General features: G+C 41.5%; 1 protein-coding gene and 1 long non-coding RNA gene across 5 annotated transcripts; one reads left to right on the plus strand and one right to left on the minus strand.

The window, feature by feature from the left end:
- Positions 1-520: 520 nt before the first annotated feature.
- Positions 521-38,412, minus strand: FAM169A (family with sequence similarity 169 member A). 4 transcript variants are annotated; one of them, XM_037373607.1, is made up of 13 exons: positions 38,317-38,412; positions 25,714-25,851; positions 24,161-24,260; positions 23,049-23,134; positions 21,516-21,687; positions 19,116-19,292; positions 17,589-17,717; positions 17,276-17,388; positions 14,967-15,021; positions 14,509-14,641; positions 12,311-12,476; positions 11,282-11,488; positions 521-10,528 (listed from the first exon to the last, which is right to left on the minus strand). In XM_037373607.1, exons 2-13 carry the CDS (start codon positions 25,846-25,848, stop codon positions 9,986-9,988), a joined length of 2,016 nt encoding a protein of 671 aa, XP_037229504.1. In that variant the 5' UTR covers positions 25,849-25,851; positions 38,317-38,412; the 3' UTR covers positions 521-9,985. The 4 variants fall into 4 exon arrangements, with proteins under 4 accessions (XP_037229504.1, XP_037229505.1, XP_037229503.1 ...); XM_037373608.1 differs by lacking the exon at positions 38,317-38,412 and adding an exon at positions 26,548-27,130; XM_037373606.1 differs by lacking the exon at positions 38,317-38,412 and adding an exon at positions 25,956-26,401 and having other exon boundaries at positions 12,311-12,446.
- On the plus strand, positions 12,485-27,971 carry LOC119141361. Its single transcript, XR_005101911.1, has 3 exons — positions 12,485-13,444; positions 14,066-14,067; positions 27,958-27,971. It is a non-coding gene; the product is annotated as an uncharacterized LOC119141361 (long non-coding RNA).
- Positions 38,413-72,089: the final 33,677 nt, after the last annotated feature.

Here is a 72,089-nt window from a genome sequence, read left to right on the forward strand (position 1 = left end):
TAAGCCTCTGTTTTAAGTTCTTGTTGCTTTACCCTTTACTGCACATTAACAAATAACATGAACAGAATAATTTTCTACAGCTGTCTCAAGAACATCACTACATTTTGTGCTCAAAATACATGACTTGTTGGCTGAATAACACAATTGTTGCACATAAAATGTTTTAATACACCACACTGTAGGGAGCTGGTTACAGCATTTCTAGTTGGCTTGTCTGCAGCAAACTACACCAGTAACTGCTAAGTTTACATCATCTTGCATAGGTCGTATAAACAGCAGAATGCATGCTGTAACATTCAGAAGAGCCTATTCTGCACCCTTTTTCATAAAAGTCTTACACATAAGCTAATTAAGTACAGGAAATTATTTTAATTAATAGAAGATTTTTCCATTAATAATCTTTGACCTTTTAAAGCTCCTTGGTAGCAGGTTGTAACATTATGCTAGTTCTAGTGAACTGAACCACTTTAAAACATTCTTCCTGTACAGCAGAAAGGACTCAAATACTAAAACCCAAGAAAAAAATAATCACAAAATATAAGTTTAATTACTACTTCAAAATATTCCAAAAGCAGCCAAGACAGTACTAAAAAAAGGAAATCTATCACTGTAGCAAGACTTAAGTACAATACTCTAGAATAGCAATACATCTTCAATAAACAGAGTATCACTAGTTTAGAAAACATCTAACAACGCGTTTGTGAACAGAAATCTAGAGGTGTATCATCCTGCAAATAAAATTTTAGAATGGTCATGTAAAGCAGAGAAGCTGAAACTTAGGCCTATTTGTTGCTATGTTTAACTTAGTGCTGATGACACTGTCAATTATCAATTTGATTACAGACATCTACAAATGAAATGGTATTTAAAAAGCAATAAACAAGGGTCAGACATAATTTCAGGTAAGTTAAAAGCACATTTGAAATAAAACATGTACATTTTCATGTAAAGTGCTATGAAGCATGAGAACAGCAAACAAGAATTCTGCATGAAATGAAAACAGACCAAAAAAGAATGGGGGAGAAGCAAATCAAATCCTGTTAACAAGCAGTACAAGAAACACATTTGAACAAATGTTGGATTCAAACACAAAACAATTTATCATTGAAGTGCAGTGCTGAAGTTACAAATGAATGTTCTTTAAACTCTATTCCTAAACTATATAAAGCTCAAAAATAATACTGCTTGCTTTCACTGTACACATGTAGATCTACAGCATGTTGTAATAGAATTTGGTACAAATTTGTATAAAGTTGATGTTTTAATCATTGGTTGCTGGTGCAGTAAGATCTTAAAAATCTTTTAAGAATTTCATTGTAATAAGACAGACAGGTAGCAGACCAAAAAAAATTGCCCAAGCCTAAAAACCACTGGTTTTCCCAAGGTAAAACACTTCAGTCAATACAACTGCCAGGTAAGTTCCCTTGCATTAATGTAAAAGAAGGTATAGACTATTAAACTGCTGTTCCAATGGGACAGTCAGTACAGCAATAAAAACTATTATTTAAAATCACTGTTAAGATTTTGCTACAGTCTTTACTGCAAGACGATTGATGCCAAAGAAGTTGTTACAGAAATAAATGATGCCCTTTAGTTCAAAGTACTGCTGTGATCACAATTAGAACAGTGTCGAGTTTTCAAGAGTGTACCGGTTATCAGAATTGCTAAATGCATCCCAACTGTCCACATTCTTTACCAAACTGGCTATCAGCTACCATTTCAAGTACCCCACATCTACAGAGGTATCTACTTAAGAGCATACTTAAAGATATGAATATTTAAAGATGTTTAGTATTTAAAACTGACTCACTGAAATGAGATCAGAAATCTGATTGTTCTCAGTAGAAAACAAGACCGTCCCAATCTAATAATCTTGTTGTAATATTTACGTGTTCAGTATGCAAATGTATTAAAAGAAAGATACTAATGGTATCAGTTCCAATTTAACCATGAAAAGTAAAAGCCAGATGACTGACATTACCTTCTCAGAAACACAGTTTTCCAACCTCACAGAGAACACAAGTGATAACCACACTTCTCAAAAATCCACCCAGAAGTAATTGAAATAACTGGGACTTAGTTTTCATAAGCAAAAGAACCCTTAACTTTTTGGAAGTGGATATATTTATATCAATTTGATGAGAAACAGCTGAAGGAGGAATGTGAAATGATCCAAGGAACTGATAAGGCTAACAGAACACAGACACAGTGACCCTGAAGAGTCCAGCAGAACACAGTGACCCTCAGGAGTCAATGCTGTGGAACTAGCATAAAAAAAAACATTTGCAGACCCACTAATTGCTCAGACAAACTAGGCAAAAGCAACCTGTCCTCATCATAATATAATCATAACAGTAAAAGTATTCCCCTTGAGGCAGAAACTTTGAAAAAGTAGCCGCCCTGAACCTCTGGAGCATGTGCATTGTACATAAGGTAAAAAGTTATAGCCGATCATGTTGTACAACTCGTGTTTGTTGAACTGTATGTAAACCTCCTAAAACCAGGAAAAGGTGTGCTAGCTTTGCTGATTTACCGCTCAGCACCCATCTCTGTGCAGGCATAAAATAAACAAATGTCTCAGCTCTGTGTGTTAATCAGCTTTTGCATACTGGCCGAAGAACCCTCATTTTGCGACGTTTTTGGTGATCCAGATGAGACAGCCATAAGGCCTTGCCTGGATTGTCTTCCCATCCCCAACAGCGGACCAGACCGGACAGAGCTCCAGCATGCGCCACCCTACTGACTGGGGACTCCTCCAGATGCTCTCTAAAGTCAAGGTGACAAGTGACTCAAAGATAATTTGTAATTTGCAAACAGAGATATTTGCATAAGGGCAAAAGGGGGTGAATTACTTACAAGTAAGTGTAAAATTTAATTATAAATTAGATTGCTTCTGTGGAAGATTAGGTCACATGTAGAGGCTTGGCAGGAGTGCCCTAATTGGCCAGGGAGTCAGAGATGAGTGCACACAAGGGAATTACCGACCTGGGGAGGGTGGGCAATGAGACCCAACAAATCTGAGTACTGGGTTGAAATGGGATCAGGCCAACCCATAATTACACCCTGTAGTCCTTTGGGTTGTATTTTGAAACATCGGAGTAAGTTTGGGGGTGATACGATGACTACAGATAAAGAGATACTGTAATGACTAGTGGCCAAACTATAAATTGGACGATGATGAACAGGGGGCCAGAAAATGGGTCTTTATAATTTAACACCATATTACAATTCATACTCTTTTTTTCATTGAGGGGGGAAGCGGGACAAAGTGCCTTTTACTGATACCTTTATGACTTTGTACAGAGAACTAGATATTCAGAAGAAGTGCCAGCTGGGGGGGAGATACATTGATGCTGTGCGGGCCAGAAAAGGAGTGTATGTGGAGACGCATGTATATGCAGTAAGAATGGGACTGTATGTTGTAGTGGGGAGGAACCAGAGGACGTACAACTGCTGGTGCCCATAGCCCCACTCCTACAGGGTACAAATTCAGAAAAATCACCATTATTTCAAAAACAAAACAGATGTGTGATAAAAATTTTAGTCCTGTTCCTAGCAGGACCAGGGGGCAAATCCAATGAATGAGTCAAGCACCTCTGAGATAAGCAGTGGGGGTGGAGGGCTTACAAGTTTTTGTACATGCCGTTTACGACCTCTTATTTATTGAGCTGGAAACTATCAGTTCTTACTAGGAAAACCCTGACAGAATGTACTCGCTTTTGGGAACTACAACATTGATGCATAATCCCTATATAAGGTGAGACAGGGTCCTAAAGAAAGTCCATCAGATTTTTATGAAAGTTTTTGGCTAGCACACACAAAGTAGATAGATTTAAATCCAGATGAGGAAGCTAAATCAGAAAACGTTTAACATGTTATTCATTGGACAACCATCACAAGAAAAAAAGTTGCAGAAGGTTGACAGGACAGGAGGAATGGTCTATCTTGCAGTTGATAGAGGGAGCATATGAAGCGTGTAAAAACCTAGAGGAGAAAACAGATCAAGAACAGACTAGGATGAAATTGCAGACATCTATATTGGCAGCAGCTGTAACCGACACTGCTACAGGTAACAGAGGAACAGGTAGAGGAAGAAAAGGGGAAGAGAAAGAAGGGGGTTGGGAAGAAATCTGCAAGGTCAACGGAAAAACTAATGTCCCCACAGGGCAGGCAAAAGCAAAATCAGTCAGGAAGCACTGATCACGTTGGAGGGTTCAGATAACAAATGGAGACCAGGCAAGAACACTTAAGGCCTCCCCAGCTGATCCCCTGGTTCCAGTAAAGCTGGGGAATGATACCATAGATTTTTTTAGTAAGACAGTGGGGCCACCCACTCAGTAGCAACAAGTTGTAAAGAGCATCTCAGTAAAACTACGATCCCAATTGTGGGGGCAACAAGAAAAAGGACTTTACAGCTGTTCTTACAACCTATGGAATGTATGATTAGAAATACTAAACTAATTCACAAGTCTCTACATATGCCAGAATGCCCCCTCCCTTTATAGGATGAGACTCACTATGCAAATTGAATGCTCAAATAATTTTCTCTGAGAACTCCATACAGCTCCATATCCCACCTAATAAGGCTTGGCAAGCTCAAGTTTGTTTGCTGACGGATAAAAGTTCAGAGGAGCTTGAAGAGAACATCCCAGATGGTGTATTGAATATGGCAATTCCTCTGGGTATGGGCTTCAAAGATACCAGGTAAAGCAAAAAATTAACTCAATTAAAATGGAACTGAAACCAGGAGTAAGACCGGTAAGAGTAATAATTTATTAGATTGGAAATATGTAAAAGATCTGAGCCTCTGAAAAATACTTTTGTACTATATAGACCGCTTAGAGAATGTCAGTCTGAGTTCCATACACCAGTCCCGTCCATAAGGAAACCTCACTCTCAAGAATATTGACTAGTACAGGATCTAAGAGTAATAAACCAAGTAACAAAAGATACACATCCCACTGTACCAAATCCTTACACCTTGCTGGTCTCGGTACCTGAAACCAATGCTTATTTTACTATGCTGGATCTGAAAGATGTTTTCTTTTGCATTCCGGTGGATGAGTGTTTTCACCTTTGAACAGGGAAACCTTTCTACAAGAAGGCAGACACAGTTATGTTGGACTGTTCTGATACCAGCAATGCCAGAGGGTTAATGTATAACCTTAGCATATGTATATCCTCAGTATATGTACAGCCTTAGTATAATTATTAGATTGTAATCAAGAAGTCCTTGTACTACTGTAATTGTTAAGATAGTCATCAAGAAGACGTGGTATTGAATGGACAAGATTTATGATCTAACTTGAAAGGAACACCTAGAATGAAAGAAAAAAAACGACTGAATCTCACGGAAACCTAGCAGGTTTTGCCAAGCAACATCATAAAAGGATGAAGATGACCGGGTCATGAAGTATTTAGACATTAATTTGGGTTGCAAAAGCAGCCCTTTGACTCAATTCAGAAGAAACTATGCATGTGCAAAAGGAGAGAATTACTGTAAATGAATCCAGGGAAGATAATTGAGTATGTACGTGACTTTGAATAATTTAATGCATATGTATGATTATACAGAATATAAGGAACAAGTATTTGAGTATAAGGTGAGCCCATTACCTGTGCTCCCAGCGCCATAATAAATAATGCTGCTTTTTAAACTTCAAAACAAGTCTCAGTTTCTGTGACTGGTCTTTCAGCAACACTTCCTCAAGGATTTAAAGACAGCCCTACTTTATTAAGTGAGCCGTTGGCTGAAGCATAAGAGCAGTGGTGAAGAGGTAGTAACAATGCTACTCTTTTACAGTACATGGACACCATTTTGATTGGAGTTGACACCGAACAAATCTGCATGGAAGCAATGATAAGCTTATTGAACTTTTTGGAACTAACAGGATACTGAGGACTAGCAGGATACTGAGTTTTTAAAAGGCAAGCTCAGAAAACAGAAGTTATTGTTTAAGGGCTCTGGAAATTGGGGAAGATCAAAGTTAATATTTATATGGGCTCTAAATATGCCTTTGAGGTTCTATATGCTCACATAGCTATTTGGAAAGAATGAGGACTAATGAACTTCCAAGGATAATGTTATGAAGTGTGGACAGATCCTAAAACTATCCAAGCAACATTGAAACCAAAAAAGTAGGCATAATCCACTGCAGAGGCCATTAGAAAGGACTGGGAGAATTAATTCAGGGAAGTACAAAAACTGATTTCACTGCAAGAAGGGCAGCCTTGCATGAATAGGTAATTGGAGCCCTAACACCAGACAGAAAATTAACATGAAACCTCTCCGGCACTCAGAAGGAAAACCAATTGGCAGAAAACATAAAATGCTCAAAGAATATGGAAGGATGGTGGGCAACTCTGAACCAAAAAGCCATCACTACAGCCAAAATGATGAAAATTTTCCTCAAGAAGTAACATCAAGAACCTCACATGGGAGCTGATGCTATGTTAGGTGGCACCAAGAGGTATGCCACAGGGCCAAAAGTTCGGTAAGCACAGACACAACAGTTAGGAGATGCTAGATTTGCTCCACAAATAACCCCAAGATCCACAGGAAGCCACCAGCAGGCAAATTAAAAAGGGGCATAAGCTCTGGAGAATACTGGCCGAGACTTCTCTGAGTTACCAATATGTGGACAATGTAAAGTACCTGCTTGTCCTAATAGATACATTTTCTGGATGGCCAGAAGCTTTCACTTGCCACAACAACTGGGCTGTGGCAGTGGTTAAAATCTTTAAAAAGTAATCTCTAGGTTTGGAATCCCTGAAAGTTTAATCCCTGACAATGGACCTCAATTTTATTTCAAAAGTAGCCCAGTGAATGTAAAGAATTCTCCAGTTTAAATGGGATCTACATACCCCTGGGAGGCCACAGTCTAGTGGAAAGTAGAAAGGATGAATTAAACCCTTGAAAGGCAAATTTCAAAGTTCTGTCAGGAAACCCAACTTAAACAGGTAGACATCTTAACAACTGCCTTAGCCAGGGTCAGAATTACCACCCAAGTAAGTGAAGAAGGAAGCCCTTTTCAAGTATTTTATAGAAAACCATACCCAGTTAGTAATATAAAAATTGGAGCAACTAGATGCATATCAAGGGAGAAGGAATAATGTAGGATACTTGCTGTCTAAGTGTTATCATCTTTACACAGGTAAAAGCAGCTCCCTCAATCATGGACATTAATCCCCATAGGACCATTAAAAATAAAACTGACTAAGACTAATGAAAAACCAGATTCTTAAATTGAAAAACTGTTCATACTCATGTAAGATTAGCCCTTATTTAAGATATATTTTGAATGTGAAGAGCAGGGACCTAGAGATGAATGGATTTTACATCTTATTGTTGCTCTTATCTAGACTTGAAATAACTAATACTAACTTGATTTTACAGCTTATACAACTTTAGAAGAAATCTAAATGTAAACCAGATCACTACTTGTTTGCCTACTTCAAAGTCTGCTGAATCACCTGTGCTATGAGGAATCCTCACAACAATATAGGAAAATATGTGATAAAGTGGACCTAATTTAATAAAGCGGTCTTTGGTCTCAACAATCACAACAATGGTGGTAGGATTAGAGAGAATACATAAAGACATTGTAATAGAAGACAGATTAATAGGATATATCAGAAAATATATCTAAGTCTCAAAGAGGTGAATTGATAAGCAGCTGAAGGAGGAATGTGAAATAATCTAAGGAACTGATAAGGTTAACAATACAGACAGAAGACAGTGACCCTCAAGAGTCAATGCTGTGGAACTAGGATAAGAAAAACATGTGCAGACCCACTAATTGCTCAAACTACCCAAAAGCAACCTGTCCTCATCATAATATAATAACAGTAAAAGTATTCCCCTTGAGGCAGAAACTTTGAAAAAGTAGCCGCCCTGAACCTCTGGAGCATGTGCATTGTACATAGCAAGGTAAAAAGTTATAGCCGATCATGTTGTACAACTCGTGTTTGTTGAACTGTATGTAAACCTCCTAAAACCAGGAAAAGGTGCGCTAGCTTTGCTGATTTACCGCTCAGCGCCCATCTCTGCAGACATGAAATAAATTTCTCAACTCTGCATGTTGATCTGCTTTTGCACACTGGGTGAATAACCCTCATTTTGCAACAATGAATTGAAGTACTCAGCAGACAAATGTTTAGTAAATCTTGCTCTAAAAATGGAAGACAAGTCACAATATACTGTATGCAACCACCCTTTAAGCTACTAGCCCACAACACCCCCAAATTCTTAGCAATGCAAGAGATGTTTTCTAGCAATTTTTTTTAACACAATAAATCTTAGCAGTAGAAGAGAAGCCATACAGAAGTAAACAGAAGATTTGTCTTATGTGCCTTATAGAAAGTACTTGATTAGTTTTAGAGATGAAGGTTCACTTGAATGTTTATAAACAATCACAAAAGATCTTGAACAATTACCAGTCATGGCATTCAGGAGTACCTGTATGTACACTGATAAGGCTACACAGCTACACGCAATAGTTCCAAGAAACTCAAGAGTTCACTCAGTAATCCTGTGCACTATGAATCTAAAGTTTTCATATAAACTGTTCTCAACAGCTTTAAAAAGAAAGTATAGTACTTCATCAGCTGAAAGAAGTACAAATACATCTTAGACTGTTAAAATATATTATAAATACGATTCAACTGCATAAGCACAAAATGCAAAACCAGATTCTTGCATCACTTCATAAGAGGGATAAAAGTTAAGACAGCATTGCAACTATTCAAGTGAACCTTGTACTCAGAAGTCCTGAACAGCAATTTCAAGACACCTGTATTTTTGAGACACTGCGGGAGACTAGTTCACTCACATTAGAAAAAGCATATAGCAGGACAAATAGTGGTGTGACTTCCCATTCTTAGAACCATTGTTCTTTCTCCTGGATTTTTTAACCCATTATGAGAGGAGCTTCATTTATTGGAAGAAACACACTGCAAACTAAGAATAACTTACTGTTTGACAATTAAGTGAAATATATGATTTTCAGGAGAACCTCTGAAGGAAAACATGTGAAAAGCCTGTTTTATTTTTGTTTGCATTCAAAGTTTAGTTGCTGCTTTTAAGAAAAGCTGTGAACTAGGAAGCTATCATCTCAGAAGTGCACCCAAGATAGGAAGAGAAAGTGGGAATCAAAGTTACTTGCAAGCAGTCACCTGGTAACTCCTAAAGGTGTAGAAGTTTCATACTAATGAATGTCACAACCATCTGAAAAACAACTCACAGGAGTCACACCTGGCAGACAGCATTTTAATAGTTACCCCACAGCACCCGCCTAGTATTTGGAAAATACAAAGCACTGCTTCCATTCAGACCAAAACGAGATAAAAAGTTGTCATACCCTTTTCCTGTAACATAACAATTAACCAAGTAACCACTCAAACACATGCAAGTAGTTAGGAATGCAGTTCAGACACTTCTGTATATGTACTGGGAAAACTTAGTTTTACCAAGATGCTCACTTTGGAAACTACAGATTGTTTACTTTGTAGGCATCTCTTAATCTTCACATAAAGAACTTCATTATTAGAGTGCTATGGCAGAACTGCACTGACCATGTTTCTACTGACTCAGCTGTTCCAAGTTATTCTCAAAGAGAGAAGCTGTTGTTTTAATCTGCTGGATTACACCTTCTTGCATATTTTGAGACCTAGAATTACAGAATCTTACATTCTCTTAATCTCAATATGCAAACTGTTCCCTTTGCTAGCACAGTTGTATTTATTCAGCATGTATCCTTTATAAAAGGAGGAGACTGGCTATTTACTTTCACACTCAGATGAAGCTTAACATCTAGTGGCTAAAAATTCAAAAACACTTGAGGAAAGGTGATGAATCCCAAGAGGAAGTCCAACCCAGAATTTTAAACATGTGTCCATGTCCCATATGGTTTAGTTACACCCTAGTGTTTTACACAAAATAATAACTTTCTTATAAATAAACAAATTAACAATCAGTATTTCATTTCTAAGCTGGCTTTCCTTTTTTCTTGAGTGGACCTTTGTAGCCTTTGGCCTTTCTTCGCAAGGTTCTCCGATCAACAATGGGCACCTCAATTTCTGCTTCCTCAGAGCTGCTGTCAGCAGCCCGCTCTGTTGTCTGCGTGTACTGATCCATCTGCTCAGGAGACTCTTCTGAGTGCTCTTCCAATTGGTTCTTCGGTCCTTCCTGTCCAGGAAGCTGCTGAAAAGAAACACCTTCAAGTTCAACCACTATCAAAGAACTCTGACTCAAGCCAACAGGGGCCTCCTGTGAGTTGTGCCCTGCTTCCTCATTTTGATCTTCCAATGAGGAAGTTGTTTTGGGCAACATGTTTTCAGAAACAGATTCATCTACTGCTTCAGTTACCATAGAGCTGGGCAGGCCATTATCAGAGGGCTCTTCCTTCAATGCCAAAGCAGCTGCATTTTCAACAGCGATCTTTTCAGATTCTTGCTGCTCTTCAGTACCCTCCTCCTCTACTAATGTACCTCCTTCTGCCAGCACTTCTGAATCAGTTGCATTTGAAACCTGAGGGTAAAGGGGAAGGGTGCCAAAACAACCAAAGGGAACAATCAGTTGAAGATACAAGAGGCTGAACAACTACTGCCCCTAGCTAGCAACCTCAGAAGGTATTTTGGCATTCAGCAGGTTTTAATACTACATGTACAGTCAATAAGTCAGTTCTTTCCTCCTTTTTGCATGAGACTATTTTGTGAACTGCTTTTGACCCAGAGTTGCTCTCCTATTTTCAAATTATTGAAAGGATGATTCAGGTACAGTAAAAACATTCTGAAATTACTCCCAAGAAAAAAGATGTGTTTTATGTTTTAGACATACATAGTTATTTTGCATTCATAACAATCTGCTTTTGCACTATAAACAAAAAAACCCAGTAAAATCTGTGCCCTAGAAGGATATTTTGCCAGCAATTAATTGCTTGTATACTTCTTCAGGGTAGAATTACTAGACAAAGAAAGAATGTGGTTTTCACTCACATCCAACTAGTATTTTAGTGAGAAAGAGCTGTTTCATTACTGCCAGGGCAAACTGGAACAACATATCTTTTTTTCGTATCACATGCATACATGTCCCCCTTCTGCATATTAAGACACAAAACATTAGTATATTCTATTTACATCATCTGGCCTAGTAATTGCTTCTCCCAAGATTTCATATGATGGTAGGGGCTACTTTTTATCTGTTAGTTAACAAAAGAAAAGCCAGCAAGGTATGTACACTCTGAAGGAAAGATAACTTCACATTTTGCTTCAATTCTCTCACCTTCTCTGATACAGTGTCTTCTGAAGGTTTTGCCTCAGACTCAAGGATTAATGGAACACACAGTGTTAAAGGTTCTTCCCCTTGACCCTCAGGCTGCAATTCTGGTTCACCACATAGAACTTCATTTGCTGTTTCCTCTTCAGACATAAGTGGGGTCTTACCCCCTTCTTCTGTTACCTCACCATTATGAGGTTCTGATGGAGTTTCCTAAAAAAATATATATTTTTTTTAAATACCACTTTTCTAAATCAACCTTATGTCCAGCCATTGCTCCTCAACACTAGTGGGTGTATCTGTGATCTACATTTGCAGCTTAATGTGAGAAGCAGATAGCTCAGGTACCTAGAAATGCATAGTAAGATGGCGGAGCACCTAACTTATCCTGCATGAAACTTCTGACCGTAGCTTATATACTGCCAGGAGCCAAACCAAGCTGTTTTTGTGTCTCGAGCATACATCCTGCAATGGTTCCCTGAACCTGACATAGCGCGAGATCTACCTTCTCACCCACCAGTAAGATCACCACCTTGAAGGTATGGCTAGGCACAAAGGGTACTCAGATTTAAATTCAAGCTGTTAACAAGTTGTAGATAAAAGTTGAATTTAAACATCAAAGCAGGTAAGCTTTAAGCAGAGAACCAAAAAGAGCTCACAGCAGTCACTAAAGTATGCCAGCTATTGGCTTCTTTTTTAAAAACTTAATAAGAGATACTGGATCAGATCTTGACCTTACTCCAGTTCTCCAGAATATATGAGTAGAAGAAATCAAATTAAGAAAGTTAGGTTGGTAGACAAGCTAGAAATTCACCTTACTGAAGATCATATAACTATTATTCAGAGAAAGTATAATGAAATACACCCTAAAAGTAATTCTATACTGGCCTTAGTTTCTCAGATAACTTTTCAATGAAGCATCACTATGAAAATCAAAGAGTTGATAGTCACATGGATCAAGTAAGCAAGGACCATATTTAACAGAAACTGTAGTTGTATTCCAAATATCTGCTATCACTATCACATCCAGCTCACCTCCTTCTCACTCTGCTTCTCAGGGGGTGATACATGTAGCTCCTCTTCTGATACAGCCAGGTCCTCATCTTCAGCAATCATTTCATCATGCTCCACAATAGTAGAATCCTCTAATATCACTGACAAGCTTTCAGACCTTCCAGATGTGCAGGCAGGAAATTCCAGCCTGCAGGAAGTATTAAGATATATGTTAATCCAAAAGGATTAAAGGATGTAATTTTGGTGATCTCAGCAGGGAAATTCTTTCATGACCAATTATAAAGTACTGCATCACATGCTGGCCATAGGCAGTCAGAATCCAGAAAATTAAATGTCTAAAAATGGCTACCTCCTCATTAAGAAAAAAAAAATCAATTAGAAAACATTGCTTTGGCCATTACAAAGTGTAGACATCTATCTCAATTCTGTTTTATGGAAATAAAAGTTAGAAATTTAAAGTTATTTTAAAATTAGAAAGCAGTAATCTATTGCATATTTGGAAGCCACAAAGGAGTGAGAAAGGATGCAACTTCTCACACTCCTACTGTAGAAACAGGCTAAAATCAAAGAGTTAAAGGCAAGTATGTTTGTATATTCAATGAATATACAATATACTACAAAGACCATGACTGGAATTCAAGGCAATAAACACATCATGGCCGAACAAGATAATATTAGCTAGAGATTAAATGAGCAAATACCTAAAAATGAAGTTCTGATGCACCTGATAGGTAGGGTGTAACACTACATCAAATATTCAGTTCTCATTTTTGAGGTAAAACAGATGAACTGGAAGTATTGCATACAAGAAGAGAAAAAAGTACATGTAATAGATTTGCAGTAGGCTGATTCACAATCTCATAGTAAAGGCAGTATTGAAGGGTTTTATCCCAGGTGCCAGTCTTGACATGAAGGCACTCTATAGGAGAAAGTCTCTGACAGAAGACCCTGCTGCATTTGCTATGTGCACAGAAGGACAGAACCAAGCCAATATCATGACCTGTGGCCGTCAGGATTCCTCTTAGCTCTGCTCACAACCACCATGTTACACACCTTCAAAGGAGCAGTGGCACCTCATTGACTTCATCTTGCAAGGCCCAAAATACTGACACTGAGTAACAGGCTAGTCCTCTCACATGCCAACTAGTACCACAGGTTGAGAAATACTTTGCTGTGTCAGTGTTAAACCATGTCATTGGGCCAGCACACCCAAGCTCTGCTTAGTTCCACAGAGCAATTTAAACACAAAGAGGTAGCTGTTTCTAGCTGAAGACCACAACCTCATGTGGAACCTTCCCTCCAAACTGATTATCTTTAAAGAAACCTAATGGAACAAGTTTGATGGAAAATCAGGTTATCTTCAGTTCTTCAGATGATGTTTTTGGGGTTGCAGTGGGTTTCTTTGGAAAAGAATAAGAGGGGGAGAGACATATATGGGGGGAGGCAGGGAGTGTGTCTATGAGCATACTCACACAGAAAAGGGGAAGAAGGAACAATTTCTTTATTTAATAGCCAAAGTTCTGTTTTCTGGATGGAAGGCAGTGCAAATTAGTACTTCAGGCCTTGCATTGTACAAATTATGGCACACAAGTGGTATACATCCTCAAATCCCCACCTGAGAGTTATTACAAAAGGATAATATTCTTTAAAATAGACAACTTTTTTCCAGGATGTAATTTTGGATATTATTGTTTTAAATCAGAATTTGTCTGAACAAAGCACTTTACTTTGAAGACTTGATTGCGCCCTGTAACTCTTTTGTTATCAAGTGAGAAGCAGTAACCAGCTTCCAAACTAAATACTTCTTTTACTGCAATATGCCACCATAACAAGAGGTTGGGAAGGGATACCTCTCCAAAGATCACACATGGCATTGTGGATACATGTCCACTTATACTATCACATGAAACTATGCTGTATGAATGCAGATGTTTTTACTTTCATGCAGACTCTGTTATAATAGAACACTGTTAGCCCTCACTGTTTTCTTACTGTTATTTCCAGTATCTGCTGAGTTTTCAGAGACACTACTTTCTGGTGTAGTCACCCTCCAGGTGTGTCTCTATTTTCCTTAAATCAGACTATTTTTTACCACTTTTAAAATCAAGCAATAAAGTAGGAAGAAAGGAGAAGGAGTATCAGTAGGACATTGAGACACTGATGTAGTTTTGTGATTGCCTGAACAGAATAAGAAGTCAGTAGAATAAGGGCTCCTTTACCTGCTTTTTGACACATGAAGCACTTTCTCATGAACTCGTGTTGAAGTTCCAGGTTCCCAGCTGCTTCCTGCTATCCTGGGACGTGTTAAACTACTGCTTTGTAGCCAAATGGCACCAGGAGCTTTGTTAGAGTCTTGGGGGAAAACCCAAACAAAACAACAAAATAAGTGCCAGTGAACAAATTAGTCTAAGACCTGCATATAATTTTCCCAATATTTCATTAAAGGAACTGAGTGCAAGTAAATTTCGTTGTGGTACTTTTTTCCTAAATACACATGTACAATATTGTTACCAAGACACTCAATTTTATCTGAAGCCCTCTAAAAGTTAAGTCTCAGCACACTGTAGAGCAGGGCATGTTTTCATACACTTTGAAGACTAAAACGCTGATTGAAAGTGTAAAAGAGTCTAACCTATTCATCCATAGTAATCACAATACTGATAAAGGTTATTTTTACCTCGAGATGTGCTTGCACAGACATCTACTGATTCTTCACCTTTTTGAGAATCTGCCTGTGAAGCAAAAGCAAAACTAAGGTTATTCCAAAGACTTCTGAATTGATGGAAATATCTTCATCTCCCTGTCTGTGATTGCATCTTTCTAAAGCACTGCTTCACAGTAACGATCCTATGAAAAAGCAACTGAAACCATTCTTAATATCTGATACCTAACTGCCTCTTATTTCTCAGATTTTTTAATATTTTTTTTTTAAGTTACCTTTATTGCAAGGATGAATATATTTTCTGCATTTTACTTCTGGTCTCAACACAGAAGATAAGACCTGAAAGAAACCTGTCACTATAAACAACACTACCAAGACTTTTCCTAACCATTCTGTTTATAACTGGTATCCATATAATTAAATGCTGTAAGTCTTTTACTTCCCCTTTCTGTATAAGCCCAAAGAACTATACTATAGTAGCTGATAAAATTTAACAGGGAAGTTTTATTTTCTATTTGTATTTTATTTTGTAGTCTTTAATTGTGGCATGCCACAGAATATGGCAGCCTATGTAACAAACCCCAGAACTTAGTGAGTGAGCAGTAATGCAGGTTACATGCACTCAGCAGAAGAGGCTGCTTATGTCAAAGTTCCCTCTCTAGAGCTTCTGCCTCTTGTTCTTTGCCACCATCCCCATGATTTAGCTGATGACTCAGTGGTCAAGCACTTTATATTCTGAAGTGGGTATAAGCTGGACACATTAAAATAAAGTTATGCACATTGCTCTTTCTTAGCTTCTGGTAATAACCAGCATCCAGGTGTTCTGTTGCCTTTCCAGCCTCACTACTATCCATGAAGGCCAGCAAGAAGTGGCCATATCTACATTCTGACGCTTGAGGTAGTTTCAAGCGAGTTTTGAGTACCTAAGAATTTACAGACTCACGACAAATTCTAGCATTAAAACACACAAAAACAGGGAGCACCAAGTACAAGGTGAAAATGAGACTTGGGGAATGTGTTTTCCTGGCTTGAGGGAAGGTGGGGTATTTTATTTTGTTTGATGGTCCAACAGTCTCTGAAGCATTGCAGAATGGCTTACAGTTAGTTCACGTGCTAAGAAGAGAGCTGCTACCAATTCTACCAAGCTATGACAAGTTGGAGCACTCTGCTATCTAGTCTTTGTCTTCTGGAATAAGGCCAGGGACATGGCTTGAGTTCTTAACTCATGGCAAGAAAAATCCTAAGAACTACTATCCCTCTGGTATTTTCTCCAAGTATATCCATACAGCTATACAACCAAAACATGCAATTTTTTAGATAACTTTGCTGGTATGATCATTACTGGAATCTGAATCTAGAACTCAGTGATGATGGTAAAGACGCTGTTACAAATGAAAGAAAATTGCTTCTTTCATTTGCTTTTTCAGAAATGAAAGAGTTGTTGCTTCCAATCATTTAGAGACTAAAAACATCATTACTTTGCTGTCAGTTTTGCTTTGGGAAATGCTCATTTTCTCCACTAGGAAAAGTGACATTTGACTTAAATCTAAACTTCAGATTTAGAATATAATAGCTAAGAGTATCAATTGAGCCATTTCTTCCTATTTTTAATTAAAGCATTGGCTTCTGCAAGACCATGCTCATGTTGATACTACAATCTTTAAGCACACAAATTCATGTTCATGGTATTTGGAGCTACAAGTTTTTCCTCAAGCGCATTCTTGTGTGGCCTCAGAACACAAATGAGAGGGGAACTGCTTTGTAATATTCAAAGACACAAATATATTCATGACTTCATATCTATGTGTAGCTGGAATCTGGTTGATATTTCAAATATGCACGAAGAAAGCTGCAGTCATACATGGACAATGTGTAGCTTTGAATGTGAACTGAACACCTTCCACTGCACTGAACTGTGATTTGAATATGTACTTCTACAAACACTTTTCCTCATTCCTTCTGCTCTTATGATGACTCTACTGTTCAACAGTTTTTCTAGACAGGTGAGTCTGAGCCATTTGAGATCCTCGCAAACGGCTCGGCTTGGATTACAGACTGACAGCTGTGGCACAAATCCTCTACATTCATGGAGTCACACCCTCACCCTTGCAAAAAAAACCAAACGAAACAACCAGTATTTTTAACCCCAGCTTGGTCATTGGTGTTGCACCAATAGGAAGCTAACATCCACCCAAAAAGCAACAAAAGCGTTTGTCCTTTATATATAGTGTAGACTTGACAATTCAATTATGAGATGAACAGAAACCATTTCTCATACTTTGTTTTTTAGTAACAAAGCAATAAAAAGGTAACTGTGTACCTACATTTAACTGTGTTTCTAGCTCAGTCTTCTGTCCACTTGCTTTAGATACTGTTGCAGTCTTCCTGGCATACTCCTCTGCTTGGACACTCTGATTTTGTTTCATGGAGGCCTCTGCTTTAAGATTTAAAAGAGGAAACAGAAACTTACAGTACCTTTATATAACAATTAACCATTCCAAATACAACCTCACAGATCTTGTGACCAAAAAAAAGTCTTCCTGCTGGTTGCCATGGGCACTGTTCACAGAAGTCACTGTTGTAAAGTGTTTCTTCAACTCTTACAACATGTCAGAAAACTAAACAAAGCATCCTTACCTGCAGTTTCAAAGTTTTCCTTTTCCCTTATAGATGTAATAGAAGTTCTCTGGTACCAAAGTCCTGGTCCCTGCACTTCCCACAAAAGGTTACAATCCTGAGGGTACTTCTCAAGGTATTGCTTACAAGCTGAACAAACATAAGAAAAAAACCACTGTATCATATATACTCAGTTAAACCTCCATTTCTGAAGTTTTTCTGCAATCAAGTTAATTTGCAATCTTCCATCATACACAAACCATGACAGAAAGACCTGTTCAAGAAAACAGTGAAGTCTGAAATAAACATAATATTGCTTTACACTACTCATCCTTCTCCAAATCCTTTCTTCAGGTTTAAAACACTTTCCACTGCAAACAAAGGTGTATGGGATTTTCTTCTCTAAGCATCTACTTGAGTTTTAAAACTTTACTGGTTACTCTGTCCCTGCCAAACATAAGACCCAACCCATGATGGAAGGGCTCCTAGGCAGAGTATACAGCAAAGTCATTTTGTCACTCCAGGTCGTTATAGGCGCGAGTGAAAAGCACCCTTTGGGAATGCTAACATGTTACCATTGCATAAGTCATCATCCACTCACAGTTAACTCTGGAGTATTTTTTCCTCTGTTCTTCTTCTACCTCTTTTCTCCCAATACATATATGAAACATGCATGTGGAGAGGCATGTTTTGACATTACTCTACAGTAGCTACCAGGAAAACTACTGTTTTTCACTTTATTCACTACTGATGCATAACATCAGTGGACAAGACCCCTGCCATATCATTCCTTGACCAGGGAAGCAGATCAGTCATTAAGTTTTGCTTAAGACAGTTTTCTGGTTCAAGCCAAACAATCCAGATCTAGTCAGATCCAACAGACACTGGTACTTGGAAAAGCAGAACGTTTCCAGTGGCTAACAATGCCAGATGAAAATGTTCACAGAAGAAATCCTGGCAGATGGCCTGGGAGTAAACAAGTCTTCCTTTGCCCTCCCTCTCAAGTCTGCTTCTTGCCTGAACACAAGTCCCAAGCAGCATCATTTCCAGAATGCAAATGATTTCCTAGATGACCTAACTCTTGGGTTGCTAATGGAAGAGCCATAAATGTTTTCCTTGTACACTACAACTATGCCTTCTCATAACCAAGTTAAAGCATAGCTTAGTATGTCGTTTTGACCAGAAATTCTAAGAAAGCACAAATTAAATGACCTTGTGAGGCTTAGCTGTGAGCAAGAAAGAGGTGCTACAAATACATTAGATCACACACAAACACCTCAGTCCAGTTCTGGATGCTTTGTGGGGACACAGTGGTAAACTTCATGGTAGCACAAAGCCAATGGAGATCCAATAACCTAATCTCATGTAGAAGACTAGATTTTTAATCAGGAACTAGATCTTAAATCAGGATTATTAGCCTTCACCAAAGAGTAGAACATTTAATACAGCAGCTGAGGATGCAGCCACAAACGTGAAGCTTTAGTGACATTACTCATTTGGACATGTAAAGAAAGCACAAAGATGGTAAGAATACATTAAAGAGCTTGCCTGTGTACACAAATGACGACAGTGGATACTGTAGGCCAAGACAATCATCACTAAAGGAATCCACGAAGTCTTCCAATATGATTAGCCCAGAGTCTTTCCCACGATGTTTCTTTCTTACGAAGATTGTGTCTAGCACTGGCAGCTTGTAATTCTGATAATAAGACCGGCAAACACTTCCTGAAATAACAGGAGAGGAAAAAATACCTGTAAGTACTTCAGCACTGACATGCTGCAGCATGGATTTTAGCTTTTTCAAATACATTATATAGTTTGGTATAACTTATAAAAATTACAGAAGTCTGTATACTACCAAAAATAAAATTTATATATAAACTATTAAAAATAGTGACTTAAAATTATGTATAACATGCATAAAAAATAATTGCTATCAGTCATTTAGTGTCTCTTTGGGCAAGCTTCACAATGTTGCCAAGATATATCAATAGATTAATATGGTAGAAAAAAGTCTGTAGTACCAGAAAATAGCAGAGATAGTGAGATTTCAAAGTAAGCCTTTCCTCTCTATACATTTCCATAGGATAACTATATTAAACAAAACTGAAAAAGGGAGGAGGAAAAAAGGAGACAACGAAATTCTTAAATTGCAGTTTTACATAGATTACATCACTCAGGACAAATACGAGGACTATAATTCAGCCCTTGTTTAAAAACTGAAATAATTTAAATGAAACCACAAAAAATTCAAGGACACTTTACACTGGAATTCTCATACCAGCAACACGTTATCCATAGTTAACAAAGAACATATAGGTGCTTCAGTATCAGAGATTTAAAGGATAGCTGTGGACTCAGTGGTGAGAAAGGGCTGCCATATGATGGCATTAAGACAGCCCACCAACTATCCAATCTGGTTTTAGGCCCTCACTTTGTGAGTCAGTGTGAACTACGCTTGAAAATTGCCCTTTCCTCTAACAAGAGCAAAGGGAAGCATACAGCTGTCTATAGAACATAGTCTTTTCAACCTTGTACTTTTGAGACTAATGTAATTTTCATTTTTCAAGCAAGAAAACATGGACAGGGAGGTTAAATTTACTTGGGTTTGTGGTACCAGTCAAGCTCCACCACTCTTTCCTAACCATCTGCTTCCAGAACTGTCTTTCTCCACACAGACTACTCCTTCGGAGAACACAGCACAATCAGACATGGATGAAATATTGATAATGTCCAGAAAGATTGGCCTTCACTGTTTGCTGACTCAGGGTAAGTAAGCAAGAGGGCGTCATGAGCAATGCAACAAGTGAGCACAAGTACAGCAGAAATTCAATGCCACATAAAGAAGCATCCCCATTCCAGATTAAAAATAGAACCACTACTTTGAATTTCCAGCAGTATAAGGCCACAAAACCACAACTACTACTTTGTGACCACCATACTACAGCTATTTTGACACTGAAAATACTGAGACATACACAAGTTATGCAGTGCATAATTTCTTTAAGAAAAAAATTGCGACAAGATAACAGAACCAGAGAAAACAGCCAGTTGCTTTCCTGTCTCGATCGCCAGACCAGAATGGGTCAGTGACCCAGACAGTTTACTATTTTACTTTTAGCAGTTTGTAAAGGCATACATGTCTGTTAGATAGTGGAAGTCTCCAGCATGTCTCCAATACCATCATTAATCCTGAATTAGTTAATACCCTCCAGAGATGAAACAAGAATGCCAGACTTTCTCCTTGATCCAAATACTGATACCCCATGAAGTGCTATCAATGTGCTAAACAGCCTACTCGAATACTGAATTTTATTCAGCAAAAAGTGAAAATATATTCCAAAATAACTAAAAGGAAATTACAATGTTTAAGAAAAACAGCAAGCCTGTAACATTAATAACAAACCTGCCAGCTCAATTGTAATCTCTGAGGGAATGCATGTGTAGAGGGAAAGGCAATCTTTTTGTTATCACCAGGTACAGCTAAGTCTTATGCCTGTGAGCAAGATTTCTATGCTATCATGCTATAAATGTTTAAGTGATAATGACATCCAATTTGACAATGATTTCAAATAAATATCTGAACCTCTGCACTCTGGATTTAGGTCAACCCTCCTCCCCCGCCCCAAAACACCACAAAAACCAAACCACAGCCCAATCCAACCATGAATAATTTTTCTACAGAAAAAAATAAAAAGCTTTCTGGCATACCTGATTTTACAGTTTTAAATATATTTTGTAGAATATGAAGAAATCTATGAACTTTTAGATTGCTAAAGCACATAATCATTTCAGCTAGAAATTTTAACTGCAATCTGACTGCTTAGGATTTCAGGAAAACTCACTCCGTCTGCAAGGCTTATGAAGTCTACTAAATACAATATTCTTCAAATAATCTCTCATCTCACCCCCCATGCTCCCAAATCCCACAATACTCAAGTGTTTTACCTGTAAGTTTAACAGAATAGAACCCAATGGCCTCTCCATTTTTCCACATGATCTTTGCATATTCATTGCTACCATGACAGAGAAATGGTGTCTCAGCTGCTCCCATTTCTTGCGTCCGATAGATAATTCTATTCAGAACATAGAGAACAATCCTCTCTCCAAGAGATTTCACCTAAAGAAACACAGAAGAATGTTTTAGAAGAGTGGTCAGATTAGTTAATACTCACACATCAGGGACCTTACTTTTCAAAACTGCCACCTAACACAGCTGCAGACAGACAAGAGAAGCTTAAAAGTGCTAAAGCAGAATGAAGCTCTGGGGTTTGAAGGCAAGGAGATGCTTGGAAGCCATAGCAATAGGTTAAGTATAAGCACTACCATACATAGAGGATATTTCACAACTTTAGCATTGCTACTAATTCAATGTGTAAAAGCTGAGACAAGTGCTGCAAGTGGGATAGGGGGAAATATTTTTAACTTAAAGCTATTTTTTGATTTAAGAAACATTCACCACACAGCAGTACACCAGCCTCAGACTTCCTAGGCTAGCAGGTAATGGGGAATCCTACAAAGGAGAAGTGAGCCTCATGGGGTAGCAAGACTTGGCACAACTCAGTCACTGCTGATAGTAGCAGACAAAAGGACATGATGCAGTGGAAAATCCTACTGCAACAGTTTGTGGCATGAAACAAGGAACTCAATAACCTTTTCTGTCCTGCAGGATTCTTTTCACACGCAAATTTTAAGTTCACTACTATCTTACCCACTGTGAAGGAAGAATGTGGGAACCATGCTCTCTTCCTAATGCCCAGTCTCAGCTACCCTACCTGTAAAAGATTCAGCTCTCCTGATTTAATCGCCATCCTACTAAGAAGCACATGGAAAACAAGACTACATGCCAAATTCTCTAGAGTAAACTAAAAAAATACAAAAATTCAAGGTGTCCTGATTCCATGATCAGATACCAATTACATTTCTGAAAAAAATATGCATTTCTAGTTCTGGAAAAAAACCTCAAACTCCATACTACATAGGTGTCCATAATGGTAACAGAGGTCAATGAGGAGCAATAAAGCAGATACCAGATAACTTTCCCAAGCCTCACGTATTGCCACTGCAAGCCACCAGCTCCAACTCATTTCTACCAAAACAGGTTGCCAACAGTATTTTTAGCTTACTAGTCTCCCGATAAGATCAACAGCTACTGCTACAGTACAGTGCATCACTAACTTTTCAATACAACCAGGCATAAGATGTTCTAAAGAGTGAACAAAAACTCTTAACATTGTTAAGAACTAAATAGCTTACATATGAAGATAACTGTACAATAGGCACTCTTGCTCTAGACACTATCTTCAAAGTTCTTTCCCCTAGTACCTATTCTTCTGTGTCCTCTGAGTTTACTTTTGACTGGAGACAGCCAACTCATTTCTGAATAAAATGAAGACATGTAACTTCTCACACACTAGCTACTTGTCATTACTTGCCATTATCTTGAAGGATAACTGCTAGGTGGATATTGGAGTGCTTTACCTGTTGAAGGCCCTCTCTGGCAGGGACAGATGTTTTCACAATATCATCAACTGACCACCACTGGTTACCAAGGTACAGGGCCACAGCTTGAAAGAAACAAGGGGAAGTAAAGAGTCAGTGATTCCCACCATTCTGAAAGAAACGTTCATTAAAGCTGCTAAACAATTAGGAGTAACACCTGTAGTAAACATCTTCTAGTCAGCACTGTATTAATGCAACTCCTACTACCCTAGCACAACAAATGTGGTGCTATACACACACCCCAAATGCAATGCTCCCTAGTCCAAAACTTGTTTGAAAACTGAGAACAATACAACAAAACACAGATTTTGTGTAGTATGACAGAGCAGCTTTTTTGGACATAAGCACTATTCTTCACCACTGTGCTCTGATACCTCCTACTACAAACTGGGCCTGGCAAGGCAAGTCTCATTCATACATGTATTTTAGTTTTGGGTTGCTAATGGATATTGAAACTGTGCAAGTTTTAGTGAGTCAGATGAATTAAGAAGGTTGATGGCCATATGATTACCAGTCAGGAAAAGCGTCATCTATGACCATTTGCAGCAAAACTGGCAATCATGTAACAGCATTAAATGGAAAGAGAAGGGAACATGGGAGAGTGGAAGGGAAGGGAGAAAAATCCCACCAAAACTAGTGAGACGTCATCTTAGCCAAAGCTATGTTAGGATCTAAAGCTAGAGACAAATTTACACCAGAGACTGATCAGTCACTGCTAATAAAGAGCATCTAAATTCATGGGCAAATTAATGAATTCTATGAATGCTCAATAAATTCCTTTTGGAGAGATGAGGCATACATTGAAAGATCAAGAGATATGTGCTGTACCAGGATTCAGACAAGCACCATGTTATTTTGCTATGCATCGCCTAAATTCAATGGGTCCAGTTTGGCTCTGATTACTGTGCAAAGTTCTATCACTTGTGTATATGAATACAAGACAAAAGTATGGGAAGAAGAACACAGTGAACAACAAATGCAGAAGTGCCAAAGTTATGAGCTACACTAGCATGGAATGAGCAAGGGCCTGGTTATGTGTATGTGTCACATAGGAAAACAGCAACACAGAGATTAAAATCTTAAAATGAAACCTGTGAGCAAGTCCTCTGGTGCAAACAAAGCAAGAACTTTGTGTGTCTGCTCTTCACCATAAAGAGGAACGAAGCCCACAGCTGACAAGACAATAGGAACCTGAAACAAGAGTGTACAATACTTCAATAGACTCTTGCTAAAACAACATTAGTAAAATATACAGAGAACATTTAGCAGGGTAAGCAAGACAAGTGTTGAAAACAGAATGCTTAACAGTAAAGGACAAGCATCAGACCCCAGCCCTTACTTCACGCATTTCTTTGTAAAGACTACATTATGAAGAGCTCCGACTCTCAAGCTCTGGCAGATACAGCTACAGTAATTTATACTGTTACAGCTCTCTACTGTCAGCAGTTTGCATTTATGTGCAAAACTGAAATAAGTTGTGCAGAGAGCCAGCAGTATGTTCACTTCAACTGTTCCAGCTATGCAAGCTGTCAAAGCCAATGGAAGAATGATGCAGGCAGTTAAGCACAGAAACAAACCGGCACAGCAAAATTGCTGTTTGTTAACATAAGCTCTAGTGTGCTACAGTGGGAAGGCTGGATTCAAAACTTTTCTTCCCTTAAATTGCACACATTTTAGAAATTCCAGAGTGGTCTGCTTGGCTTCCCCTCGGGAACAACATGAGAAGGCTCAATCCACCTCTCAGAAGTCAAGTACCTTTGTGGAAATGCATTTTGATATTTAAATTCACATCTTTTCAATATTTAATTAATGCATAAAAATTAGACAGACATTAAATGCTGTGGTAAATAGACTTGCTTACCCAATTTAAGAAGATTACAATATGCCACGTATGAGGATGTTAATATGAACAAGAATTTAGGCATAAGCACCTGCAGAAATGCAGAAAAGTGCTTAATACTATGCTGCCAAGGAATCTGCAGCACTGACCTTTTGCTCCCACAGAGAATCCTCTCAGCTCACTCACTCTTCATTAAAGCTATACACCATTGCTTTCACTGGTACTAGTTATCTAATAATAGAAGTATTCATCTAGACAGAACCAACATTGACCAAATTATCATGCAAGGGATAAGTGTTTGTTTAAAACAAAGTGTTACAGCCAGCCTCTACTACAACTCCCAACCAACAGCAGTGAATGCTTCAGAGAAAAAGAAAATAATTACTTCTTAAATTAGTGAAACTTGCTGATCAAGAATTGAACCCAACCACGAAGAACACTGGACTGAGATACAAAAAGAGCCAATCGATTTCAGTAAGTCATGAACTCCTCAGTTGTAAGGGCAGATTTTTGAGAGTGTGTGAGGTAATGCTTTTTAAGAAAGAGTTTGACTCAGTTGAAATTAAGCTTTTTTAAATTACTTTATGCACACAGACCCATTGCCTAAAAGCAGCAAATAAGTCACTGATGCCCAGATTTCAACCCAGTTATCAAATAAAAAAAAAGTAGAGCTTAAGACACAAACAGGAATTTGGAAAATACAAAAGCTTTGCTAAATCAATCATGTAATTCAATAGTTATGGACTGGATATTTTCTACACGTATATCAAGAAAATTGGGACCAAGATATTTGCGAGTTCTTACTTTGCCATGGCGTGGCAGAGACAGGAACTTGGGAAAGTGTGGATTCTGTCTCCGAAGGTCAGACAAATACTCTTCTGCTGAGATCTCCAAGTCCTTATGAGTGCTGCTGTTCAACATATCCACAGGGAATGACATACTCTTGAGAAATAAGCAACATTATTATTGTAGGTAGTTTGAAACATAGGATGCATATTTATCACATATTTCTATCAAACATGTAATTAAGACTGTTCAACACCCACCCTCCGCTGCTCTCTTGAAACCTCTATATCCAAGTCAGAAAGGAGAAATGCTCCGGGCATTTAATTAGGATGGTGCCTATTAACACCCAGTCTGTAAAACAATACATTAATCCAATCTGTGTTGATATGCAGAAAAGGAAGGGTTCAGGCCATAGATCCCCCCTAGACCCAGAAGGGGCAGACTTCCACCATACAAGCTCCCCGTTAGCAACACACCTACAATACACCGCATGCTGCCTTGAGGCAGCAGGCTCAGTAACCTCCTCCCAGCTGATGGTTTTGAGGCCACAGATTTAAGCAGTAAGTGGCCAGTCAAAAAGTAAACAGCCCAAAAAAGGTAACAAGAAATAAGTTCATTTATTCCAGATACTTTGTATTTAAATCCATCTCTGAAGAAAACAAAGCATTGTTCAGAACTTCTCTCAACTGGCCAGTTAGCATGCCTACCAGCTGATTGTTTCCAAAAGCATGTTCTTTTGATACAAGAAAATAAAGTTCAAAAGAACATTTTATTTTGACTCACCCAGCAGCAATTTAAAAGCCTGCATTTTAAAAACTTTTTAGCAGCAATAATATACTACTATTAAGTTACCTGAATAAACAGAGGTGCTCCTTCTACAGAAGGCTTTTTCAGTCAAAACTGAAAAACAAACTTGGGACATGATTCCATTGGCATTTACAACTGCCACCTTTAACACTTTTGCTGATGAAATTGCTTTTCCATGAATGCTATTGTTTAGCTATACACACACACACTTCCCACAGCCATTTCCTTTCAAATTCAGCTCATTCCTTCCCCTTCTGTTGTGTGGATTTTCTCTTGCCTTCTCTTCCAGCCTCTCACATCCCTCCAGCTATTACTACTCATGGCCCCTTTCAGACAGATGCTTAGCTGCATCTCTCTCCACCTGTTCCTTCCCACCTTCCAGGTGCTGCCCTTACTAACAGGGCAGAAGCAGGGAAGAAACTCAACAGCAGCCTTCCCTGTTTGCAAGAGAAGGGACTTGAACAGCCAAAGGTGAGGCATGCACACCTCTGAATGCAGCAGCAATGCACAGAGCAGCTGCTGCCAGAGAACAAGTTCATGCACCACGGGTCTCCTCACTTTGAGCAGATGCCGTTTGCCCACCCATATTAAGCTCTGAAACACACCAGCAGTACGCAAACAGACTAGCCTGCTATAAGTATATTACAGAGGAACAGAGGTGAAGTGCAAGACTACATGTCACTGCTTCTACAAAAGGAAGAGGATATATCACCCAGTTAGCTGCAACAGGCCCAGTAAATTCTGCTTTAAGCAAATACAGACACATGAAAAACACAAAACTTAATTTTCTGTATGCTGGCAGAAATGGGAAACCCCCCTCCAGTATTAAAGAAATACTTAAAGTGCTCAGATAACTGAGAATAACAAAAGCTCTGCTCAATTTGTCTGTTATTACATGACAGACAAGGAAGCCACAAGCTATCACTGAAAGCCTCTAGGTAGTAATTCCTGACATTTTTGTAGAATAAAATAACAGATGATCAAAACAAAATATGCAATGAGAAATTCAGTAGATTATCAGTTATAAACCCTACAACACTATGAAAATAAAAGCAACCACCAAATCTTTGCTTATAAGCAAACACAACAAAAACCTCTTTCCCTCTAATTCATAAATTCATTGAATTGCCCTAAGAAATCATTCAAAGGCCTCCTTTCTGTTTAGCTGTTTGGGTTACTTAACACTTTCATATAGCATACTTTGGTTTCATTCACTCCCAACTCACATTAGTCACTTTTGACTTTTCATCTTGTATCATTTACAGAGAACAGGTTATGCAAAAAACCCAATACAGAGCAATGTTCAACACTGAACTGAAGCACATCTACTCAGCACCACTGCTGAACAACCATTTATCACTTGTACCAACCGTACGTGTTGCAGATTCAACATGTAAAGTGACAAGCTTTCAAACACTTGTGTTATGTAATTTGTCTCAGTGCTGATGACATCAGAAGTATTTCACAACAGGTAAATTCACCAGATCCTTGAAGAAATCACTATACACAGAAAGTTCAGTTATATTAAAAGCATTAAACAGGTGATGAAAGGCAAGTGTCCCATGCCACTCTACAGCAGAGCATAAGGAAATATTCAACAGTCCAAAATGCAAGCATCTTCATTTCAAAAGGCAAAATAACCTACCAAAGACAAACCAGATAGCTTCCAATACTAATACATTAATACATTTCCCTCACAAAACCACAATTGGTTTGTCAGTGTTTTTAACAAAGTAAAAATACAGATGGTTCCACATGCAGCCATTCTCAAGTAAAGCAGGAGAGAGGAAAAGGGAAGGAGAAAAATAGCTTTTCAGTTTTCCTTTGCAAAATTAGTACACTTTCTTTTCTCTAGGGGTGGCAGGAACAGTGTAAGTCTCAGCCACACAGTCCCTCATACTCCTTTTTGTTGCTTTAAGGCTCTGCATTGCATGACTGTAAAACACCCATGTTCTTATCATCGGGTACCACTCCAACTGGTTGGCAGTCAGGTTGACTAAGCACATGCAACGTAGCCTTAAACAACCAAAATCATCATGACCATTTGTACAAAAGGCATATTGGAAGTGTGTGTTTAGGAGGGGGGAATAAAGTCTGTTTCTTAAATGAGGCAAGTTAGGCTTTTCATGTTTCAAGTGAAAGAGAGCAAATCTTGCACTCTTCATAACCATACCATTTCCAATAATAGCATTAAAGAATGTATGTTATAAACTCACATGAGCAACTTCTGCTCTAATGTGGAATTGCATGACTTTCCCCTTTGTCAACATTATGCAAGCTACTATGCGAGAAACAGCACGTCCTTTTTTAGGAACAGCTGCAGCACCAGAGGGTAATGGAGATCAATTCAAGGAACATCAACAAAAAGCACATTTAACAGGATTAGTGAACATGTTCCTGTGCAAATGAGGCAGCTCCTTATTCACAAAAATCTTTATTACTATAAGTATTAAGGTTAAAAAAGTATAATAAGTGGGCAACATTGCTAATTTAATTATAAATTATAGCTGCAACTCCTATTCCATCTTAGAAGTGCATGAGGGAGAAATGCACAATACATACAGCTTCCAGCTCACACATGCATTTCAGCAGGAATTGACAGATCTGTTCATCCTCTTGCAGACCTTCAATACTGAGTGCTATGAAATAGCAGCAAGATATGCTGTAGGAAACAACAGAGCTTTTGGCTTGTCAGAGGGCTTAAATACAGCTTAAAACTGGTTTTGGGTGCCTTTGTCTCAGGGCAGCTGAAGTCTCAGTGGTTAGGCTGCCAGCCAAGAATTTAGAAGAATCAGGATGAACTACCAGCTCCAGCACAGACATGTTACTTGATCCGCCTGAACTTCCCATCTACAAGATGTGAATAACCATTAACTCAGTATGATTCTCTGTATAAGAAATGCTTTACCAAAATTATGAGATACTTGAACACAAGCTGGATCAAAACTTGACAAGTACTGGAAGTATACAATTACTGACACAGCAAAACTTAACTGCACAACTCCTTTTCCTTTAAAAAAATAATCACAAATAATTTACCAAGAACTTTTCAACAAAAAAATAACTGGGACAGATAATCTTGCCTGATATTAAAATACATGCAAAATTTAACTTCATGCTACTTAGCACATGAACAATCTTCAGATTAAAAGCTTGTTTAACAATAAATAATTGTAACTTAATTACTATTTGGTTTTTTGTTTGGGGTTGGTTTTGTTTATTTGGGGTTTTTTTGGGGGGGGTTATGGGGGCCCCCATTAATATCTGAAGTTTAGAGAAAGGACACTGGGGTGCTCAAGCTATGACCTGCAGCATTCTTCTGCTAAAACAGGAAAATTAATCCAGTCTGTAGGACACACATCAGGTCCAGCCCCATGATGAAGTACTGGCCTACTCAGACAAAAAGTAAACTGCAGTAGTGTCTGACCTAAGCTTTAATCTATTTAAAGGAGTGCTGAAGTATTGATCACAGAAAACCTCAAGGACTGCCATGCATTTCTTATGCATCATCACACACTTGAACCAAGGTCTATCTTAAAAATATAATCCTACCATGATCTCCTAGGCTAGCTACAAGCTACAACTGGGGTAGCACAATGAGAAGAGAAATACTAAACTGATATCTCCATTTATAGACTAGCTGCTGATGTTTCAGACAAAACTAAGCCAGGACACTGCAGCAGTCCCAAGCCACACTCCAGAGCCAGATCTGATGATGCACCAAACCAGCAGTCACATCCTCAACCAGAACAGCAGGAACATAATTTCCATTTTGTTATGTTGCTTTCCCACCTTGCAATGTCCAATTGGTGGTTTGGTGAAAGCTGTGAAAAGACATAGAAGTTGGAAGGAAAATAGAAGTTTTTTAAAAAGCAGTGTTTTGAGCCTTTCAGCTTCAACTACACACACAAAAAAAATACCACATCTGTCACTTCTAAAATTGTTAAGTTCTACCAACTCTATTAACAGACAAATTACATAAACATTTCTTTGCTTAGACTACCAGCTGTCACAAACACAGAACATTCTTTGCTTTTATTTCTTCAAGATCAAATGCTTTAAATCAGGAGGGACTGTTTTTAAATGCTTTTTCTTGCTTCTATCCAAATACTTGGAAACATTTAAGTAACAAGGTTGTTCATCCTTTTCTAATATAAAAATAATTTAAAAACTATGCTAAGATAATTAGTCCAAGTCCTCAGCTTCCTTCTCCTCAGGTGACTGGCCAGCCATCTGGAACACATCCAGCCATGCTGCTCTTGTCCCTGGTTGTCTTCCACAGCTAGGTCCTCCTCATGCTTCTCCAGGCACCTCTTCAACAAGATAACAAAATATGCCTCCTAATTTTTTGCAGCTGTATTTGCCACTTGCTATCAGAAGACTATCTCCTATGCCCACCTGGCACCCATGTTACTCAGCAACTTGCTCAGTTTTCAAGCCTTCATATCTTCTAACATCCTTCCAGTCTGGAAGGGCCATCTCAAATACTCTAGTGATTTAAGAAGTAAGAAAACTCCTCTCTTGATGATACTTAGATAAAACCCGCTGAATGTGGCTAGACAGCTGGTGGACTATCAAGCCTAATGTAACTAACCTAACACCACAGTGAGACTGGTGTGGCAATAACCTATGGGTACATTTGCATCTATTTTTAAAACACTGTTGTGCTGTCCTCTCCCCTATCCTCACAACTGGGGTGGACTTAAAAGCACAGATTAAGTCAGCCAACTTCAGACACATTAGAACAGCCTAATGAGTTACTGCTCACCAGCCAAACAGCAACTCTTCATGACTGCTTTGAGAGTATTCCACAAGCAAATTCAAATGTGATGGTGATCATGGTTACTAATGCTGAGCAGCAGGTCCTTAAGCTTTGCAATCACACCCTCCATACCCAAAGAGTTACTAAAACAGCTGCCTGAGCTACAACTATGCCACATGAAGTCTGTGTATGTCATAGCTTTCAGCAGAGAAGCTATAGGGAATTCAATGGCTAAGGAGAATTCAAGCTCTTCTCGCCTTTGTCTTGTTTTTAATGTAATTTACAGCTGAAGACCTAGAACTAAGAAAGGAGCAATTGCCTTGGTCTTGTGGGAGATTCAACTGAAAATGCAGAAAGGGAGGTTGACATGGGATCTTCTCAGCAGGAGTTGATCACACAAGTGAAGCAGGGAAAGCAAACAAACAAAACTGCAACAATAGCTCCCTATCAGTCAACCCTAAAGCTTTCTTCCAGACCAGCAAGTACATTGAATTGAGAAGTTTCATAGTCTGACTATAGGGCCTTATGGCCCATTTACAATAGTGTGAGGATCAGAATCTGGAAATCAGCACTACAGCAAGTGTAACATTTGGAAGCAGTAAGAATTTAAACCTTACAGCAGATTGGGGGGAAAAGTGCAATTCTTAAAAGGAAATGGGCATCTATCTCCAACCATTATTACAGTGTTCTTCAGAAGATGACAGATGGTTAAAAATATGGTGCTTAATAAAAGAAAATTCTGAATTCTACCTGCTATTTGTGCTTAGTGTTCTACAGTAGCAAATTCTTTCAGCTGCACACAGCTAAAGGCTTGACAGTGTACAACAAAATTATGAACAGGCAATGCAGTTTGTGGACTTGCCACAACACGGTGGAAGCAAAAAACCAGACAAACTAGGGACAGAGATAGCTAGAAGGAACTACCTTCCCATTCAAGGGAAAGATGGGTGAAAATCGGATGACAAGATACCACAGACTTCCAGCACATTCAAAGGAAGTAATTGTGCTTTCAGATACCATGCTTGGGCAACAGACATGAGGAAGTCATTACTGAGTGTCAGTCTGAGCCCAGTCATTTTGTAAAGAGATATTTCAAGCTACCATCCCAGATGAGAGACACCATTCTCACAAATACAGTGGTAGGTATAATCATTTCCATACGTCCATGCAAAGCAGCACCAAAGGCCACACAGACAGACAACCCCAATCAAGCTCACAGCTGGGCACAGCAGTGAATATGTTTTTCCTCCTCATCCTATCTTCAGAAGGATGGAAAAAAGACACATATGAAATAGAAAACTGGAAGTAAACTCCATCCTCTGATAAATAAGCGTTCAAGAAAAATTCACACCTAGTAACAATACGACTACTAAGCTAGGAAGGAGTCAGGCATCTTGTAGGCTGTTTCAGCTAGAATGGAAAAATAAGGAGCAAGGTCTAGTATTTCTTGTTTATGTAGAAGTCCTGACCCAAAACAAAGGAACAATAAAACAGAGGAGTGTATTTCACTGCTCAGAACTCTCAGGAATCTGTTCAAACAACCTGATATCCCACTTCTCTAAGCTTTCCAAAGGGATGACACAAATGAGCAACAGCTCAGGGCACACTATATTTCCCAAAATGAATCACTTCTACTCATACCTATGCCATCATGTCCATACCTATTGCCATCAGAACCAATATTTAACAAACTCCTTAGCAGACAGAGAATATTCCTGATGGCTCTGTATGCCTTTGCTTTCAGTAGTCTCATACTTGCAGATAGTTCATTTTTTTCCCCACAACTGTCTGAGTATAGCCACTGCTGTTTTATTTCAGCTTATCACAGCTGCATTATATATAAAACATTTGTTAGCATGCATTCACTAGGTAAACATGTTACTGCAGGACTGACGTTCTCAATTTTAGCAAGAATGTCTGTAAACAGTGGAAAGGAGCTTGTATATAACCTCCTCCCTGGTATCATCCTGTCCTTACCTCCACCAACTGTTCCTGACATCCTTCCAAGAACATACACACTTCTTGAACGTAACACTGTTTCCTCTGCTTCTCACTGTTACGTACATTTGTAAGAATCAAACTTCTAAGCTAAACTCCTAGTACCTAGGCTATCCAATTTTTGAAAAAAATGTCTTCACTACAATAACTGATCTTCACTAGAAATACAGACATGACTTGCTTGTTTGGGTGGAGGGTGGTTAGAACAAAGATAAGCAAGTTAATCATACCTCTGAACCTATCACCACACCATACTACATAAAGAACTGGAACAGTACTACCACTGCCAGTTCATGATATTAACCCTGAAACAGTGTTCTGCTTTAAGCCTCAGTGGCAGGAATCAGGTAGTTACCTCCTGCTTCTTCAGAAAACTCCCTTCTGCAGCTTCAGCGTAAAGGTTGACAACAAACTCTCAATGCTGCAGTAGCAAAAGAAATACTTCAACACTTTAAAACCCTGTTGTCTGCGCTGCACTGTAATAACATTTACATTGTTATTGTTAACATCCCAAATATTTTATTAACTCACAAATTAAATTTCTCCAATTATTGCTGGCTAATTCTACAACAGCTGTGAGAAGTGCTATTCAAGCCTTTCTATTTGCAGAAGAGCTAGATCAGGGGTCCTCAAACTATGGCCCGCAAGCTGGATACAGCCCCCTGGGGTCCTCAATCCAGCCCCCAGTATTTACAGAACCCCCCCCGCCGGGGGTTGGGAGGGGAAGCCAAGCAGCTGCAGATGACTGCCTGCCACTGCATCCACGTGCCGGCCCCCTGGTTAAACAGTTTGAGGACCCCTGAGCTAGATAAAAGATTGGTCTTCTACCAACATATTTGCCAACCTAAATAAACTTCACATTACACCCGTTGTATTAAAAGTATAAAGTCACTTAGGACTAATACAACATTCCACACCATTCAAAGTTCATCAATACTCGGTGCCTGGGAAAGGCTGGTGCAGCAGCAGACCCACCACTGCTATGCTCAAACTCCTGAACAGGGTGTATTCTTCCAGCACTGCCTCAGGGGCTACTGATTGACAGAGGCCACACCTTTACCAACTATTCCTCCTCTTCAGTGATCCACAGAATTAAGGAAAACTATTTGACCACCCTTACTTTACATGTTTTGATGAAGCCTAGAACAAAGAGTAGCAGTGAATTCAACTCATATGGCCCCCAAACAATTTCTAACCATAAGTAGAAGGGAGAGATGCTGGTACTGTGAATCCACAGGTCCCCGCACTACAGCAATGGTAAAATCGTAAGATGTTATTTTACTACAAAACCAAGTACAGGACCAAGAGAGGAACAACTTAGATTTGAAAGCAAATCAAAACCCTAAAAATGCTATTTTGAATAGCTGTACACCACACAGTTCTGATCACAATTTAGACTAATGCAACTTCCTAGACTTCCAAATCAAGGAATCATTTAGTACATACAGATGCATCATTTTAAACACCAGCAGGTTTTCCAATTAAATTTTAAAACAGGCAAAGATATGTTAGCCCTGACAGTTTTCACTAATTTTAGTGACATTTTTAGGGAAGATCTGAAAGCTCATCATTCCCCTTGGGCAGGATACTTTTACGTATTTTAGGGAAATGTTTAAAAGCTTCTTTGAAGTCTCAGCCTCACTGGAGAACACCAACTAACTTTATAACAATTAAATATATGTTGTCACATCCCATTGTTAAAAAAAATCAGCAGGCAATACTGGAAAAAACATCAGAGAAAAGCTATCAAGACTGCATATGCCATTTCAGTCATTTAAAACAATGCAGTAGAGGAAACATATCAAGCCAGGCTTTTCCTCTCAGGATTGTTTAATTTATACTCTAACAGCTGGAAGCAAAAGTTTGAGAGTATTGAATTTTGCTTGCTTGATTTTTTAAAAAAATCCATTTCTATTGTATGAAAAAGGGTTTTGTTCTTAAACAGTTTACGAAATGATTACCCAAGAGACATTCACCGACGAAAGCAGTTACAAAGAAAAGTATGCATCTCTACCATAGCTGCCACAAACTCCATTTCACAGATCAAAGGATAGCTATGGCTTTCTGCAATGTATAGCTGATACAATTTGATGGCTAGGTTACAACCCCGTGAGTCTGGAGGAAGCCATTTACCTGTGAGGAAGTGAGAAACTAGTAACTTGACTAGAGAAGTATCTAAGGAATAGCAATGTTAAAATAAGCATAGTACACATTGCTCCAGCTCTAATATTACTACTTGTATTTGAAGTTTAGAAACATAATTGGTAATACCTTTCAATGATTACTACTACCACTTGATATTCATTGATTGGTACAAGATGTATAATAAGCTTGGTATCAATATCTTATAAGAACGTAAGCAAAGGCCTCTTCTAATCTGATTAATTTCTCTAATACCAGTAAATTCCATGTTCTTCTTTGAAATCTTTGCTACAAAATCACTAAATTTTTCACATTTAAAAATGAAAACAAAAGCATTAATAACCATCCACTTAACACTGAAGTGAACTTCCTCAGTCTTTCTCCAGTGAAGATTCTGCACAGTAATACATACACAATCACAACTATTTAAACCAACCTGCACAGCCAGGATGTTTGGGTAAGTAAGGAGAGTGTGGTGGGTTGAACTTTGGCTGGACACCAGGTGCCCACCAAACCTCTCTATTACTCCTCTCCTCAGCAGGACAGGACAGGGGAGAAAGATAAAAAAACCTGCGGGTCAATACAAAGGCAGTCTAATGAAAGCAATAGTGAGGTCGAACAGGGTGAAGCAAAGGAAAACAGAAGATGTTGTTCTCTACTTCCCATCATCAGGCACTGTTCAGCAACTTTCCAGGAAGCAGGGCTTCACTATGTGTAGCGGCTGCTCTGGAAGACAAACTTATATAACAAATGCCCCGCCTTTTCCTCCCCTCCCCCTTTCCCTTAGCTTCTATATCTGAGCAGACTTCATACGGTACGGAATACTCCTTTGGTCAGTTTGGGTCAGCTGCTCTTGCTTCTCTCCCAAGATCTTCCCCAGCGTCCTGGTGAGGGAGGGAAGGTTGAAGACAGCCTTGATGCTGTGTGAGCACCACTCAGTAGGCAACACCCTGGTGTGTTACCACCACCTTTCTAGCTACCAATACAAAGCACAGCACTACAAGGGCTCAGTGAGACCCAACACAAGTTACCTTTACAATACTAACAGACGTAAAAAACACACACAAGACCTGGTTTTAATAATTAAAAATGTAGAGATATTATCTGCCTTAGTATGTGTGCAGAAGAAGTTAAGAGTACTTTTCAAGTAATTTCTCAGAGTAATGTTTCTTTGTAAAGGAGCTAGTTATGAAACACTCCAAAGAAACTTGGTACTGTGTGTCTTGATCACACATTGCTGGAGAGATTATACTGGAAGAGTACAGCAGAATCCCATTTTAATTACTCATCCTCGACAACAGTAACAAAAGGCACTTTCTTCCATATAGAGCAGATGCTAAGAAAGATCAGACTGGGGGAAGGGGAACGGGTGAGCAACTTTAACACCTGTCTGCTGTATCACAGTCCTCAGCAGCTTTTCATTCATTACTTCAGTGATCATTGCAATGAATTTTAATACCTGAATTTATAGTATAAAACCACGCTGCCCTAATGTTTTTTCCCCCCTCTATGAAATACATACTAAAATATTTTACTAGTGACCATTAAGACAAGAAGTGACAAGTTCTTCAGTAGCTAAATTAAGCTACTGAATCAAACAAGAAAGATGCAGGTGTGGTTAAGGACACAGAAGATTCACTCAGTTCCTAGGGGAAGAGTTTGAAGGCGAGACCATGCTCACTCTGATCTGCAGCAATTTTTTATAGATCCTCCAATAAGGCAGCACTTCTTTTCTTACACTGATCACCCTGCCACAATACTTTTCCCCTTAAAAGCTGCTGGGTTATATACCAGACTATGACCAACGGTGCAGCTCAATTCTTGCACTCCTGCTGCTCCAACTTCCCACCTCCCTCCTGCACACACACAAAAGCTCAAGTATCAGCTGGGAAGTTCCTCCTCACCACAGGCTAGCTTTCCAAATTTCTCATCATTAACACTGAAAACTCCACAGCCCAGAACAGCCTGAAGATCACTCTTCAACGGTTTCCTCTAAACAGGACATTATTACGTAAATAAAAATCAGTGAATCAGTGGATCTGGTTTTTCATTAATGCTAATAAAACCTCCTGCTCCAGCTCACGGAATAACCCACTTTCTCAGGCTCGATTTAACACTCCGTAAGCAGGATAGCAACGCTACATCAACAGATATCTTAGGCAAGATGCTTCCCCTTGTTTTAAGGGAGGGAATCAACCCCATCTCAAAATTAAATTCCCGAACCCCACACATCACACATAGGGACACAGAAGAGCATGTGTGTGTGTCACTGTGCATGTCCACACGCATCTGCACATACACGCACACACAGAGCCATCTTTTGTGGGAGGCACCTATGGTAGCACTGCAATTATTTTCATATATATGCAGAAAGGTAGATGCACGTATATTAGACGTTACACACGAGTGTGCCTATAATACGCAGAATTGCACAGCTACAACAGACGCACCCACAGAAGATGGCTGGCCCTAGCCGACACGGAGTGGCCTGGGCCGAAACTCGCACCAAACTTAGCACCGCGCTAGCCACGGCCCGCACGCCGTGGGGGCCAGGCGAGGCCGGAGGGGCCGGGCCGGGCCGCCCCCCGCCGCGGGAGAGCCTGCGCGACTCTCGCCCGGTGGGGCTGCCCCCAGCCCCCGGCGGCCCGCACGGCGGGATGGGCGGGCGCCTGCCCGGCGCTGCCATGGCCGCGGAGGGGCCGGGCGCTGCCACAGGGTGGGGGCGCGGGTGGCGGGGGCACTGCCGGGGCCTGCGGCGGGCGAGGGGCCGCGGCCGCTCCGGCCCATCCCCACTCGGGCTGCACGCCCCGCGCCCGCCGGCCTGCCTTCCCCCGGCCTCTGCCGGCAGCCGCCCGGCCCTCCCACCTGCGGGACGCCCCCGCAAGCTGCCCCTCGCACCCGCCGCGCCTCACCTCAGTCGGCCGGGAGCCCCCGCGGCGCAGCAATGAATGGAGACCGAGTGGGCGGCGCCACCGACTCACCTCCGCTTAGCACAGTGCCGCTGCCCGGCGCTTTATATCCTCCTCCCCGGCGGCCTCCCCGCCCCTTGCCGCTGACGCACTCCCGCTGCTACGCCCGCGGTCGCCGCTGCTTGCCCCGCGCAGCCCGCCCGCCATGGCGGCTGTCAGCGCCCCTCGCTGTCGTGCCCGGCATGCGGGTAGCGGCGTACCCGCGCCATTGCCTCCTGCCGTGGCGGCGGGTGCGGGGGAACCTGCGCCATCGCCCCCCACCGCGGCAGCCGGTGCGGTACCTGTGGGTACCGCTCAGGCGTGGGGGTGGTGGCACCTGCGCTGTGGCCCTGGCACGCAGAGGGAGCCCGGGGCTGCGCCCCGGAGATCGGTGGTACCCGCGGAGGAAGGCGCAAGGCCACGCGTAGTCTCCCGGTGCTGGGCGGCTCGCCATGAGTCTCGGAGTGAGGCGCCCCCTCTGCCAGAGGTGGCCTCATGGCCCACGCCAGCATGGGCTGCATCCCCCTCTCCAACAGCCAGCCCGCACTGAGGGCCAGCCCGAGGCCTTACCACCGCTCCTGTTCACCAAACGGAGGGGCCAACGGAACTGAATTACGGGCAGGAGCGTGTTTCCCGAAGGAAAAGGGCCAGCCCTGCCCGCCATTGGCCACGGCACCCGAGCGGCCGCTCCCGAGAAGACCTTGTGCCAGGGAGCTGAAGAACAACAAAATCAAAGCAAGGCTCTTGTGAGAGGACAGCACTTGCCCTTGACTCGTGCTGCACAACATACCAGTGCTCCATAGCGTGTGTTCCTTGGGAAGTACAAGGTGCACAGCTATGGTGACATTGGTGGGGTAGAGGAGGCTGGGCATGAAATAGGGTCACTGCCCAATTTGGGGGACAGCAGTCATTCCAGGGACTTCGCAGTGCTATCTGCCAAAGATAGGTTTATCGTTCCAGGGGCCTTAGGAAGAGGGATTCGGTGTATTAATAATGATTATGTGTGTGTCTAAAATGATGTAACTTTGCTGAAACTATCAGATTACAAGGGGGGTTGAGACAGCACAAACAGAACTTTAAATTCAGTGATTACCTTAAAAATCCTTTTATGATCAAGCTTTGACAAATGTCTGCTGCCTATGGAAAAGGAATGGAGATGGGAATATCAATACTTTAGGTCATACTAAAACACTTAGTCCATGAAGAAGCCTTATGATCTCAAAGATCAACTTATAGAGCTCTATGTGGTATAACCAAGGTTTCTGCTACCTTGACATTTTTTCTCCTAATTAGAGTAATACTGATTATATTTTGCACTTGCATTTCAAAGAAAGACAAATATTTTTTACACAGCATTAATGAAAATTGTTCCGCTAACGAAGCATGTTAATGGAGTAAGGTTAGAATTTAACCCTGCCAGAAAATTCTTAAAATTAGTAGCTCTGCCTCCTGTATTTTTTGCTTTCCAGATGAAGTAAAGAACCTAGAAGCTGGTTGTGGGTTTCTGCCTTTATTTTTTTCTGACAGTTCCATGGAAGGACCAAGAACCTTTGGGCCTTTTTTGGTGAAAGATTTTTCATCCCATTTTGTGTTACAGTTTTTGCTAGTTATTTTAAAGGAGATAAGGAGACTTGAACTTACATAATGCAATTTAATAAAAATATTTCCCTTCTTAGTTGCTTAGGATATGGATGTGCTAATAAAATCTTGACCTTCATAGGTCATCTCCAATAGTATTTGGAAATAGATTTGCATTTAATTTTCTTCTTTTTTTTTCTTTACTGTTGCTACTTCTTTCATATTATCTTTTATGTCTGGAAGAACCTCCATGCAAAACCCACAAATAAATACACACTTCCTGCTGTCTTTTTAGCTTAGGTTGTGAGTCTTGCAGGAATCTTGACAAAAGGTGCTTGGTCATAAGTAGTTCTTTTTCTAGTAATCATATTAATCTCACTGTAAGTTTGTGTATCCATTCCTTCTGTCCTATATTGTGCTTACATTGCAAATATTTTAAAGTATGTGCAAACTTACTAGTAAGACTACTCACACCAATAAAATTAAATATATGTAGTGGAGGATCTTACAGATTACATTACAAAGAACTGGGATGTTCCCCTGAACACATATGCAGAGATCACACACACACGCTTACACACTCACACTTCCCCGCCCTGCTACCCCCACCCCCCCACCCCCCCCGGCACACACTACAAGAAGGGGGCCTTTAGCTCTCCTTCAGCATTTTGGATTGCAGTGGTAATTTTTACAGCAAAGACCATATGCTATCATAGCTGTGGTAGCGTACAGGAAAAGGAGATGCCTCCCACAAGTCAATACTTCTGTAAAACCTTTGCATTAAAGAGAGAATGTAGAAGTGGAAGTTCTAGCATCTTACCTTTTTTTCACATCATCTGTGTGGTCTCTTAGAGCAACTGGTAGTTTCCAAGAAATGTGACATTGGAAGGAACCTCACCCATTGTGGTGTGAGGCAAGACTGTGGCTGGGAGATGTTTGTCTAACCTGATTTTTCTTAAATCTCCAATGAGGGAGATAGCCACAGCCTGCCTAGGTGGACTTCTGTGTTAAGGGTTTTTCCCATAATGGAAGACTAAAAGGACAAGTAGCAAGTTCTCATAGTGTCATGATTGTGAATATTATATGCTAAATGACAAGCACACTATGTGGCATGCCAAATACTAGCATGCTGTGTAGCTGCAAGGTATACATCTGACCACGCATTCGCACAGCTTCTGTAGCTTGTACTTCAAACATATGTTCCAGTGATGTATAATATACTTAGAAACAGAATCATAGATTGGCTTGGGTTGGAAGGGACCTTTGAAGATAATCTCGTTCAAGCCTCTTGCCAGGAGCAGGGACATCTCTCAGTAGATCTGGTTGCTAAAAGCCCTGTCCAGCTTGACCTTGAACACATTCAAACATCAGGCATCCACAACTTCTCTGGGCAGCCTACCTGTCCCAGTGTTTCACCACACACATTATGAAAAATGTTACAAAATATACTCATTAGCAGACGTTACAGCTAGTGATCATGGGGCTTACCACTAATTCAACAGGCAAAATACTGGGGTTTACCAGTGGGAGACACGGGTTTGACAGACAAAGAACCAGGTAGCACATATTGCTGGGGTAGCACTGGTGGCTACACACCTGTTGAAGTGCACAGGTAGGGCCAGCAAGATTTGATGTCCAAGAAGGAATTAGTTGTTTATTGTTAATGACTGGGGAGTGGCTAATCCATCCAGAAAGAGGGACAACCTGCTCTTTTCAAGATTTATATAACAGACCAAAGCATAACAAACCAAGCATATAAAACATCCAAAATCACAGCCACTGATGATCCCACTGTATTTCTTTCCTTTCACTTCTAGAAAGGGACAATCTTCGGGGTGTTATTAAATCAGGTGTAAAGAAAGAAACATGCATATTGCAGTTCCTTTTACTAACAGGTTTTTTTTAAACCACATGAAGCAGCTGTGTCAGGTACATCCAGGTACTCCAGCTTTCTTTTCTTTAACCCCTCCCACCACCCTTTCACAGCATTTAGCATCCTTTGCAGAGCCATGTTCACTCCAGTAAAAGTGATGTTACCTTGTCATCTCTATTGATGAGATATTTGGTCCATCCGTGTGACTTACCAGCAAAAGTCTGTGTGTTCCGCTGTGGTGGGCTGACCTTGACTACTGCCTGGAGCACACCAAGGCACTCTTATTACTTCCCCTCCTCAGCTGGGCAGAGGAGAGAACATATGACAAAAGGCTTGCAAGTCGAGATAAGGACAGGGAGTCATTCACCAATTGCAGTCATGGGCAAAACAGACTTGGCTCAGGGATGTTAATTTAATTTATTACTTAATTAATAATAATAAATTAAAAAAATTACAAATCAGAGTAGGATAATGAGAAATAAGAACAAAACTTAAAACACCTTCCCCCCACCCCTCCCAAGGCTCAACTTCACTCCTGACTTGTCTACCTCCTCCTCCTTAGGGGGATGGGGAACAGGGGATGCAGTTAGTCAGTCCATCATGCATCATCTCTGCTGCTATTTCCTCCTCACATTCTTACCCTGCTCCAGCATGGCGTTCCACCCACACCACACAGTCCTCCATGAACTTCTCCAGCATGGGTCCTTCCCACAGGCTACAGTTCTTCACAAAATGGTCCAGCATGCTTTGGCAGAGGGTCCTCCCTGGGCTGCAGGTAGATAGATATCCACTCCATGGACATCCATGGGCTGCAGTAGAGCAACCCTCAGGTCTTCACCAGGGACTGCAGGGGAATCTCTGCTCCAGCACCTGGAGCACCTCCCCCCCCTCCTTCTTCACTGACCTTTGTGTCTGCATAGCCTCTCACATCTTCTCACTCCTCTTTCCCAGCATGCTGTTGTGCAGCAGTTTCTACCCTTTCTTCAATATGTTTTCACAGAGGCACTACTACTGTCGCTGTTTAGCTCAGCCTTTGCCATTGGTGGGTCTGTCTTGGAGCAAGGTAGAAATGGCCCTGTTGTACATGGGAAAAGCTTCTGGCATCTTCTCTCAGAAGCTACCTCTACAGCCCCACTGCTACCAAAACCCTGCCATGCAAACCTGATACATCCACACTTGCATAACAAGGTTTCGCTCTTACGTTTCTGTAGTAAAGCTAGAAACACCTCCCTTTCCTGTCATTTTATTCCACATGTGAAAGGACTTTTCTGTCATCAGAAGTTTCATTATCCAGCAGCATGTAACAGAAATAAGAGTTCCGTCATTAGCACCACTTTTTCAATTTCCAATTTCATAACCTGAAATCTCCCTTTTCTCTCCAAGTACCATATAAGTTTTTGTGTTCCCACTCTGAATTTATTTTGCCTAGCCCCTACTCTCTCAAGGATTCCATGTTCTGTCATCTGGTATGAGAACATTTTTGTGTGGCTATAGTAAGTTTTACCAGGACATGAAGATTTTTGGATCATTTTGGGAGTATTTTGTAAGCTTCTTTCATCTACACTTTCCATTTTTTGACAAAACCTTCTTACTCCCCAAGTACAGAATGGGCATTTATAAATAAACCAAAGGCGCTTTACATGAGCCAGACAGAAAGCTTTCTCTTGTTAAAAAATGGGAAGGTGAGAATAACATCTGGATTACATTGATTTGAGGAGTCATGTCATATATACGGAGATCTTCTGACCTCACACAAGTGGAACTGCAGTGTAAACCATCAACATAGACCTGCTCTTGTACCATGTTGATATTGCAGTCAGATGCGTGATTGCCACACAGGCAGACATATTAATGTGCAAACAGTGTGCAGACCTTTAACCACATCAGCTCTGCTATTTTGCTATATCAGCAAAAGGGCATTAGTAATGCAGAGACCTGTAAATGTGTTAGAAGAAGATGCAACTTGGAATTGCATATATAGGAAGTTCTCTAGGACAGCTCTACCATCACAGAGCAAACCCAGAGAAAACACTTCATGAAAGCTTTGCTATTCTAAGACTGCCCAGATTTGCTTGCTTCATTATTGTATTACCCTTCACATCTTCCACTATTAGGACTGCCTGCGGTCAGTAGTCTGGCCTCTGCAGAATGCATATCTCCTATCCCCCTATTTCCCTGCACAATGCTCTTATTATGCAGTTAATTTGAAACCTGGCCACGTGGCCCCTGTCCTCTTACTGGCCCTATGACTTACTGCTGCTTCTGGTCCTAGGCTTATGGCCCCTCACAGCTTTCCTAGTGTGAAGTGAAATACCACAGCAGTCCCATCTGCTCTGTGCAGCAACAGTCAACGAGGCATTCACTAGTAGCAGTCTTTGGGAGACAGAGAGGCCCTGTGCAGGGCACATATGGGAAGAAAGAGGGAAAAGACACAGATGGAAAAAAATTGCAGTTAAATTTGCACTGAAAAACTTAAATCAGATTCATAAGATACTACTTACATGGTGAAGAGCAGAAAGAGTTAAGTTAAGCAAGCTCAATTTATCTTATCTCAATGTGTAGGGACAAGAATAAGTTACTGTGAAGCAATTCTTGGTGTGCATTTAACTAATCTAGTAACCCATGAGAGTACTGTTACCCAATGATGAGTATAAGGTAATTGCATGGGGGTTACCCCTTTCAATTTTTTAAAACAAAACTAATTTCTGCTGTGCTTTTACCCTAACTTCTGGCAGAAATACACACACTTCCCTTGCATTTTAGAGATTTTTCCAATAAATACCAAAGCAGCTTTCCGTGGCTCCCTTCAAATCCTTTCTTAATATGCCTTTTGTCTGTGATAACTGTAAACACTTGATATGCAGACCACTGATGGACTTGAACCGCTCCTTATCAGGCTGGTCACTGTTGTGTCCCTGTTACATTGTGCTGCTTCTGTCAGCCCATAAAACCTCATGTTTTCTTTCTTACCACGAGAGTGTGAACCGTCTGAGCAGGAACCATCTTCTGGTCATAGATAACACCATTCCCTGTCTATGGCAGGATTAACATTTTACGGCAGAGGAGAAAACAGAAGGACAGCCTTTGGCCCAAAAAACCCACACGTCAATCACCACAGGCAAATGGTAATCCTGAAGGCAAGATTTCATCTCCTAGCTTCAACACACCCAAAAGAACGATAGGCTGTTGTGCGTGTGACAGGAATGTTGCCTGGACTATGCTTTTGCAGGTAAAAATTTTCTTTTCACCGGTCTAATACGGGATTTTTAATCTGGATATGGATGCCAGTGGGTTTGTGAGAACTTTTAAAGGACTTCTGAAAGATAAAAAAAAAACCCAAGTTTACTTTTTTAAAGTCTTTAGACTTAATTTCACTATATAGAAGTGAACATCACAAAGCAGAAGTCTGCAACGTGGGAAAGAGTGAAAACAATTGCTCTACTTGAACACATTTTTAATGTCAAAGAGTTAAAACCCAACAAACTCTGTCTTTCATCCTCAGATATCTGTGTGTTTATTACTACAAAACATTAATTTGGTAATTGGTCTAATTGGTTGTTAGCACTTTATTTGTTCAGGGTTTTTTTTCACTTGAAAAGCAGTGACCTCGCCTATTGGACAGTCACTTTTTCAGAAATAAACTATTTTCTGCTTTTTTACACCCAAAATTCACAGCAAAAAATGCTTTTAAAATTCTCTTTTAGTTCTCCCTATGTTCCAGTTGTTTCCATAGACTGGTTCCTCTGTGGCTGGGGGGGGTGTGTCTGTACTGATGTACAGGACAGTGGTGGCATTGACACTCACTGCTGTGTGACCGCACCTATGTTCTCCTGCTCCAGAGGAAGTGTCCATGTGAGCAGAACAGCTGCTGCAGTTTGTTTCTGAGGTAAATGAATACCAATCCCAAGTCTTCATTTGCTGCAGTCACTATCAAATAGCGTTCTCTGTGAGGAAGAAGGGGGACTTGTTTGGGTGATGGTAGGAAGAGCTTCTGGAGTTGTGTCTGGAAAGGTGGGGAATCTCCCCGAGGAGCACTCTGAAGAGGAAGCACTTAGGTGACAACATTCTACAGAAGGGAAAGTCCCCATAAAGGACAGAAAATCACCAATGGGCAAGAAGAAATCCACTGCATCTCTAATAACGGACAAGGAGTGTCAAGGTCACAGAGATAAGCATTTAAGACTTTTGTGGGGGTGTAAGAGGAACAGAGAGGCTGCCTGACAACCTAGTAGTATTTTTTTTACATCTTTTTTTTCTTCTACATCTAATAGCAGCAGGCCCTCTCTCAGAAACATAGGATGAGAAGGACCCTGAGTCCATCCCTTTGTGCTAAGGGGTGAATGAGCCTGGACACAACTCTGGCAGATACTTGTCTAAACTTGCTCTTTTAACTTCTAGTTAAGAAGAATCCACAGAATTTGACTAGTAGTTTTTAAAAATCTTTGATGATGTCTGACCAAACTTCACATCGATATAAGTCCATTATTTTTTGTCCCTTGTCATTGTGTCCATGAGCATGATTGATCACAGTCCCCTTACAGCCTAGAAGAACATTTTTATGTGCAGTGCTGTACACTGTTTTTTCATTTCTTCACTAACCACCCCATCCTTTTGTGTTTGCCTCAAGGATTATGTTTCCAGTCCTCTTTTCACCCTTTATGGTTCTCTCAACACTGCAACTTGTCAGTATAATTTAAAGTACAGTACACCAAACTGGAAAAAATATTAAACTGACAGACTAAAGCTGAGACTCCACAAGCACAAACAGACCAAAAGAATTACCATAATTATTTCTGTTAATGCATCCTGGAAAATTGAAATGAGAAATTCTGACAGGATATGAGGAAAGACTTTTTAAATGATGAAGACAGTCAAACTTTGGAACAGGTTGACTGGAGAGGCTGTGCAGTCTCCATGCATGGAGGTTTCCACAATGAGACTGGGTAAGGCCCCCACCAGCCTGGTCTGACCTCCTAGGACACCTTGCTCCAAGCAGGAAGTTGGACTAGAGGCCTCCTGAGGTCCAACCTCAATTACCTTATGGTCCTGCAAACAGAATTGCTTCTCTGTCAGTAATACCATTGCTGACCCTTATTCAGTTTGCAATGTACTGTAATACTCAGGTCCTTTACTAAGGACTGCTGCTTACCCTATTAGTTCCTATGTTCTAGGTGTGCAATTTGATTTCTCCTTTCCATATGCGGTGCCTGTTCCTCTTACTATTGCTCCCAAACAGCTCCTCTTTGCCATTTTATAAGTTTGCTGATGTTTGCTTTTTCTGAGGTCCACTCATGATTTTGTTGCTACTACATCTTAGCCTTGCAAGAATCACCCATTTTTAAGAGCTTTCTCCCATACTGCAGAGAAACTGCTTTTGGCACCATATTACATACAAGCCACGTTACTTGCAAGCCTTTTGCTAAGTCAGCTTAGTGGGTCTCAAGCACAAAGATGGAGAGATACTGCAGCCTGGGATGCTCTGTGGGGTTTGCTGAGAAGCAGTAGTATCTTCACAGGCAGGCAGGGGCTGTGGGCTCAGTGATCCAGGCTTGAAGGTGACAACTTCAATTTCAGTCTCAAATGGATCCTCATGTTCCATTATCCTTAAATTACATACACCCTTTGACATTTCCAAATAGCAGCCTGAGATTTTTACCTTGCAAAATCAAATGTTCAAGAGGATGAGCAAATGTAAATATAGAATGAAATCAAACTGCTGAGTAAGTGACTCTGAACATGCCTTGCCTTCAAATGCTATAATACCTTAAAATGCTATACTACCCATAACTTTAATTTGGTCTTCATTTTTTAAGGACAAACTCTTAAGGAAACTTTGAACAGAACCTTCTCACCTGGGAAAAAGCAGATCTCACCACCTGCCAAGGAGTATTTTTATGCTGAGAGCAGTAATCTGGAAGAAACTGTTCTGCTTTGGAACATTTGTGATCGAGAACCCTAAAAGTCAGTTTGTCTACAGACAAAGGAATTAAAGTTTTTCTTCCTTAAAACAAGGATAATCTTTATGGATAGTTGTTCTGTAGTCAATATTCACAGCAAGCTGAACAAAATTAACCTCTTTCTTGATTACTAGTAGCAAGTACAGATTTACTACCTGTGTTCAGTATTATACTTGTTCAGAGTGGACAATATTAAGTAATTAAGTAGCTCTGTGTCTTCCTGCAGGACCAGGAGCTATATTTGTTTTAATTCTTTATGTTACACTCTTTGTACAAATAACAGTTATATTATCCAGATAGAAAAGCAGTGGTTCTTCAGCAAGATGTGATTTTTGCTGAGAAATGCTATTTTTTGCATATTTCTCAATTTGTTTTTCATTCATACTAGCCATTACAAAACAGGCAAAATACTTCAGTGAACGGTATGACCCAGATAACTTCCAAACAGAATCCAAAGCAAGAAGGAAATGTTGCTAAATTTCTTCTTAGTAGCTGGTATGGAGCTGTGTTTTGGATTTATGATGAAAATAGTGTCAGTAACATAGGGATCTCTTCATTACTGGTGAGTAGGGCTGACACAGAGCCAAGGCCTTTTCTGCTTCTCACCCCACCAGCAAGTGGGCTGGGGGTGCACAAGGAGTTGGGAGGGGGCACAGCTGGGACAGCTGACCCCAAGTGGCCAAAGGGATGTGCCATAACGTATGATGTCATGCTCAGCATATAAAGCTGGGGGAAGAAGGAGAAAGCAGGGGACACTCAGAGCAATTTTGTCTTCCTAATTAACCATTACATGTGATGGAGCCCGACTTTCCTGGAGACGGCTGAACACCTGCCTGCCAATGGGAAGGAGTGAATGCATTCCTTGTTTTGCTTTGCTTGTGTGTATGGCTTTTGTTATACCTATTAACTGTCTTTATCTCAACCCAAGAGTTTTCTCACTTTTTTCTCCAATTCTCTCCCCCATCTCACTGGTGGGGAAGGCAGTGAGTGAGTGGCTGTGTGCCAGCTGGGGTTAAACCGTGACAGGGACACTGGAAAGAACATTTGAAGGTTGTTTGACACTTAGGTTCTTGAAGATTGTTTAAGGGAGTTGGTTGTTTAGGAGAGAAGGTTGTTAGGTTGTCTTCAACTTGAAGGTTGTTTAGGGGAGAAACCAAGGGTAGGAAAAGCAAGGGATAAAGGTGGTTTAGGGGAGGAACAAGCGTGGGAAATAGAACAATAAGGGGATAAAAAGGGTGGTGACACATAAACACATTGCTGCTCAGCATGCTTGTATGGCCATGTCATGCACCTGGTCACCACAGTCTGTCCTACCTTCTCACTAAAATCTGTTTCTAAGCAGTTTCCTGAGTGAGGAACTCTCTATTCCACACTCACATGCGGGTATGGGTGTCTGAGTGTCAGCAGCTGGAGATGGGACCACACGCTACAGGGTTCAATCCATCCATGGTGCCAGCAACTGTCATGAGTGCCTGTGTGTGAACAAGTATGTGTTCTTGTTCTAGCAAAGATCATGCTGGACTATGTGGCAGGGAAGGGTGGCATGGGAGCTGGGCGTGCATGTGGCACTGAATGAGCCCACAGAAGGTTCTGGCCACTGGAGGGAACAGGGGTCCAAGCTCGACCGTGGGGGCTGAGAGATTCCGTTTGCATCTATATGCATGTGCATGTGTCCATCCCTATGAGGCAACTGCAGACAAGAGGATCCAGGTGACGCTTACTGGGGGATGCATACTGTGCTTATATCTGAGTGGGGCTGCAGGCACTGCAGGCTTGTGTGCACAAGTGCTAGCAACTGTGGAAACTGAGGATCCAGGATCAGTTAGTGAGAGTCTCAGTCAGCTGCCAGAGCAATCCATATTTTGTTTAAACATATAGGTATGTTTCCCACCAGCTCACCTGAACCCTGACGAACCAGAGAAGGGAACTGCACAAGGCCATTGGTGCAGCTTGTGTTTGTGTGAGCCTGTGTTCATCAATGTGGCCAGCTATGTGTGTATGTATATCTGTATTTTATATGTGTGTCTGTGTGTGTGCCTATTGGGACTACATACTCAGCCTTGCTCCTGATTGGACCTGGGAGTGTGGAGCTGTGATGTCTTCACCTCTGTTGGACTTCCAGATGTCCCCTCTCCATTGCAAGGCTTTGACATCATAAGAACATTGTTTTCATCCCATTGCAACAACAACAACAAAAAAATTTCCTTATAATAATAAAATCTTACGTCAGTCTCAGACTGCTTTGATTAGGAGAGACTTTGGCTTCTCATTCCAATTCAGAACAAGAATCCCAAATACGGGATTTTTAATGGGGAAAATAATTCCTCATCACTTGTATGTCTGGGAAGCTCTAGCAATTCCAGAAAGGGTAAAAAAATTACTAGAAATTTTGCATCTGTATATGCTTGTTAGGCTGTATTTGAAATCAGAAAGAATTGTCATAGATTGAACCGCACTAAGAACCCCACGGTTGTTATGAAGTACTGGCATCCACATATCTGATCATTCCAAAAGGCCCAGGATGACCTGAGGAGAATATCCTCATTTTACCTCAATCATTTATGCTGCAATTGAAATGTTGTCCTAGTTCCACTGCAAATAAGGTTCCGCTCATTAGTCACAGGGAAAATTTCTCCTCTTACAACTACCCTTATGTGCTATAATAAATGAGGAACAGACTGCTCTGATGTTGTATTTCTGTTGTAATGGGAACCTATACACAGTGGGATGCCCGAAATCCTCCTGTTGCTGCTGGAGGATTAGGCCATTGTGAACAGCAGGTTTAGGACAAGAAGTATTTAACCTCCTATCTGGCTGGAATTGTAGGGCAGAATTTAGATAGGCAGAATTCAGCTATCCAAACTGGTATAAGATTGGACCAGTAAGAAAAAAACCCAGCCATTTTTTCCACAGGGCAGATATGGAAACATCTAAAAAGCTTTTGTTAAGATTATCAGAAAAAGTTGAACTTTGCTTATGCTTGTAGATTTTAGATTTTTCCAAGGGCATTTTAGGTTTCTGGGGTACTGCACAGATTTTAAAATGAGGCAGGTGTAGAACACAGTAGTTAAAAATTTCAGTTCACCATTTAATTCTGCATCTAGAGCTCATCTGAAAGTCACAGTGGTCTGTCTGAAGGGACTGATTCAAGAAGATAATCATTGTTGCCTTAGCTAGAATAAAGTGTGTTACAAAACAGATCTTTACAACCTGATAATTGATAAGGTCTGCAAATTTAATGGCAACTTCAGTGATGACCAAAATTAATCCTTAAAATCAAAAATTGAAATTTAAGTATTAATACAAAATATTACTCTTGCTTAACTCTATGTCCAAACATGATCTTTTAAAAGTAGGTCAATGTTATTGTAATCAATATTTATAGATTGAACATACTAGTAAAGTTGTCTTTAACACTACAAACTAAGATCTAAATGGAGGCTTTCAAATACTTATGAATATAATGCATGCACTTAGCTGTTATTTATTTCAGTACTTTGCTGATCATTCCTGACTTCAGTTACGCTCCCAAGAAATTGCCAGAGCTCCAGGATACGATAGTGCCCATAGTGTGATAACTTTACATGGAAGCAGGGGAATTTCCTGAGACACAGATCACTGGTCCCTCTCCTCTAAACAAGAAACTTCCAAGGGAAGTGATTGTCCCCTAGCACTGGTGAAGCTGCACCACAAATCCTGTGTTTAGTTGTGGGCCCCTCACTACAAGACAGACGTCAAGGTGCTGCAGTGTGTCCAGTGAAGGGCAATGAAGCTGGTGAAGGGTCTGGAGCACAAGTCCTGTGAGGAGCAGCTGAGGGAACTGGGGCTGTTTAGTCCAGAGAAAAAAAAGGGGGCTCAGGGGAGACCTTATTGCTCTCTACAACTGCCTGAAAGAAGGGTGTAGGCAGGTGGGGGTCTGTCTCTTCTCCCAGACAACAAGTGACCCGACAAGAGCAAACACCCTCAAGGTGCACAAGGGTGTGTTTAGAGTGGATATTAGGAAAGAATTCTTTACTGAAAGGGTGATCAAGCATTGGAACAGGCTGCCCACGGAGGTGGTAGAATCACCATCCCTGGAAGTATTTTATAAAATGCATAGATGTGGTGCTTAACGACATGATTTAGTGATGGACTTGGCATTCCTGGGTCAATGGCTGGACCTGATGATCTTGAAGTTCTTTTACAACCTAAATGATTCTATGTTTCTATGAAATCTATCCAAGTTTTTTCACCTTAATGCTGCAGCTCACACTGCACTCTCCCGCCAGAGCTTGCTCTCTGTCTCTCACAGCTGACAAAGCAACCATTGCTTTCCTGCTACTGCCCCTAAAGCAGTTTGGTTGGCAGAGAGGAAGGATCACAAAATGTAGATCTGACCAGTTTCACAACTGAATTTGTAAATCAACATCTTCAAAAGGCCCATTATGTCCCTCTGCACCAAAACCAAAATGACCACACAGTGAATTGTTGACACCCTCCAGGATTATACAGGTCACTTTATGCTGTACGTAAGTGATAATGTAGGGAAGGAGGGAGAAATTAAAGTGCCACAGAAAGGATAAAATTACATTTTTACATTTCTTCTGCTGATTGCCTTTTCCCATCTCCAGCAGGTGCTGTGGGCACAGGCCTGTTCAGCTCACATTTCTCACTTGGCAGCCTTGTGGCTTCACAGCCTGTGGGTCAGCCATCAAGCAGAGAGCACTGTTCTCCATATATAACACCAGCTTTATCATTGTACTTAGGCTTTTGTTACATACACAGTACCTTACTCTGGGACTGCCTTTCAATATTTAAGAGACAACAAGCTGGGTTGTTTGCTGTTTGTCACCAAGGAGATCTTTTTTTGGGCTGGTCTGAAAAGCATTCACCTTCCACCTCACTCTATTCCCTGGAAACAGTAAAGAGCTCCAGGAAGAAGGCTTGCGTGTGTAACTGATCAGTTCCCTTAAACTACTTTTGCTTAGTGTGTACAAGAAGGAGGTAGCTTCAACCTTCATTCTGCTTTTCTTCCTGCCTCCCTATCTCAGAACAAGCCAGCCATACATAGTTGCAACAGAAATCATGAAGCCAAGAACATTCAGAGACCTTAGCAGCCAGCATCACTGATCACACCCCTCTGCTTGCTTGTCCTCTAGGAATCTCTAATGTACTTCTCTCCATGCATCATCACTCACACTGAAAGGTCTCTAATTAGGTCCCTAATTGAGAAGAGACAGTCTCAGTGGTTGCTGATGAAAAATTATGGAACAGGTTACCAATAACAGGCAACACATGAGAGTACTCGTTAGCTCCCTGAATATCTTGATGTGTGTTGATGGGACTAGTTGTGTTGATGGGACTAGTTGTCCCCATTTCAGGTTTCTTTAAGTCTGACCTGGACACACTGCCATCAGGATGCTTCAGCAGGAGAATAACAAATCCTGTACAGGAAGACATGCAGAACAGACACAGTCAGAGAGATCATTTTGTTATCTGGGTGGCAGGGCACACAGGACACACAGGTCACTTTCTGCTATTTAACAACTTCTCAGTAGCTGGCAGCCACTGCAATTTCTCTCTTCTTTTTAATAAATATGTTTATTTACTCAGTAACTACATTTAGCCTCCCCAAGAAAGGACAGTTGTTTTTAGAAAGACTTTGGGCATAGCAACTGGATAAGTTTCCTTTAAAATATTTTTGTTTCACCTAGAGTGAAAACAAGCTCTATTCTCTTATCCTGTACCAACAGCTGTCTGACCTCCATGTTCAACTCACTATGCATCCGCTGTTGTGAAGTGTGGCTAATTATTTTCCATCACCGGTGGAAGGTGAAGGGTGTTGTTTTATTAAGCAGCCTGTTCTTTCTGTAAGCCACCACTTATTAGCAGGAGCAAACATAGCACATATGACTGACAGTGGTGAAAGCATTAGTTGAAATCGGATTGACCCTGGGTTTAATTTTAACCTGATTTAACAAAGACAGATTGTGAGCTTGACTTGGAGAAAAAAAATAAAAGGACAACATGGATTGGAGCATTTAACAAAACTGTTTTCCCTGTTTCTGAAAGAAAACAAAATACACTTTTGTTGGAAGTCCCTTGTTTGTCCTCAGTAATTTAACGTTTTGTGGGAGAGGTGTGAGAGAACAGAATGCAGATAAAAGCCTTCTGGGAAGGGCCCAGCTGAGATTCACAGAAACAGAAGGATGAGAAACAGAAAGAAGATGCAGTATCAAAGTGCAGAATTGAAAGTTATAAGTATGAGATCCCAAGTGAGTTAGTATTCATTTATCAGTAACGACTCATGGAAAAAACACGGGAATTGTGCACTTTTCTCTCACCTGTTTTAAAGGAAGCAGAAATCTGACAGTATTTATTGATAGGCCTTGAGATAAGAAGGATTTTCTGGTTTTTTCAAGGTACTATTTAAGGCCATGCAAAGCCCACATGCAGATCTGTGTGACTTAATACCTGAAACACAGCCTGGTTGACGCGTTAAAGCTAACAAAGCAGAGCATCTCGTCCTGTTGCTGCAGCCAGCTGCTTGATCTTCAGGCTAGGTTTCATCTGGAAAGGAAGATGTTTAGTCCTGTCTCAAGCATTAAAAAGATCTATTGGGTAATATAAGGAATGGTCTTCAATTCAGAGCATAAGCAAAGACGTTAAATTGGAAACTTAAGATAACAGCAAAAGAAAAGCTTTAGCAAATCAGTTTACTACCAGGAAAATTACTCTTTACTAGTGAGCAAAGTGTGAATTTTGCTAGCCCTCAAGGTGGTATAAATACAAAAGGCAGAGAGCAACACTTGACAGGAACAATATAGGCAAGTCTAGATTTCAATAATAAAATTGTCCATATTCTCAAATGTAACATTTCCAATTGTATTACTCAGATTATCCCCACACTTTTAATACTTAACTGGCCATCAGCTAATTTTCAAGAGGTTTGTATGTGTTTGTATGATAAGTTATATGTGAAAAAGCACTGTTGTGGCAAAATTTGCCAGAGGCTTTTATCTAAAATATGTGTCTGTCTAGATGTTATCTACTTTAATGTCTGTTCAAGTGAGATAATATTGGTGTTCCTTAAGAAAAAAACTATTACTGTGTGTCGCATTAAAAGTCTGACAAATGGCCAGGGTCTGGGGGGTGAGGTAGCAGAGATAGCCCATTGAGTCACGAAGTTCAGAAGGGATCCCCTTGCTTTATACATTTCTTTTCAGAGAGGAAGGAGTGTAGGTGTGGCTGAATTCAATCCTAGTCTCAGATATGGTCAATGGTTTTGAGTCTAAATCATTATATGTACAGCCACTCATAAGAATCAACATTTGCCTGCCAGAGTCCAGTTTAAGAACTTTCACTGAGAACCAACATTTACCTGTCAGAGCCTGGTTTAAGGACTTTCACTGAAACAGTTTTGTAAAGCTGAAAAAATAGAAAAATAGATGAATTATTAAAGCAACAGACATATATATACACACACATATATCTATATCTATATCTATATCTCTCTATCTTAGGACTAAGGCATCATCCAAACCATGGGTGACCTGGACAGATAAAATTCGCCTATTTTCACTCTGGGTATCTTTTTTATTCCAGTGGAGTATTATTCATAAGCTTATTAACCCAAAGCCTATCTTCCCAGCACCACTTACAAATGTCATGTTCACCAACCCTAATCACATCCTTCACCTCACAGCCTACACCTTTGTTTACAATCCGAAGTTATCCTACCCAAACCCAGTTGTTTTATATACAATTACCAAACACACCACACATATACATACTAAACTTACACAAATCTTCCTAAAACTACTCACACATAATAATAGGACTACTGATTGTTAAATGGCAACCAAAGTTCTGAAGCAATCAAATCAATACCTAAATATACACACAAGTTATTACAACTTACTATCTCAAACAATATCACAGGTTTGTTAGCCATGTGCATACTAAAATTTTGGTTTCCAGATAAGTACGAGGATTAGAAACAGAAATACCCAACAAATAAAAAACAGCAGTCCTTGGTTTCAGGTGCAATTGCATGACATTTGGAGCACTTGTGGACACAAAAAGGAAAAAAGGTGCTCAGTCATCATTTGACCAGCAGACATTAGGGTAAAAGGTGGGTACTGTCCATCTAGTACTGATCTGATGCAGTTTTCCAGAACTATCTTTTACTTCTCATGTGTAAAGGTACTTTTGGGTTATTAGGACCATTGCCACTGTTCCAATATGAGGCATTTTAACTAGGACAGACAGGAGAATTATAGGGGGAGTGCACCTGAGTGATGATACCTCCTTTTTCTATGTCTGTTACCACCCTGTCAATGCCTGAATGTACAGCAGCTGGCAAAGTAGCTGTTGAGTTTGCAGTGTTTGGTACCGCAGCTGTTAGCGGGGCTGTATCAGCATTCAGGCACCGATAATCAATTGTTAAACACCACCTCCCATCTGGTTTCCAAACCCTCCAGGTTGGTGAGTTATATGGGGAGCAGGTCTTAGAGATACTTAGAATTTCTCTAGATCACCTGTGACTTCAGAAATTGCATTTCATGCCGCAGCAGGAATCAGATATTGTGGTACATTAGTGATTTCTGGGTCAGGGAGTGCAGGGGCTGTGTGCAACACATGCACTGCAGCCTCCAAATTTCTGCCAGGGTTGGGATCGATGTTTGAGCTGAAGGATTACATGCTGCCGTGAGGCAAGCCCCAGGTTCATTCACTTAAAACATCAAACCCTAAAATATTTTCATGATTAATTTAATTGCAAAGTGAGTAGTGAACATGTGCTTCTCGCCTGGGAGCCATATTGTTCGATACAGAACACTCGCTCTGTGCACACCACTGATCTTAACTCTGTCCTGTCCAGATTGCATGCCCAGCTCCTCAGTATCTTCTGTTGGAGTTGAAATTTGTGCTCCTCTGTCTGTTAAAAACTTCATCGGTTGTCTCTGAGGATCAACTGGAATTACGAGCCATCATCACTTACCCACTGAAAAGCTTCCCCTTTTCTGGACAGGCAAGCCCAATTGCCTTCTGGATGTTACTCATTTTTTTCACTTTGTGTCCTGCTATTCCTCCCTAAGGGGGAGGAAGGGGTTGTCTTCCTTTCTGGGGACTGGTGCTGAAGAAGTTGAAATGTGCTCCTTCCTTTCACTATTATCTTGTTTCTGGAACGTTTCAATCAGACTCAAAGTAGTGCCAGTAGGCAGACCTTGAATCACAGCTCTGGGAATGCCTAGGACAACACATCCCTCTGTAATTCATTCCTCTGCTCTTGAGATTCTGATCACGGGTTTTTAAATTTGTTTACCTTTGATCTAGTTTCTGTCCCCTGTTTCAAGGGTCTGTCTTTGTGTTCTCCTCCCTGGGACTTCAGGGGTTTTTTTCAGCTGTGCATCATCCCAGCCCATTTCGCAACTGCAGGTAACAATGCCATGCATTAACTCTGCACATGTAGGGAGTTGCTTAGGAGCATTATTGCCCTGGATTTTATTTTATTCAGTATTTCTTTTAATGTCATCCTATTTTGCAATTGGATTGGGTTTAAGAATTGTCAGGGCTCCTCTAATCACTGGTTTTAGCATTGCAAAATCTATTAAATCAATTAAATTCTGCTGCGGGGCTGAGGGCACAGGTGTATCAGGAATTGATTTATTTCCTGCCAGGTGACCTCCCCCTGCTGAATCAGTTCTCTGGCTTAGGCTTAGTAGTGTGGACCTGGAGGTCCCGTTGCATGTGGGGGTTCTGGTGGTTTCCTGGTGGTTGGGCCAGCCCAGCCCATTCAGCACGCATAATTCACTATGTCTTGCACAAACTCGCTCCAGGTGGTTACATGGATTTGCTCCCATGAGGGCTGTGCAGCAGCTGCAGCAGCAGTCTTAACACTGGTGGTGAGATTATAGTCCTGGGCACTGGCTATAAGCTTTCGAGCTGTGTGGGAGGCCATGAATAAAAAGACTTAGTCTTGCCGGACCTATAGGAGCCAGCACTGGGGATTTCAGTAACACGTTTCTCTCATACATTGCTTGTATGCAGGCTGTCTTCTGCACAGATGCAGCCAAATCAGAGAGTCCTGAGGTTTTGATAACAAGAGGGTCACCTCGCTGTTGTGGGTCTATACCACCGGCCCAGTGGGTGGCTCGTGTGGTGTAAGGGACAGGGCCCAAGTGACTGTACTGTGAGCCCAGGCAATGCCCCGAGAGAAAGTTCCAGAGGTAGCACAGGCAGTCACGAGGCAGGGCCTGGTGTTGCTTCCTGTGACTGACTGGTGTCCCAGCCACTCCTGGAACTGGGGCAAGAGAAGGTTCCAGAAGTCCTGGAACTCAGGCCAATAAATAGGGGCATGCACAGGTTTCTGGGGTGCTCTCCACACTGAACATGCCTGTTGGCAGGTCTGGGGCTGGATCCAGCACTGTTGAGCTCCCTCCTCCCTCTTTCTCCCCTCCCCTCCTCTTTTTCTTTAAAGTTATTAAGTAATGCAGGGCCTACCTCAACTTCTCACAAAGCCACACAGCTTGGTTGAATGTAATTGTGAAAGGGTCAATGTTTACTGAATGTTCATTCCATTAAAGCTGATGTTTATGTACAGACCTTCACAGTGTTACCTCACCTTAATCCACACCAAGGGGATCTGCAAATCTGAGTCACTTTCCCCTTCCCGTAGGTGGGACGTGACATATAAATCGGCATCACAGGCAGGATTCCCTCAGTGTTGGAAGGTCCTAAGGGACACCAACGCTCCACCTGGTGAGTGTGGGTGGGGAGACCCAGGAGGTGACCTGTCAGTGATAAGGCAGGAGAGATCTGAGCAGTGGCAATCCATGGCTGCCCAGGAAACCTGGTGCTTGATGGCTCCTGTTACTGAAAAGCTGAAGGAATATAAGGCGTGCCCTTCCCCACTGGGAATGGCATGGGCCCATATTAGTTGGCTCGGTCCAAAAGTTGTAGCAGCTAGAATTACACTTACAAAGGAACAAGAAGCATGACCAAGTAGAGAAAAAGCCACAGTGTGTGCTGTGTTGGGAGCAGCACTAGTAATGGCCCAGAAGTAGAGGCACTTGATTAAACAAACTGATAATAAAATGGTTAAATCCTTGCAAGAACAAATAAAAACCCTGCAGACTTGACTAATTTCTGAATGTAATACCTCTCAGTGACTCCACATGGCTCTGTCAGATGTGCTGGACCAAAAAATTAACAGTCCAAATTAGAGGGAAAGGGACAAGAATCTCTTGATCGGACAGATACTAATTCTGTTCTGGATAGTGTGCCAGGATTTACAAGCTTGGCACAACTGGCCAAGAAGCCAAGCCTAAGACCCTTGTACCTGACTAAGGCATTAGAAATTGACTGAGAAATATGAGATGGTGGTGATGAAGCCAGTGATTAAGACAGAGACCACTGATAATGGCCAAGGCAGGGGAGCCCCACAAGTTACTATCCAGACAGTGCTGTACCCAGTGGCTGAAATGTTGAAAATCCAGGAAAAATACGCCAGGTTAGCTCAAGAAACTGAGGCAGAGTATGTATGGAGGGTATCACTGACGAGTGGCAATTGAGTTCTGCTGTCGGAAGGCGAGCCCCAGGGGAACTGGGAATCAGGGTTTTTCCTAACTACTGGTGACCCAAGAGAGCTGTGGTCATTAACTCAGTGAGCTGACTATTGAGCGGAGGGTCTGGACCCTTTGGAAACAGGGGACCCACTATGTATCGAGACCCCAACTATAAAACCTTGACTGTAGATTTGCTTATCTTCAATTAAAGCATGATAGGCCTTTAACCCCTCAACAACCTTCCTCGATGCTATTAATTGCTGACCCTGACAGTATGACTACCTTTGAACAAGCAAGAATGCCTGGAAATAAGAAGGAGCTACAACATACCCTAGGCCTTCTGGTATTTTGGAGAAAAGGCATTCCAGATTTCTCCATCATACCCTGCCCCCTTTACAATTTAACACAAAAAAGGACCACCTGGGACTGGACCCCTACCCATGAAGAAGCCTTAAAGTTGTTAATCTTCGAAGCTGGGGTATATTGGGCCTTAGGGCCTATACACCCAACAGACCCACTTTGTATTCAATGGGGCTTTGCAATGCATGGATTATCCATACTTATGTGGCAACACACACCTGACTGACTTGCCCTATCAGGTTTTATTCGCACAACTTCAAAGATGCAGAAAAACATTATTCAGTTTAGGAGAAGAGCCTCTTTGTGTTTAGTCTAGCTCTACAGGAAGGTGAAAAAACTGTATGGCAACAACCAACCATTCTACAAGGACCTTTTAAGGTCCTGAAGCTGGTACTGTCTGGAACCCCAGCCCCTCTGGGGACTGTGCAGCGAGAAACAGTAAGAAAGTGGTATGTGCAATTAGGTCATTACTGCCACATGAGCCAAATAGAGGAGGGAACACCTGAAATACCCCAAATAGAAGAACTGCCCAGCAATCAACTGGACCAGAGACTTCCTCCCTCGTGTATAAAAACTGGCCCTCTGTTTGAACCACACCTAAAAAACATACTGTTCACTGATGTGTCATTTAGAAGAGAGGGAACGGTATGGAAATACCAAGTGGTAGCTCTACATGTTGATTCAGGGGGCGTCAATCATGACAGAGGAGAGGGAAATGCTCAGGTGGGTTATTAGAGAGGCTGAAACTAAAGAACCAGTGTTTATTTACACAGATTCTTTCCCTGTGTTCAAGGGATGTACTGAATGGCTCCCATTTTGGGAACAAAACCAATGGAAGGTCAATTGGGTAACAGTGTGGCAATGAAGAAAATTGGAAGAAATCTTAAATGTCGCTAAACAGAAGTCCTTTCTAGTAGAATGGGTTGCTGCACACCTGGCAGGGGATCACCAGTTGTCTCTAAAATGCAAGTCCATTCCTGGTGTGCAACAAGCCAATCTTACACACTGAGATGAGATACTGCCGTGTTAAAGAGTTGTGCAAGTCTGGATGCTATCAAACAAAGCTAACATACTGCAGTACAAATCTACAAACATTATATACAAAATCTTATCACATTTTCCCTGCCCAGAGGGCAGGTCCATATAGAGATTTGCTACATATTTGCATATCCATTATCTAACTTGCCTTACTGCTACACATGCTCTCTGAGGAAGGGTCTTTTAGTGGGCCTGGGTCTTTCCCTTAGGGGGTGTGATTTTTAGTATTATAGTGAGGATAGTTCACTTCTAGGGCAAGGCTAAAGACCATAAGAGCTGACTAATCAGAGTTTAACATAAACAAGGTAATCTAAGTGTGCATGACTTACATCATGAAGACAGCATGTTCTTTGTTTTGTCTCTCCCAAAGCTGACTGCCTTGGTTAGAAGTCCCTTCATTTGTCATTCTTGACAACTCTAGAGGGTCAGCTTGACCAAAACTCTGTGCACGTGTAGTTAAGCACTAAATCAGAGTTCAAAAATTTGGGAGTTTTAGGCAACACACCAAGTTCACCTTTTGAATAATCGGGTGGATTCTTTGACCTGCTTAGCAGGAATGGCCATGAAAGGTAAGGAGGGGAAAATGGGAACATTTGTGGAAAGGTTGCACTTAAAACAGGGCCATTCGGGAATTAAAGATCTGGTTGGGGAGGCAGTTAGCAGAGCATGGTCTGTAACCAGAGTTGTGTAAAACCATTATTTCTGCACACGGCCTATGCTGCACTCAATTAGGAGAACTCAACGCTCTTAAGGACCAACCTTTGCACTTACGAGATAATAAAGGGTTGTGGGATAATTGGCAGTGGACTACATTGGTCTATTTTGGATCTCTAATGGAAAATAATTTGTACTACTAGGAGCTGAAGCAGTGCTGGGGTTAACCCAAGTGGAAGCAGTATGATGAGTGATAGGACACAGTACTGTGAGGTCTGTGAAGCTGTGGTTTAGCTGTTTACCCAAACCCCAGTCAATCCAATCAGATAATGGAAGCACCTTTACTGCCAGGACGGTTCAAGAGTGGGCACAGGGTGAAGAAATCCAATGGATCTTTCACACCCCATACCACCCCCAGGCAAATGGCATTGTTGACCGTGCCAATGGGCTCTTGAAGCACATTCTGAAACTTCACAAACCTGGGTGGGCTTCACAAACCAACAAGGGTGTCAGGCAGGTCATAAAGTCAATAGCTGCTGGGGAATTAATGGGTGCCCATGACTTACTACATTGTGTCCAAGCTTCTGTCCATACTCCCCAGGAAAAAGGAGGCTAAGGACCCTGCAAACCTGATCCATTTTCTGGGACAACTTACTTTGGTGGATCCACCAACAGTGGAAGCAGTACCTCTAACTTTAAAAAAATGCTCAGTCTTTATACTTGGGTGGCCACTGACACATATGGGAAGGATCACTGAATTCATACCCGATGGATTGTCCCATCCTTCTAATCATTGTTCATTATTGTGTGTATATTTTGTAGGTTGTCAAAAGCCCACCATGGGACTTAGGTTTTTGGTTGTTGAGTCATTATTTGCATTGTTTTTCTGATTTTATTGAGCCTGTTTTGTTACTTTACTAGGGAAACATGGTGTGGGAGAAGTTTATGTTTTTACTTTGTGGGTGTATAATCTTGTTTCAGTCAACTGGGAATTTGGACAACAAGCCTAGCTTGGCATGGGAACCGTTCATTGTTTTTAGCCAAATCTGGAATCAAACAGACCAAGATCTTTGTGTGGACCTCCCCATGTCCACATCAGTGGGCTTTAGGTTTGCCATCATTTGGTTATATTTCTCATGAATTTTAAATCTGAAGCTAGAAATGCTAAACCAAAACTGCATTCATAATACACACAGAAAGGGAAAATGCTGGGGGGGAGTTGACTTACTCCCATCCCAAGAGTATAGTGGGACAAATTGTTATGTACCTTCTCCAGTGGTCTTCTCATTTCCAGCTAACATGACCTGGCGAGACATGTGGAATGCTACCTGTTGGAAGCAACACCTCTGTTTGGGAACTACAAGTAAGATCCTTGCCACATGAAAGAATCGGACACAGTGTCCCCAGAAAGTGTGGACTGCCTTTCAACATGTACTGAACATGGCATGGTGTACCCACAAAGACCCTCTGTAACCTGGTACATTGGTGGGACCCCCCCACCTCATGGTGAACCCCTGCACCTCAAATAGAACTTCCCATTCTCCCCTGCTTGATGTATGCAAATACCTAACAAATGGGGTGACTATACGCACCATAATCATTCTCATGATAAATGTGCTTGGTCCTTAAGCAGTTTTTGTCCAATCCAGATAGGATAGTTGATGCACAGGTGATCCCCTACCCCATGAGAATATTCCCTTAATGAATTGTTTGTGAACCATTAGTTGTGAATTGTTATCATGGGACCCGACAGAAACATGGTATATCCCAAAGCTGCAAACATTTATTTGTATATGTGTACTTGTTGGGGTTTAAACCTGGAGATCCCATGTGATATTGAAAAATTACCAATCGAGAAACTGCGTTAAAGTGTGGAGTTACACTCACCCACAAAACAAAGTTGAATTTTGTGTGGGAAAGGGAAACCAGGCATGACCCATTTGCATGATCCACTGTTGAATATCTAACCCTTCTGGTTACTTCCTGGGCATGTTCAGATGGGAAGATGTACTTGCACCTGCATGTACATGAAACAGTGGGTTTATGATATACCATTGGTAGTCCAACAATGTGTCCCTCTAGGACATTTGACTTTATTGACCCCAAATATAACTGCAGGAAATGGGATGTTCAAACACCTCAGGCTGCACTGAAGTGGGTAAGAGGGGTCTGAGCACCCAATTATTATACTGGGGAATGAAAATGGCCCTTGTGCTTGAGGCCCCAGGTGTGCTTCTACAAAGACACAAGTTTGTATTGGAAAATTTGACCTGGCAAGTTGTCCTGGTTTCAGGTGGCATAGAGTTAATTTTCTTCTTAGTAGCTGGTGCAGCGCCGTGTTTTGGATTTGGTATGAGAACAAGGTTGACAGCACACTGATGGTTTTGGTAGTTGCTGGGTGATGTTTATACTAAATCAAGGACTTCGGTTTCTTGGGCCCTGCTGACACAGAAGGCATTCGGACACAACTTGTACGATCAATGTGATCAAGTTAGTGCCAATTTATTAACAGACTTACAGCAAATTTTTACCCTTAACAAAAGATACATGTGCCATGCATATGTTGTTATTCAAAGGTGATAGGCTAAAACTACTTGTCCACAAGTACTCTAGTCATCTATGATTGGTCCTGGTGTGGTGTCCACGCGCTGCTCTCTTGTCACGTAGACATCCTGCTTTCACATCTTAGCTCATCATTTTTCAGTCCAACTTCCTTATCTTCTTGACGCGTATGCAGTTTCACAATCTCCTTGTCCTTGTACACAGTTTGTCTCTTTTAGCCTTGCATATGTCCTCCACAGCAGCAGCAACTTGCTACAACTTCAGCCTGCTATCACAACAAAGTTACTCGGTCTGCATTGCTTATAGTATGCCCATTGTCTTCTAGTCACTCCACACCCTGCCAGCCAGAGGGCTGGAAGGACACAAGAAATTGGGAGGGGACACAGCCAGGACAGGTGACCTGAACTAGCCCAGGAGCTATTCCATACCAGATGACTTCATGCTGAGTATATAAACTGGGGGAAGAAGAAGGAAGGGGGGACATCCAGCATTTATGGTGTCTGTTTTCCCAAGTAACCGTTACGTGTGATGGAGCCCGGCTGCCCTGGGGATGGCTGAGCACCTGCCTGCCCATGGGAAGTGGTGAGTGAATTCCTTGTTTTGCTTTGCTTGCATGCGTGACTTTTGCTTTACCTATTAAATTGTTCTTATCTTAACCCTTGAGTTTTACATTCCTTTCTGATTCTTCTCCCCGTCCCTCTGGGTGAGGGGGAGTGAGCGAGTGGTGGCATGGTGCTTGGCTGCCAGCCCAAGTTAAACCACGACACAAGTACGTATTTTGGGTAATTGGACTGCACGTGCTTTTGGGGAACTACATTTGCAGGTTCAATGGGTGTCGATGATGGGCTTGCAAAACCACCTAGCCCTGGAGATGTGTCCTGTTTTTGGCTGGGATAGAGTTAATTTTCTTCTTGGTGGCTAGTGCAGTGCTGTGTTTTAGATTTGGTGTGGGACAGTGTGGTCCAGGACTTTCTGGTTTCTCAGGCCCTGCCCAATCAAAGCTTTTAGGTACTGTAGAAGGGGATAAAGTTCCTGTAGTGCACCTTAAAAACATGCTTGGGAAAACAGTCTGGGTCCTTCCTGCCTCAGGCAAAGGCAAAACCATTCATGGGATTGCTTTTGCTCAATGACCTGGGAGCCTTGGTGGGTAATGTGGGAGGATTGGGAGGTTCAATGTGTGCCTCAAAGGGATTTGATTTTGGGTGAAAATAGTCAATGAATTGAGCTGTGTGATGTTAATTGTTAACATAATATTGTATATTGTCACTTCCATATGTTTGTTATTACACTGGGTATCTTGTGGTGCCCATCTCTACAACTTGGGATTTGAAGGTCGGAAACTGACTACTTTTCAACTGCCACACCAATGAAGAACAACTTTGATGAAACCAGCTCAGCACAGCCGTAATAGAATCAGAACTGGCTTTAAAATGCAACAGTCCAACACCTCATACAATCCTCCCTGCCCAGAAAGACTGTTGTAACAGATAGAGCCCAACGTCATGGACTAAATGAACTCAACGGACTGTGTATTCATGTTAAAGGACAGGAGAGGCGATTACATATTGGAAATTGTAGCAGTTTACCTTCAGCTAATACTCCAAACTACATGAAGTTATAATCTTGTTCCTTGTTAGGTAATTCTGCTATTTGGTGTGATTAATACTGTGAAGTTCTAGCTTAGATTGAACCTGTTGTAGCTATAACAGAAAGTTGCTAAGAGAATACTCCTCTGGATGTTGGGTGGTTCAGCAGTGCAATGCATTGACTATGGAATTAGGCTGTGACATGATCAGCACGTGAAAGGAAGGAATAAGGGAATGGTAAGTATTCTGCTATACTGGGACAATCCTGGAAGACCTCTGTGGGGTGACATCCGCTGTTAATGAGGTGCTTTGACCCTGGCTAGCCACCAGGTGCCCACCAAGCCGCTCTATCACTCCCCAGCCTCAGCTGGACAGGGGGAGAAAATACAGTGAAGGACTCATGGGCAGAGGTAAGGACAGGGACATCACTCACCAGCTATCATCACAGGCAAAAAAGGGTTGTCTTTGGGAAATTAATCTAATTTATTACCAATCAAATCAGAGTAGGATAATGAGAAATAAAAACAAAACTTAAAACACCTTCCCCCTTCACCCCTCCCTCCTTCCCAGGCTTAGCTTCACTCCCAATTTCTCTACCTCCTCCCCCTGAATGGTGCAGGGGGATGGAGAATGGGGGTTGTGATCAGTCCATCATGCATTTTCTTTGCCACTCCTTCCTCCTCATATTCTTACCCTGCTCCAGTGTGGTGTCCCACCCATCGGACACAGTCCTCCATGAACTTCTCCAACATGGGTCCCACCCACAGGCTACCACTCTTCATTAACTGCTCCAGCATGGATCCTTTCCAATGGGATCCTTCAGGAAAGGACTGCTCCAGTATGGGTGCCCTGTTGGGCCACAGGTCCTAACAGAAGACATGCTCTAGTATGGGTTCCTGTCCATGGATCCACAAGTCGCACCAGGAGCCTAGTCCAGTGTGGGCTTCTCATGGGGTCACAACCTCCTTTGGGCACATCCACCTGCACTGGCATGAGGTCCTCCACAGGCTGCAGGTGGATATCTGCTCCACCGTGGACCTCCATGGGCTGCAGGGCACAGCCTGCCTCACCATGGTCTTCACCATAGGCTGTAGGGGAATCTCTGCTCTGGTGCCTGGAGCACCTCCTGCCCTCCTTCTGCACTGCCCTGGGGGTCTGCAGAGTTGTCTCCCTCACATATTCTCACTCCTCTCTTCCAGCTGCTGTTGCACAGCATTTTTTTAATCTTTTAAATATGTTCTCACAGGTGCTACTACCGTCACTGATTGGTTCAGCCTTGGCCGGCAGCGGGTCCATCTTGGAGCCGGCTGACATTGGCTCTGTTGGACATGGGGGAAGTTTCTAGTGTCATCTCACAGAAGCCACCCCTGCAGCCCCCTGCTACCAAAACCTTACCACACAAATGCACTACACTTTAGTTTTTCTCTCTTTTCCCTTCCCTTCCCTTCCCTTCCCCTTCCCCTTTCCCACTTGGAGTAAAATCAGGTTTCAGTTAAAGGCTTTAGAGAAAATGTAAAAGGTTACTTTATGTTGGATTGGAGGTTACTATCCCAAAGGGTTTCCGTTATTCTTCTGAGGCACCCTGGCATGTCCCTGTGGCAAATGAGGTGTGTCCTCACCGCTGTAGCTGACAGAGCTGCCCTCACGTGTCACATTCGTTGCACCGTTAACATGGGGTACACTGGGAGCAGCATGTGTGGGTGGTGTTCAGTTATCGCCGAAGCATGGGAATACCTTAGCCAACCTACTGCTCGGTAGCAGTAGGGCACACGTTAACCAAACTAATGGTTTGAATGACGGTAGTTTTAGGAAAAAAAGTGCATTCAGGCAACACAGAAAAGCGAAGCTATATGAGGCGTTTCCAGGAGATGGTGCTATTCTCAAGCCTTTTGCAGCTTCTCAGGGACCAGCCTCAGAGGATCACCTGCCTTTCCCTGTTAAGTTCCTGGTTTCCATCATTTATAATTAAAATAACCACTGGTTTGATAGGATTCCTGAAATGCAAGAGAGCATGCTGAAGGGCCCGCACTGCTGAACTACCCTGAAGAGATGTCCTGTGACATCAGCCCGCAGAGGTGCCTGCTTGGGGTAGAAAAGACCTCCTGCACCCATGTGGAGGCAATCTTTTCTGATCTCCACCACAAAGGGAGATTTAAGGGAATAAACCTCAGGGGGTTTGTTCTGTGCTTTTCTTCTCCAAAATCAGACCCTCATGTATTATTCTAAACATCACATTTAAGCTCAGATCCATAATGGGAGTGGGACACTTGCTGCCACAGCACCAAAGCTATAAACACTCACCTCTGCAGAGAAATCCTCAGTTTCCAGTTCAGTTCCCAAATAAATGCCTGTGGAACTGACAGCTTCTGACTGAACAGCACAACAGACAGCATGCTGGGCAGGGAGCCGCTGAAAATAGCCTGAAACGGTGACACCAACCAAAAGAGTGTGCATCTCAAAACCTTGCCCATGCTGACTCCTCACCAGAGTAGCTGTGGATGCCTGATCCATGGAAGTGTTCAAGGCCAGCTTGGATGGAGCTTTGAGCAACCTGGTCTAGTGGAAGGTGTCCCTGCCCATGGCAGGAGGGTTGGAATTAGATGATCTTTAAGGTCCCTTCCAACCCAAACCATTCTGATACTATGATACTATCATTCATAGCCTACACCATGCTATGGGCCACTCCTGTGCCTCTGACAGAGCTCCTGGGACCAGGAACTTTCAGTGCCAAATGGTTACTGCTCAGATGAGTTACAGGCTGCAGAAGATTCAGCTCCTGTTCTCACTTTTGTCTCAGGGTACTAAACCACACATCTCTCCAAAAACTGTCCTAGACACCTACTACAGGCTGGTTTTCAGGAGAGAAGCTGGTTTTGTATTGCATTTTAAATCAAGCAACAGTTGTAACAAAGGCTAAAAGTAAAGATTAGGGAAATCTGCTGGAAAGTTCATGGATGTTTAGTGCCTCATGGCTGAGCATTATTGGAGGAGATAAACAGGTGGTCTGATGTTCTCATGGTCACTTCTTTTTAATATTTGTTACATTTTTTGCTGGCGTTTGTTTTATACGTGTAACAGAGATTCTTGGCTCCTGTTCCCTTAATCAGAAAACTGCACTGAACAGTTAAACATGTTTTGATTTAGGTGCCTTGTAATTTATCTTCTTCTGTTTCTCGGTAGACAATACCTTCTCCACTGTTTTTGGCACTAGTTAAGAAAAGCCTCTTTACTTTGGGAGAATATTTAAGCATGAACTTCAGTTTTAACATATACTTGAGGCCTGTGCAGTTGTGGTTAAACAATTCCCTGGTGATTTCAGCTAAAGAATTGGGGTCTTTAGCTGGTTCATATTTTACTTACCAAGAAAGGTCTTGCCTGCAAATAACTGCCTTGTCTGCAACAAGAAGCTATAAACAGTGAATTAGTGAATCAATGGGATTTTAGACCAGGAAGCTGCTTTGAATTACATTTTTCAGCTCTTAGAAAATTGCATTAAGATCTGCAAATGAGCCATTGGGGATACAAGAGCAGATCATAAAAATCCATTATGAATATATTAGTTGCATTGGGTTTTAGTGTTGTAAAAAAATAGTTTCACTGCTTGGCTGAAGACTTACTGAAAAAAAAGAATACAGGAGAATCTGTTGCTCTGTTCTGTTACTCCTTGCACCATGTGTGGATATGCAAACAAAATAAGAGGTTGTTTTGTGTAATTTCTTCAATATGCTTAAATTCATCTCTGTAGTCGCTCCATTGACTTAAAAGTAAGGACTGCATTTGGCTCTGTATCGACAACAGAGCAGTGGGTAAATAAGCAAAGCTTGGGGTTTTTTTTTCTGTGCCGTTATGGAAAAATTAAAGAACAAATGAATTTGTTGTTTATTATTGATGTGGCTAGTAGATGGAAAACATTACAGCCACCCTGCACAAAGTTAATTTTTGGTACTAAGAAGTAATAAAAAAAAAACTTATCTAGTGTGGCTATCAAAGAACCTACTGCAAAAATGGGAATGTGTAACATTCATATGCAAGCATTACAGCTCCAGTACTGCAATGCACAACACTAAAGGAACAACTACACCTGCAGAAACTTCTCAGGACCCTCTGCACCCAGATAATGTAGAGGTACTGGAAAGACACTGTGCCTGCCCAAATTACAGCGCCCACTTCTCCCCTCCTGACTAGACATTTTATGCCAATTTACCCCAATTTACGTATTGGTCTAACAAACAAATAGGAGTTCCATTAAAATAAACAGGACTTCCAATGGTGTGGGAGATCTCGAGACATCTTTTTCATGCTAGGTACTATCCTTTAGACTAAAACCACTTTGCAAAACTGGCCCTGTTTTCAGTGAAGCTTCATAGAAAGCGAGGTGCAACTTCCATTCAACTTGAATATAACTAAGTCCCTTTGAAAATTCTGACTAAGACTTTTCCACTGATAGTGGAAACAGTTTGATGAGCTGCAGATTTACATGCAAGAAAATACAATATGCGTGTGATGCACCTGTTTGCAAGCTATAAAAAATATTCTGTTCAAGAAATCCAACTGCACTATCACTGCTACTCCCCTAACCCTAGTGTAATCTGAGTACCTGTGCATCTAAATGAAACTAGGGCCAGCCCAGCCCTTTCAAAAAATCTGTATTTTTAATTATTAATCTTTTCTGTGTTTTGACAGCATCCTGCTTATTAGCTCCTTCTGTCACGTTTTGCAGATACAGACTCAAAGCCCGACCCAGAAATACTGACTAGCTAGATTACAGGAAAATATAATGGAAACACAAAAATTTTTGTTGGAGGGGACTGCTAAAAGTCAACTAGTCCAAACCCTGCTCAAAGCATGTCCAAACAGATCAAGCTGTGCAAGGCCTTGTTAAGTTTTGAATATCTCCAAGGACGGAGACTAAAACCTCTTTTGTGCATAACTAAAACTTGTTCTGCACTTGCCCACCCTTTCAGTGAAAATATTTTCAATATACCTAATAAGAATATCTTGTGCATAACTTGTGTCTGTTGACTCTTGTCCTGTCACTGCGCACCTTCAGCAAAAATTTCTGTCTTCTCCATAGTATCTGTTGTGGTTTAACGCCGGCCGGCAACCCAGCACCACACCACCACTTGCTCAGTCCCCCTCACCCAGAGGGATGGGGATGAGAATTGGAAAGAAGTGTAAAACTTGAGAGTTAAGATAAGAACAATTTAATAGGTAAATCAAAAGCCACACATGCAAGCAAAGCAAAACAAGGAGTTCACTCACCACTTCCCATGGGCAGGCAGGTGCTCAGCCATCCCCAGGAAAGCCGGGCTCCATCACACGTAATGGTTACTTGGGAAGACAAACGCCATAATGCCAAATGCTGGATGTCCCTCTCTTCCTTCTTCTTCCCCCAGTTTATACACTCAGCATGAAGTCATATGGTATGGAATAGCTCCTGGGCTAGTTCAGGTCACCTGTGCTGGCTGTGTCCCCTCCCAGTTCCCCATGCCCCTCCAGCCCTCTGGCTGGCAGGGCCCAAGGAACTGAAAAGTCCCTGATTGGGTATAAACATCACCCAGCAACAACTGAAACCATCAGTGTGCTGTCAACATTGTTCTCACACCAAATCCAAAACACAGCACTGCACCAGCTACTAAGAAGAAAATTAACTCTATGCCACCTGAAACCAGGACATTGTCCTATTGTGTAACTGAAGAGAGGGAAAAGGTGTCCTCTTTGCCTGCTCTTCTTCAGGCTGAACAGATCTGAATGTCTCACCTTCTCCTCGTATGCCATGTGCTCCAGCTCCAAGCAAATACTGTTTCCATTTTCCATCTTTGCTTTGTTGGCTCCCTCTGTTGTGCTGCCAGCCAGATTCACACGCTTTTGCACACAAAACACCTTTCTGCATTTCCACCTATGCATTCTCATTCCCCAAAAACCAGCTTACTCTAATCAAACTGGTTAAGGAGGAAAGTAAGCACACCCTCCTCCTCTTGTTCCAAGTTTTGGACACAGGCTAACATACCTGGTGTAGAGCCACCATGCCAAAGTGTGGGACCAGCATAAGTCCAGTGCTGAGTCTGATCTAACAGGTCCTTTCACTGCCTGGAAGGAGGTGCACTCCCAGGGGACTCCAAATCCGGTCGGTCTTCCTCGGCACAGGCCAGTCCTCATGAAGGTGGAGCCACCCCTAACTTGAATCCCCATGCTCCACAAGTGTGGTCACCAGTGCTCTCCTGTGCTGGCCAGCAGGCAAACACAGTGTGATGCCAGGAGGGGAAGGCTTTGTGAATAATGCCAAATATTGTCAGGGTTGCATTGAAATGTTGAGGTTTGGCAAGACTTGACTATACTTGAAGCTTCTCAGAGCAGGATACATGAGAGACCCACACTGCTGGCTCCAAGCTTTTGCTCTGTAAGCTTAATACAAAAAGCTGCCCTAACAGGCTACTCCTCACATCAGCTGAAGCCCCAGCCAAGCATATTTCAAGTTGTATAAACTATTCCCTGACTGGAGGAAGTGTAGCAGAGCATTATGGACACTTTGTGGAGGCCAGAACCCCTGCTCTTGCTTGAGGACCCTCAAAGCGTATTTGTG

This window comes from Falco rusticolus, chromosome Z (assembly GCF_015220075.1).
Source record: "Falco rusticolus isolate bFalRus1 chromosome Z, bFalRus1.pri, whole genome shotgun sequence".
NCBI classification, from domain to species: domain Eukaryota; kingdom Metazoa; phylum Chordata; class Aves; order Falconiformes; family Falconidae; genus Falco; species Falco rusticolus.

Coding starts and splice junctions, on each gene's coding strand:
- FAM169A (XM_037373604.1), bottom strand. CDS start 26,015: ATGCCCGGAGCATTTCTCCTTTCTGACTTGGATATAGAGGTTTCAAGA. Junction 17,389..17,588: donor GGAAAACTTTGAAACTGCAG/GTAAGGATGCTT, acceptor TAAATCTTAAAG/CAGAGGCCTCCATGAAACAA. Junction 15,022..17,275: donor AGCTAGAAACACAGTTAAAT/GTAGGTACACAG, acceptor TTTGCTTCACAG/GCAGATTCTCAAAAAGGTGA.